This window comes from Helianthus annuus, chromosome 1, assembly GCF_002127325.2.
Source record: "Helianthus annuus cultivar XRQ/B chromosome 1, HanXRQr2.0-SUNRISE, whole genome shotgun sequence".
NCBI lineage: Eukaryota > Viridiplantae > Streptophyta > Magnoliopsida > Asterales > Asteraceae > Helianthus > Helianthus annuus.
In genome coordinates, this window is record NC_035433.2 from 50,070,804 (window position 1) to 50,142,892 (window position 72,089).

At 37.1% G+C, this 72,089-nt stretch overlaps 3 protein-coding genes across 3 annotated transcripts; 2 read left to right on the forward strand and 1 right to left on the reverse strand.

Moving 5' to 3' along the window:
- The first annotated feature begins 20,505 nt into the window (after positions 1-20,505).
- Positions 20,506-23,694, forward strand: LOC110936278 (serine carboxypeptidase-like 45). The gene is made up of 10 exons (XM_022178625.2): positions 20,506-20,760; positions 20,836-20,937; positions 21,025-21,120; positions 21,198-21,290; positions 21,375-21,445; positions 21,542-21,823; positions 22,464-22,591; positions 22,669-22,761; positions 23,000-23,120; positions 23,484-23,694. Exons 1-10 carry the CDS (start codon positions 20,520-20,522, stop codon positions 23,670-23,672), a joined length of 1,416 nt encoding a protein of 471 aa, XP_022034317.1. The 5' UTR covers positions 20,506-20,519; the 3' UTR covers positions 23,673-23,694.
- A 592-nt stretch (positions 23,695-24,286) lies between these two features.
- On the forward strand, positions 24,287-27,347 carry LOC110888712 (glycosyl hydrolase 5 family protein). The gene is made up of 3 exons (XM_022136242.2): positions 24,287-24,929; positions 25,556-26,156; positions 26,599-27,347. The coding sequence occupies exons 1-3, from the start codon at positions 24,351-24,353 to the stop codon at positions 27,036-27,038; spliced, it is 1,620 nt and encodes a 539-aa protein (XP_021991934.2). The 5' UTR covers positions 24,287-24,350; the 3' UTR covers positions 27,039-27,347.
- Positions 27,348-28,487: 1,140 nt separating this feature from the next.
- On the reverse strand, positions 28,488-30,148 carry LOC110866372 (cysteine proteinase inhibitor A-like). The gene is made up of 2 exons (XM_022115533.2): positions 29,709-30,148; positions 28,488-28,847 (listed from the first exon to the last, which is right to left on the reverse strand). The coding sequence occupies exons 1-2, from the start codon at positions 29,910-29,912 to the stop codon at positions 28,650-28,652; spliced, it is 402 nt and encodes a 133-aa protein (XP_021971225.1). The 5' UTR covers positions 29,913-30,148; the 3' UTR covers positions 28,488-28,649.
- Between the last annotated feature and the right edge of the window lie 41,941 nt (positions 30,149-72,089).

Genomic DNA, 72,089 nt, shown 5'->3' on the forward strand with positions numbered 1-72,089 from the left:
GGTTTGCGTCTTCTATCGGCATAACTTTTCTGTCTATCCCTGGCTTTCGACAAGTTGTCTCGAATCTGGAGGATTTTGTCAGTCGTCTCTTGTAGTAGCTCGGGACCAGTTAGTTGCGAATGACCGATCTCGTGCCACACAATAGGTGAACGACATCTTCTTCCATACAAGGCCTCGAATGGTGCCATTTGTATGCTGGCATGATAGCTGTTGTTGTACGAGAATTCGACTAACGGTAGGTATTTGTTCCAACTACCACCGAAGTCTATGAAACATTCGCGAAGCATGTCTTCAAGAGTACGGATCGTTCTTTCAGTCTGTCCATCGGTCTGAGGATGGAACGTGGTACTTAGATTAAGCGACGTACCGAGAGCTGCTTGAAACGTTTCCCACAATCGCGAGGTAAACCGAGCATCACGGTCTGAAATGATGTCACGAGGCGTACCATGATTACAAATGATCTCGTCGGTGTAGATTCGGGCTAGTCGTTCTACCTTGTAGTCTTCCCGTATTGGCAAAAAATGGGCTGATTTGGTCAGACGATCAACTATAACCCAAATGCTGTCGTGACCTGATGGCGTGGGCGGAAGTTTGGTTATGAAATCCATAGCTATACTCTCCCACTTCCATATAGGGATTGGAGGTTGTTCGAGTAAGCCAGAAGGTCGTTGATGTTCGGCCTTAACTCTTGCGCAAGTTAGGCAACTTCCAACATAGAGAGCAATATCCCGTTTCATGCCCGGCCACCAGTACTTGTAACGAAGGTCCTGGTACATTTTACCGGCACCGGGATGAATAGAATATCGGGATTTGTGGGCTTCGTCCATTATAATCTTTCGCAAATCAGTTCGCTTAGGGATCCAAATTCGGTCCAGATAATAGAAGATCCCATTTGCTTTGCTTACAAGCTGAGCTCCGTCGTGATAAATCCTCTCTTTCTTCAAAGTGTGTTCGTTAAAACAAGTATGCTGGGCTTCGCGGATGGGGGGTTTCGAGATCATGCTGGGCTTGGGTATTGCGAATACTGAGCAAATAACTTCGTCTGCTGAGCGCGTCGGCAACAACATTTGCTTTGCCTGTGTGATAACGAATCTCACAGTCGTAATCATTGAGAAGTTCTACCCATCGGCGTTGACGCAGGTTAAGTTCTTTCTGATTAAAGATATGTTGTAAACTCTTGTGATCGGTAAAGATCGTACACTTGGTACCATACAGGTAGTGTCGCCAAATCTTCAAAGCAAAAACAACTACGCCTAGCTCGAGATCATGGGTTGTATAGTTCTTCTCGTGGATTTTGAGCTGACGAGATGCGTAAGCTATAACCTTGTCCCGTTGCATGAGAACACAGCCAAGACCAGGGTTGGAAGCATCACAATAGACAATGAAATCGTTGTTTCCGTCAGGCTACGTGAGAACAGGAGCATTGCAAAGCATATGCTTGAGGGTTTGAAAAGCAGACTCTTGTTCGGTTCCCCAAACAAAAGGCTTGTCTTTATGGGTAAGGGCGGTAAGCGGCACAGCGATCTTAGAGAATCCTTCGATAAATCGCCGATAATAGCCCGCTAGTCCGAGAAAAGAATGAACTTCAGACGGGTTTTTAGGCGTAATCCAGCTCTTAACTGCTTCAATCTTCGCGGGATCGACATGAATACCTTGACTATTAACGATGTGACCCAGAAACTGAACCTCCTTCAGCCAGAATTCGCACTTGGAGAACTTGGCATAGAGTTGATTCCCCTGGAGTAGTTCGAGAACCAAACATAGATGTTGCGCGTGTTCGGCTTTCGACTTGGAATAGATCAAGACATCGTCGATGAACACGATGACGAAACGGTCTAGAAATGGCTTACACACGCGATTCATCAGATCCATGAAAACCGCGGGTGCGTTAGTTAAACCAAAAGGCATAACAACGAATTCATAATGGCCGTATCGAGTTCGAAAAGCGGTTTTGGGGATGTCTTCCTCCTGAATACGTAACTGATGATAACCTGAACATAGATCGATCTTTGAGAAACACGTAGCACCTTGCAACTGATCAAACAAGTCATCGATTCGAGGTAGAGGGTAACGGTTCTTGACGGTTAGCTTATTCAATTCCCGATAATCGATGCACATCCTAAACAACCCATCCTTCATTTTAACGAAAAGGACTGGCGCTCCCCAAGGAGAGGTGCTCGGGCGAATAAAGCCTTTTTCAAGTAACTCCTGGAGTTGGTTCGAAAGTTCCCGCATCTCGGATGGAGCGAGTCGATAAGGATCTTTGGCTACGGGATTAGCTCCAGGAATGAGGTCGATACGAAAGTCGATATCACGACTTGGCGGTAGTCCAGGAAGATCATCAGGGAACACCTGAGGGAATTCACGAACCACTGGAACGTCTTTGACTTCGGCCTTCCTTTTCTTTTCCTTCTCTGCTACTACAATGTTAGCCAAGAAAGCTCTATATTCCTTGCGGAGATACTTGCTAGCTTGGATGCATGACATGAGCTTGAGACCTTTCGAAGTTGTTTCACCGTACACACATAATAGATCACCATTAGCGAGCGAGAATCGAATCATCTTATCAAAACACACAACTTCAGCATGATTTTCGCGAAGAAAGTCCATGCCTACTATGATGTCGAAGCTTCCGAGTTGCATGGGAATAAGGTCGATAGGGAAGATATGATTGTTGAGCTCCAGAGTACAATCACGGAGAACAGAGTTAACGGTGACAGTTCTTCCTGTAGCGACTTCAACTTCGAATGACGAGGGGAGATAGGAACGCTTACGACTAAGGAGCTTCTCGAATTCAAACGACACAAAGCAGTTATTGGCTCCAGTATCAAACAAACACGATGCATAAATACCATTCACAAGGAACGTACCATTAACCACGTTGTTGTCAGCCTAAGCCTGACGGGCGTTGATGTTGAAAGTTCTGGCACGGGCTGCTTGTTGCTGCTGCTGCTGAGGTTGTTGCTGCTGCTGCTGCTGGGGTTCTTGTTTCACAACCCTGTTTGGGCACATATTTGCAAAATGGTTAGGGTCACCACATGCAAAGCAGACTCGAGCATTGACTGCGGGTGCTTGAGCTGCGTGTTGGCCTTGAGGGGCTGGGAGTAGAGCTTGATGAGCAGCGGCTTGAACTGGGGCTTGACGAGGACCATAGCGACAGTTAGCAGTGAAATGACCGTAGAGGTTACAATGAGCACAAAAACGACAGGCGAGTCCCACCGGATGATGATATGAGCATGTCGGGCAGAGCAGGTGGGGACCTGTGTAAGCACGCTTTGCTGGCGGTGCATTGGTCACTGGGGCTGGTCGGTCATGTAACAACTCTCACTAAAATTAATACTTAGTATGATAATTATCCAATAAGAAAACTCTAATTAAGACACCCAAGTAATCCTGCACAAACCCTGAAAGTTTCAGAACAATCAGAATCAGGATCAGGGCCCCTAAAACTTAAGGGGGGCAAAACCCAGTTGACGATTATCCTTATAAATTATTATAAAAATCGAATTTTATAAAACTACTGACTCATCAGGGCTAGTACCGTAAGGAGCAAGCAAAAGAAATTTAGGTGTCCCTTACGGACCGTAAGGGATAAGGCTTACGGTCCGTAAGCATGTCAATTTTGGTATATAAATAGCAGGCATCGGGACTTGAATTCTGCAATTGAAACGACGTAAAATCTCGGTCTATACGTCAAGTTATCACAAAATCAGTTCTTAAACACACACGAATCACTACTTATTATAGCGGGGTGCTGCTACGATGCCGGGTATTAACTCGATCGCTGTTCAATTCTTTTCTTTTCGTCAGCTTTTATTTTTGTAAATAATAGCTCGGGATTTTACTCTCTAAATCCCTAAACTCTGCCCGTTATTAGGGTAATAACTCTAATCACTAGTACGATACTTTATCCGATTGATTATAACTATCCAACGATTGTCTGAGTGCTGCTCAAATTGAGTTATACTTTGTTATTCATCGTGATTTCGACTTGAATGTTTGAGTGCTGTCCGAACTCGGGCTATACTCTGTCATTCGTTGTGAATCCGCTGAATTGTTAAGTATGGCACTTGTAAATCGTTGTGAGGGTTTTATCTCGTGATTGTCGTTAAAGTTGAATTGAGTTAGTACACTAATACGAGTTCCATTGTGTCTAGAAATTAGAACTCGTAATCAGGAAACTGCTAGAGTACTTAGTAGCTAAGTAAACTTAATAGCTAAATAAACTTAGCAGCTAGGTTAACTGAGTAGGTCAATTAATCTATTAATTAAGTTCAGTATTAATTAAGCTAAGTACGATTAATTACGTTAAGCAAGATTAATTAAGCTAAGTAAGATCTACTAAATAGAAATATATATATATATATATATATATATGTAAATGGATAATATCAAAGGAAGGTGCTAGGAAGGTGTAAGAGGATAGATATCAGTGTATAGGAAGCTTCCTAGAAAATGCATAAGTAACTTCCTAGAAAAGCTGTAGGAAACTTCCTAGAAATACAAGGGAAACTTCCTAGAAATTTCCTATTTCCTACCTATAAATAGGAAGCTTAGGAATTCATTTTTCTTTGCTCATTTATCTTCTTCTTTACTCTATACGTTGGTGTTATAACCAATAATCACCAAAGCGAAGTTCTGTCCGATTGATTCAGGAACCAACGAACGAATGCCAAAGTGTTGTACTTTGTGAATTTCGGTAAACGGAATCCAAAGTACTATACCTTGTGATTTCGATAAACGGAATCCAAAGTATTACATTTTGTAAATTTTGTTAAGGTTCGAATCTCGTGACTACCGTTAGGTTTGATTTGGGTTTTACACAAATACGTATTCCATTCTGTTAAACTATATGTTTAACTACCGAAAATACTTCCCACTACACACTCACAATCAAACAAACTATTAAATCATCAGAAGATCCAGAATAATAAAGAACATGCTTAATTATCGGAAGAAGTAGAATCAAGAAGTTGTTAACTCAATCCTACATGCTGATTTGTGAGTCATTCTCTTTTTATCAACTGTTTTACAAAACTCCAAATTATTTTCAAAGTTATAGTTACAGTGATTAAGTCTATGTAATCACCAAGTTACAGCCGGTATGTGGGGTTTTGTATACATTACTTGTTTCCCGTCACACTTGGACAAACGGGTGGCCAAGGGGTGATCTGACCACAGTCACAGACACCATTGAACAAATGGGCTAGCCAATGGATGGTCGAGTGACAAATACTGTGGGTAGTTGGTTTGATATCAGAAAAATTGTAATTCCCCTTAATACTGTAAATTATAACAAATCTGTTTTTGTATAAAACCTGAATGAACTCACTCAGTATTTCCCGCTGACAAAACCTTTTTAAAACGCGTTTCAGGTAATTACAGTATATTGGAGTAAGGATTGGATCCGGCACTGAAGGACTTCAAGAAGTGGCTTATTTTATTAATTAAATCAACTTAAGAAAGATTGTTTTGGGTTATCCCGTATTAAAAGCTACCTTTGTAAAACATGGAATTTATTCCATCTATTTAAATAAAATCCGGTGTTTCTAAACTCTGATATTTTTCCTAACTCACGGTCCTGATGAAATTTCCGCTGCAATGTTTTTCAAAATAATCACCGGTACCACTGGACTGCTCACAGCTTCCGATTCCGGCCAGGATGGGGTCGGGGGTCGTGACAGTAAAGGTGGTATCAGAGCTAAGCCACTGCTTTAAGCCTATAAGTGTTGTGATAATAATACTTAAGCTTAAATAAAAAGAGTTAGGATATTACTGTTAAATGGTAGCACAGCCGACAGCAGTTAGACTTGAACATAAGAAAAGATGCCTTAGTATAAGCTAAGCCACTTGTTTACGCAATTAGGTGTTATAATAATACCTAAGTTTAAACGGAGAATTAGAAACTTAATATTATCTGATAGCACCCTGAATGATATTTAGACTTGAACTTAAGAATTTTGCCTTAAATAAACTTTAAGGTAAATTACTTATATAAGTACAATGTAATGGATATTGGTATTCCATAAAAATGACGATTGGCAGGCAATAGCACGTAATTGCTTCTTGCTTATTGATATTATTTGGTCTAGAATAAAATATGTTATGGAAATATAAATTTCCTTGACTCTGGATAAAAGCCCTAATAAAATAGGCACTTTTAAAATCTTGAAAAGATACTATTTATGGGAAATGGAAAATTTTCTCCGGCAAACCTGGGTATAGAGTAGCAGACTCTCCAGCTTATCCGGATATACTGAGATTACCTCTCCGGCACGAATCGGATAAGATGAGGTATATAGTATGTCAAACAAGTGACAAGATTTCCCTAAATAATATCATGAGCTGATATCTGACTTATTTTGGAAATATGAATCTATGATATACATTTAACCTTAGGAAAGATATGTATATTACAGCATGTGAAATATATAAATATATAGATATGTATATCTATAAAGAAATTCCAAAGACCATAAACGATTGATAATTACGAATAAAACACAATCATATGTGTCAATAATAATTCTAGATTTCTTTATCAGAAATCTCTCGCATATATCTATAATTCCGATGTCAAACATTATTTCGTTTGATCATCTACCTCGTAACTCGTGCAACAAAATAATACTGGAAACCCATTAAGTTGGGACACCATCAAAAAAATATAAGAATTACCAATGCGTTATCATAAACTATTAATGCAAGTAAGAAACATCTAAAGTTGTGCTAATGCACCAGAAAACACATGAAACCTAAAATTTCACGTCCACAAGACATCAAAGTATATCACACACGACTTCCAAGGCAAGACCTGTGGTTAACATAAATTGGGCACGATGACACCAATACTAATTCTGTCAGTAGAAGAACTACTAATCAAAAAGAAGCACTTTACCACAAGATCCTACAAACAATCTGAATATCACTTAGGTACGTTGGAACAATATTTCACAACCATAGGTGCACAGTCTAACCATAGTCATAAATGTTGGCACTACAAAAGAAGTCATACACCTTTGCAAATTCCCTATTTCATTTCATTTCATTCGACATTCCTTGGTAATGTCACTTAATAACGATCATCACACGAAATTCCAGATAAGAAATTCTTATATTTCTTTCGTTGCAATTCTGACTTCTGCCTATAAAGAGTTTACTTTCGTGTTTCTACTTCCTCTAATAGTCATCATACCATGAGGATTTATTTCCTAGTAGCAAATATTGATCTATTTCATTTCTTGGTAAATCCACACTTTACACATGCACTGTTTGTTGCGCATGTGGTTCGTTTGATTTATGAAGACCACTGGAGGGCTTCGTTCCAATTTGTTATTTTTATCAAAAGTTCAAATATCGTGTCACTATACTTGATCTTTGCATTTATAAACCACGTTTATTGCAAAACGTTGACTCTTTGATATCGAGTCAATAAGTTTCTTGAAAAACTCAATTTCCTTTAGCATACATGGTTTTTGTTGTAACCATATCCAAAAATTTCTTATTGATACATGAACTCGTTTTGTTTACACCAAGTTCAATTGTTTGAACTTGCTCGCATTACGTATTCAATTCAAAGTCCCATATGATGGATTGAAGCCATCATATTCAAAATAGTCCCAACAAGCACTTCAATTCTCTTGAACCATAACATGCTTGTTTAGTCTTCGAATTCATCAACTCATTTCTTTGATTACGATCACCTTGTGGTGACATTTTTCACAAAATTTAAAAATTGCGCTAATCTAGTTTAAATTATTTATTTTTGGTAAATATTTGTAATAAAATATTAATAATAATAGGTATTAATATTATTTTTAGGTATTAAGGTTATTATCAAGACAGGTATTGGATAGCGTAGCCTTAGTTAGGCATGGACTGATCACCTATGCTTAAACAAGGCAGCACTAACCAATACCCAACCATGATAATAACCAGTTAAGGAGAAGACATATTTTCATAAAACAAATACAAGAATTAGATGAACGAATAAAATTATTTAAACAATTATCTAAGTAGTCATGGACAAGACATTTTATAAACAATTGTTCATCTTGATTAATATTCTACAACTATTAAATACTTATAGAAATATTATTTTATAATATATGCATTTTAATATATTAAAATATCAAATGTCATTTACGCAAGCCAATATTTAAGTATGCTTGATATTAAAATAAACATTTATTATTTTACTTTTATGATTTAAAATACCCTATTATAAAATCTTATAGTTAAACATACTTGATTTTAAAAATGATAATCGCGAGTTCTAGGATATTGGGTAAACCTATTTATAAAACATATATCATTATTTTGTCAAAATTACCACGGGTTTTGATATTTTAAACCTATCTATATTTATTTATTATTCTACTTTATGATAACATAAAAGGAAAAGTATTTAATAAATCAAAATATCACCTATCTTTAATCAAACATTTTGATTAAAATCACCTGAATACAATTATGTATTAAGACAAAAATACACTAATTTTATTATCTTTTCGTGTATTCTTAAAAATCACCCATCACAGCACATTGATTTTCTCATATCATAATTCAATATTTGACAAAACATTTTCATGTTTTCATTTCATTTTGAACCGGTCAATCTTAAGTCTTCCTTAGGTATCAATCAAGGTAAGTTTTCCTCTGACAAAGAATTTTACTAATTCCAAAAAGTTCTTCACATTCATTTAAAAAAAATCTATAGATCATATATCTTTTGGCTTAAACATGATCACCTTAGAAACTATATCATTTCATCGGAATGTCTCATCTTTTGAAATAGCCAGATTCGCCTCCTTGAAACTCTCAAATTCGAAAACGATGAATTTATTCGGCCATCATTGAATTCTTTCACTCCTTACAACCACTTTGTAGCGTCCGAATAGATTTATAGCCTATGCTAAACCCTATTCATACGCCATTCGTTTGATTTGTCATATTCTTGGTACAATTATGTACTCAGATTACGATACACTAAATTCTATTGTCCAGTATCATTTAAATAAATGATATTGATTTTCGGATAATCATTAACAAATCATTTCCATACTTCCATTCACAGATAGATATTTATCAATTCAGGATCTCCCTCAAATTGATCAAAGTAAGTTCATTTCGGATATTGAATCCAGTTGTTTCTATAAGTCATTTTTAATTTCAAAATTCATACCCCTCAAAATATCTTTTAATTCCATTTCACGATACATTGTTTCTCTTAATTAGAAGAAGAAACATAACCCAAGAAAATATCATAGTCCAAATCTCGAGGACGAGATTTTATTAAGGTGGGGAGAATGTAACAACTCTCACTAAAATTAATACTTAGTATGATAATTATCCAATAAGAAAACTCTAATTAAGACACCCAAGTAATCCTGCACAAACCCTGAAAGTTTCAGAACAATCAGAATCAGGATCAGGGCCCCTAAAACTTAAGGGGGGCAAAACCCAGTTGACGATTATCCTTATAAATTATTATAAAAATCGAATTTTATAAAACTACTGACTCATCAGGGCTAGTACCGTAAGGAGCAAGCAAAAGAAATTTAGGTGTCCCTTACGGACCGTAAGGGATAAGGCTTACGGTCCGTAAGCATGTCAATTTTGGTATATAAATAGCAGGCATCGGGACTTGAATTCTGCAATTGAAACGACGTAAAATCTCGGTCTGTACGTCAAGTTATCACAAAATCAGTTCTAAAACACACACGAATCACTAATTATTATAGCGGGGTGCTGCTACGATGCCGGGTATTAACTCGATCGCTGTTCAATTCTTTTCTTTCCGTCAGCTTTTATTTTTGTAAATAATAGCTCGGGGTTTTACTCTCTAAATCCCTAAACTCTTCCCGTTATTAGGGTAATAACTCTAATCACTAGTACGATACTTTGTCCGATTGATTATAACTATCCAACGATTGTCTGAGTGCTGCTCAAATTGAGTTATACTTTGTTATTCATCGTGATTTCGACTTGAATGTTTAAGTGCTGTCCGAACTCGGGCTATACTCTGTCATTCGTTGTGAAGCCGCTGAATTGTTAAGTATGGCACTTGTAAATCGTTGTGAGGGTTTTATCTCGTGATTGTCGTTAAAGTTGAATTGAGTTAGTACACTAATACGAGTTCCATTGTGTCTAGAAATTAGAACTCGTAATCAGGAAACTGCTAGAGTACTTAGTAGCTAAGTAAACTTAATAGCTAAATAAACTTAGCAGCTAGGTTAACTGAGTAGGTCAATTAATCTATTAATTAAGTTCAGTATTAATTAAGTGGGATTAATTAAGCTAAACCAGATTAATTAAGCTAAGTACGATTAATTACGTTAAGCAAGATTAATTAAGCTAAGTAAGATCTACTAAATAGAAATATATATATATATATATATATATATATATGTAAATGGATAATATCAAAGGAAGGTGCTAGGAAGGTGTAAGAGGATAGATATCAGTGTATAGGAAGCTTCCTAGAAAATGCATAAGTAACTTCCTAGAAAAGCTGTAGGAAACTTCCTAGAAATACAAGGGAAACTTCCTAGAAATTTCCTATTTCCTACCTATAAATAGGAAGCTTAGGAATTCATTTTTCTTTGCTCATTTATCTTCTTCTTTACTCTATACGTTGGTGTTATAACCAATAATCACCAAAGCGAAGTTCTGTCCGATTGATTCAGGAACCAACGAACGAATGCCAAAGTGTTGTACTTTGTGAATTTCGGTAAACGGAATCCAAAGTACTATACCTTGTGATTTTGATAAACGGAATCCAAAGTATTACATTTTGTAAATTTTGTTAAGGTTCGAATCTCGTGACTACCGTTAGGTTTGATTTGGGTTTTACACAAATACGTATTCCATTCTGTTAAACTATATGTTTAACTACCGAAAATACTTCCCACTACACACTCACAATCAAACAAACTATTAAATCATCAGAAGATCCAGAATAATAAAGGACATGCTTAATTATCGGAAGAAGTAGAATCAAGAAGTTGTTAACTCAATCCTACATGCTGATTTGTGAGTCATTCTCTTTTTATCAACTGTTTTACAAAACTCCAAATTATTTTCAAAGTTATAGTTACAGTGATTAAGTCTATGTAATCACCAAGTTACAGCCGGTATGTGGGGTTTTGTATACATTACTTGTTTCCCGTCACACTTGGACAAACGGGTGGCCAAGGGGTGATCTGACCACAGTCACAGACACCATTGGACAAATGGGCTAGCCAATGGTTGGTCGAGTGACAAATACTGTGGGTAGTTGGTTTGATATAGAAACATTGTAATTCCCCTTAATACTCTAAATTATAACAAATCTGTTTTTGTATAAAACCTGAATGAACTCACTCAGTATTTCCCGCTGACAAAACCTTTTTAAAACGCGTTTCAGGTAATTACAGTATATTGGAGTAAGGATTGGATCCGGCACTGAAGGACTTCAAGAAGTGGCTTATTTTATTAATTAAATCAACCTAAGAAAGATTGTTTTGGGTTATCCCGTATTAAAAGCTACCTTTGTAAAACATGGAATTTATTCCATCTATTTAAATAAAATCCGGTGTTTCTAAACTCTGATATTTTTCCTAACTCACGGTCCTGATGAAATTTCCGCTGCAATGTTTTTCAAAATAATCACCGGTACCACTGGACTGCTCACAGCTTCCGATTCCGGCCAGGATGGGGTCGGGGGTCGTGACAGGTGATGAGACTGCTACTGAGCCTGTACGGCTTGCAGAAGGGCAGCAGTTGTTGTGACAGCACAGTTTTTGTTGCTGGAGCTGCTGTTGTTGTGCATCTTCTTGCGTCGTGATGACTTGGATGGTTGAGCAGTGGTGGTGTCGGCGGTTGGTGTAGTAGTAGCTTGATGTAGAGACTTGTATCGCTTATCCCAGAAACCAGACTTTACCCGCTTGTCATTGATCTCGGCGGCAAGCAAGTAGGTCTCCTCAATTGATGATGTCTTGGCGGCGTGAAAAAAGTCGGCAACACAATCAGGTAGAGCTCGAATGTATTTCTTGATGGCCATGTCTGGCGTCTTGACTTGATCGGGACAGATAATGCTAAGCTGCTTGAAGCGAGCAGTTAAAGCAGCGTTGTCTCCGTCCTTCTGCTTGATGTTCCAAAACTCGCCCTCCAGCTTTTGGCATTCATGGGGAGGGCAGAATTCATCCATCATGATGGCCTTCAGCTCTTCCCAAGTCAGCTCATAAGCTGCATCATTCCCGCGTTTGTTTCGTTCGGCCGTCCACCAGTCTAGAGCTCGGGACTGGAAGACACCGGTCGCATTGAGGGTACGGAGATTTTCAGGACAGCCGCTTTGGCGCAGAGTGACTTCAACCGAATCAAACCATTGAAACATGGCGGTAGGGCCATCTTCCCCGGTGAATTCTTTTGGTCCGCATGCCTTGAACTGTTTGAAGCTAAAAACAGTCTTGTTAGCATCTTTAAGAGCTTCGGTTCGCGACTCCTTAAACGATTTGCTGACGTTTTCATACACCTCACTCACAGCTTTTGCCACTTGCTTGGCGATGATAGCAGCGAGACGCTTGTCTCTCTTTTCTTGGCGGGTAAGAGGGGTTCGGTGTCCAGATGACGACATGGTCTGCAGCAGACATCGTCGTAGGTCTCAGACACAACAAATCGAATCTCACCTCACACGTCTACTACTTACTAAAGCTCAGGAACACGATAAGGCATGAATCACATAAACACATAGGCACAAAACCACAGATTCACGTAATCATAGAAGCGCAGAAGCACATAGAGCACAGAATCACAGAAGCACATAAGCACATAGGCATTTAATCACAGATGCAGTCAGAATACAGAAACCTATCATTCAAAGCTCGCGTGTCATTCGTATGTTCGGTCGCGATTAGCATTTTGAGTAGCATCGAATAGTCGTATAGCGTGTCGAGTAGTATAGTATAATCGTGTATCATAGCATAATATTGTCTAAAACTGCAGCGACTTGTTAGCATCTTGAGATAGAATAGCAATGCGAGTCGTGTGTGTCGATCGAAGTGATAGCAAAAACCGAATAATTCTCCAAAAAATTAAACACATAAACAGATATATACACATAAAACATATAAAATCGACGAACGATTAGAGTAGGCAATTGCGGGCTCAGAATCGAAGCACATAAAATCGAGAAATGGATAGTCTGCGGCTATTAGACGTTGACTACCCAAAGCGATTCGACTATTCACAATAGACTTGTCGTCACATTTCGACTTACGGGATCGTGTCTCTGCCTCGTTTCTTGGGCATGCAGTATGCATTCCCTAGGTCATACTCGTGAGTTCAGGTCGTTGGAGTCCGTCGAGGCTTTGGTGAGAAAAATAAAAATTCGGAACAAGTTGTCAAGGTTTGGGTTTCACCCCTAGCTTAGCAACTTCTTCCTTGCTTTAGTAAAAATTGAGGAGATTATACATCAAAATATGGATTTCACTCCTGATTTGGTATAATTCTCCTCGTTTGTTAAAGAAATGAGAAAATCATTGATACATTGGTAAAATCAGCATTGATCAAACAATTTAGTCGAGAGTTTGCGGTTTTCACACCTAATCTCGACTAAATCGCTTGACTCTATTCGAAAATTCAAGTGCAGTGATAGCGAAGAGTAACAGGATATAGCACATAAGCTTGGTCTGTTGGTTCCTAACTATAGTCTAGGTCTCTAAGACAGCGACCCGGATTAGGTCGTGTCTTGCCTAATTCCCTATAGTTATGGCTCTGATACCAATCTGTCACACCCCAACCGATGGCGGAATCATCGGGGCATGGCACTGAGCGAAACAGATTGTCCAGAAGTTTCCACAACAACTATCATTACTATTTAGTTTAATTAATACGTCCCATACCGTACCCCAAATAGTAAAACAAATTATTACAGGTAACAACTAGTCAAATGTTCTACTCCGACAACTCAGATTCAAATATAAGTAATGTAATTGTTCAAATGCCTCTAGAGACTCGATCTGCAAGATCTACAGACAACTATGCTCTAGATGCTTATTCTAAGCTCGCCTTCCTAGCAGATAAGCATCCTAATTGCCTGTCACATACGTTAAAATATAGTCAATACATAAAATGTAAAGGTGAGCATACAAGTTTGATAATAGCATATAGAGTTCGAAATAGTTTACGCATAACCAGCACGTACACAGAGGAAAACGAAGCATGTTAATTATCGACATGGATCTATCGATACCAATGACTGCGGGTTGACTGCCCGAGGCAGTTCGCAATACATGATTACCACCGTAATCCATGCAAGTAATTGTCCTTAACAACCCCAGCGTGAACGGGTGCTGAGTCCAAACTATAGTACTATCGTCGTTAAGTAAGGTAGACAGCATTCCACGTGTAAGTATAACAAGCATTCATTTAGTCACGTAGTACATGCAGAACGGTTAGCGTTTAAATATTTGAGTAGTGTGTTCGATTGTGATTTAGATAAGTAACATATGTAACACCCAAAAGTGCTAAAGCAAAAAGGGTTCGAGTATACTCACAGCGATTGATTGATGGATTGAAGGGAGCGCTTGAGAGTAGGGTTAGCCTGAATAGTTCGATAGCATAATGATGAGTAACGCGTAAAATGGAAACAAGTGTTGATGGGTCGAACAGCCTGGTCGATCGAACTGAAGGTTCGATCGAACGGGTTGTTCGTTCGGTTGGACAGTCCGTTCGGTCAGCCTGTTCGATCGGCCGGTAGGCTCGATCGGTCGGACAGTTCGAGTGGATTGTTCCTTCCTTTTTGAGTAGGATGCGTTTGTGTATGATGGCTTGTTCTTTTGAAGTTTTTGTTGTAGTATTTGAGAACATTGAAGTGTTCTTACCTTTCAGGTCGAGCGATCGAACGAGCCGTTCGATCGGCCGGCTTAACCGATCGGTTAGTCACTTCGGTAGTAAGTCCTCAGCAGGATGTCACCTGATCGGACAGCATGTTCGATCGGGTGGCACTCCAATACGTCAAACGAGTTGAAAAACCGATTAAGTGTTGAGGCATAGTATCTCATGATCCGAAGAGTAATTCAACCCAAACCGTAGTTCGATCGAACCGCACTTCGTTCAATACTAGGCTTCATGAAATTGTTAAGGGGTAGGGCCATGTGCTAGCCGATCGGTTGGCCTGGTCGATCGGCTGACATGTCCGATCGGTTGGGCTGTTCGTTCGAACAGCCTGTTCGATCGGTCAGCATTCTGACCTGGTCGGCCTGTTCGTCTAACACTTGGCTGTTCTGATTGTTTGACGTTATATCGAGGTATTTTGACAACGAGTTGAACCATGGCACCTTCGTTCTTACTTGTTTCTCCTGCTCGGACAGGAACCACCCAAGTCCGGCCGGTGAACGGTTCGGAACGGAGTTTATAGTTTAACCCGAAATCGGTGAACCTCGTAGATAGAATCCGAATCTTGAACCACACAACTATTTGAATGATTAGTGAGTTAGCTCAAGCTCCGTTTCTACCGGTTTGAGGGCATTGAGTGTAAAAGAGTTGAAAGAAAGTTGGAAATCCTTCTTTCAATCCTTCACACCATGTAAATGTTCAGATCTCTGATAGATCTTAGTTTGTTTATATGGAAATCGGCTAGATCCAAGTGATTCTTGGTGGATTGAGGCCAAAACATGAAGTTCTTGAAGAACACCATGATGACATCATCCTAGAATACTTAGATCTTGATGATTTCATGGTTAGAAACCAAGATTTGAAAGATAGAAAGGTGTAGGAGTGAGCATAGATCAAAAACGTACAAGATTTAGGATGAAATCTTACCGGGATTGAGAGAAATCTGAGAAATAGTGAAGAACACAAGCTGGTCGGTCAGAGGGTTTCCAAAAGTGGAAAGAATGACAATGACAGGCCTATTTATAGGCTTCCAAAAGGGGAAAGAGCTGGCCGATCAGCCAGGCATCCCGATCAGACAGCCTGCTCGATTGGACAGTCCGTCCGATCGGCTGGGCTGTTCGATCGGCTAGGAGCCTGATCGATCAACAACCTGCGTTGAGCGTTCGGTGCGACGATTTCTGATAATTCGATTTCGATTGAAGACGATATGAATACGATAGAGTTTCCTATTCAAATTACTTTTAATCCCAACCACTATATCCACTATATCTAGATACAAGCATCTATATTTCACACTATCCTTTCGTCACTAATCACCATAATTCGATTTTGATTGAGTTTCGAGTTTCGATTCGATTGATCACTACACATAACATAAAGTAAACACGCACAGGTAACACGTAAGGCTCACACACACTTATAATAACACCAAAGTCGCATAATTGAGTTTCGAGTTCGAGTGATGATTCGATTAGCTTCATTATTGATTGATTGACTTTATCGCATTGTTACTTCCTATTATTCACAGTCGTAAGGCGTTTTGCATCGATTAAACATTCGATTACTTCGATTCCTTTGATTTACAACACTTACTCCACATAATACAAATAATAAAACATAAGAGTAGGGTTCCTGCGGAAAGTGTGTTTTTCCTAGAAAGTCTAGGAAGCAATAAGAACGCGACATGTGGCATTGAAGGATTTTAACTAAAAGGGCAATTGTGTAATTTGAATATTATTTTAATTATGGATTATTTTATTAGGATAACTAACTATGGAAACTAAGTATTCCATTTAAATCAAATTGCCAGTTTCAATTTAAATGATACAAGACGTTGTGTTTCTTGACAATGTGTTTTAACAGAAAGCAGATTTCTTGACGCTGTGTTTTAACTGCAAGCAGATTTCTTGACGCTGTGTTTTAACAGCAAGCAGATTGCTGGAGGATTATTGACACTGTGTTTTAACAGCAAGCAGATTTCTTGACATTGTGTTTTAACAGCAAGCAGATTTCCTTGACACTGTGTTTTAACAGTAAGCAGATTTCTTGACGCTGTGTTTTAACAGCAAGCAGATTGCTGGAGGATTCTTGACACTGTGTTTTAACAGCAAGCAGATTTCTTGACATTGTGTTTTAACAGCAAGCAGATTTCCTTGACACTGTGTTTTAACAGCAAGCAGATTTCTTTACGCTGTGTTTTAACAGCAAGCAGATTGCTGGAGGTTTCTTGACACTGTGTTTTAACAGCAAGCAGATTGCTGGAGGATTCTTGCCACTGTGTTTTAACAGCAAGCATATTTCTTGACATTGTGTTTTAACAGCAAGCAGATTGCTGGACACACTGTCATTGTCTTCGTCTTCAACACAACCCAGTGTCTTCGTCTTCAACACACTGTCATCAATCAACATTAAAATGGTAAAACACATAAACCTAGAGCCCACTCTAACATGTCAAACATTGAGGTCTATTAACTAAAAATAAGAACCCGATTCCATGATAGATAAAAAAATTGAAACAAGTATGAAAAACAACCGATATATGACCAATCGGAGAAGAATATTTGCAGGAAAAATGGTTGGTTCTTCTTTGGTTGCGTTTAGGGAGAGAGAGGGAGAGAGAAAGAGGGAAATCCCATGATTTTAGGGATTGGTTATTAATATGGCAGTTTCTTGACTAATTTAAAACACTTCCAATTACCAAAATACCCTCACTATATTAAAAGTCTCTAATTATATAACTCAAATATTACGAAAATGCCATCCATTAGATCTAAGCCATTAAAAACACCAATCGGATGGCCCAGATCGCTTCCTAGACTTTCTAGGAAAAACACACTTTCCGCAGAACTCCTACTCTAAAACATAAAATAGACTAATTACAGTCAAAGAAGTCAAACTTGACTTGAACTTTGACTTTGACTTTGACATTTGAAAATACGGGGTGTTACATTTTCCCCCGGCCATATCAACATATGATAGCAAGCAAATAAGCATTGGGTCTGGGTTCAAAAATTGAGGCACATGAAGGTTAAAATGGGTTCATAGTTAAAATCAATCCATGCTAAACCGATTAACTTCTAGGAATGAGATTGAAGTGGCTGCTCTTAGGAAACTTCTTGAAGACTCTAAAACTGAAAACCATCTATAAAATCCGTTCTATTGCCCAATTCTGCACCCAAAGAACCGTTAGAAAACACGGGATTCAAGAACTTGAGGTTAGACGGTGTGAAGACATTTACACGCCACGTTGCACTCATTATACCGTCCAAACGCAGGTTTTGAATCCTGCCTTTTCTAACAGCTCTTCAAGTAAGCGTGTGAAATTGGGATGATACAACGGATTTTATAGATGGGTATTCGGTTCTTGAATATTCTTGATATTTCAAAAGCGCGGCCACTTTTGAAGGATGCTGACAGCTAGGTTTAATTATCTCGGTGAGGACAAGTTGGCCTCAACCTTTAATTGTTCAATTTTTGCATAACATGTGACCGCAATATGTAATTTCACTATTATAAAACTTGTTAACTTGTTGAATTTTTAAATTGATCGATCAAACACTATGCACCACCACTCTTTGTCTCCGCAACCTACCATGCATCAAAATATATAATCTATACTATATAATAAAAGAAACCAATGGGAGGACACATGTCATTCATTGAAACCATCTATTTTTTATAGATAATTAATATCAATTAAAAGATAATTATAAAATTAAATTTAATATAAATTTAAACAATTCGTATAGGAGATAGTCTAATATTTTAAAATATTTATTAGATTTCAAAATTATTTATCCTGGAATTAACAAAAGATGTACGCTAAATATAAATTAATATAATGTAAATGCTTTATTTATTTTATTAAACTAAAGTAGTTAAGGGTAGAACCTATTTCAAATTGTATCTCATAATTTGAATATATTATAAAAACAGGATTCAACCCCATGGAATACATGTGTTTTTTTATCTAATAATATACAAAAAAACAAACAAAAATGTTATAATAAGCAAATAGTACATCAAAGTTCTTTTTTTAAAATATAAATCTTAACGATTGTATGTGTTAACATATGACATTATATTTTTATTCAACATGTACAATTACAAGTTTTTTAAGATATATATTTTTATTATTTATTATATAAAATTATATTTATTCAGCACGTGTAATACATGGGGTTCAAACCTAGTAAAGTAATGAACTAAACTTGAATTAATCATCGACTATGTATACGTTTCATATATATATATATATATATATATATATATATATATATATATATATATATATATATATATATCTACTATAATAAAAGAAACCAAGTTTTGGACACATGTCATTCATTGAAGCCATCTATTTTTATAGATAATTAATATTAATTAAAAGATAATTATACAATTAAATTTAATATAAATTTAAACAAGATAATATATATAATATTTTAAAATAGAGTAAAAATTACAAGAAATTGTCCTTTATATATGTCACTTATTGCAAACTGTATCATTTGTCTTCAATAATTACAGAAAACGTACTCGATGTTTGCAAAAATTTGCAAGTTATGTCCTTTAGCGCTAACTCAGTTAATTTAAATGATTTATTTTTTTTATTAAACTAAAATAGTTAAGGGTAGAACCTATTTAAAAAATGTTTAAAGGTGTTTATTGGTTCTATACTTATATTTTCGTGTTCAATTCTCAACTCAAATACGGTAATCACTATGTTTACGTGACATTTATAAGAACAATCACCGCAATAACCACATCCATCGTATATCGAGTATATCCGTTAGTTTTTTTAAGATATAAGTTTTTATTAGATCCATTCAACCCGTGTAATAAACGAGATTTTTTAAAGATATAACATTTTTATTTTTTACTATACAAAATTACATTTATGCAACTCGTGTAATACTCGGGGTTTTAAAAATATAACTTTTTTTATTATGTAGTATATAAAATTAGATTTATTCAATACATATAATACATAGGATTTATAAAGATATAACTTTTTATTGTTTAGTATATAAAATTACACGTGTTCAACCCGTATAACACAACCTTCCGCTTTAGTCTCCCTAACGGTCGAACTTAGTCTCGCTCCTCAGCTCGACGAGGTTCTTAAAAATGTAACTTTTTTATTATTTAATATATAAAATTAAATTTACTCAACCCGTACAATACACGGAGTTCTTAAAAATATATTTTTTTATTATTTAATATATAAAATTACATTTATTCAACCAATGTAATAAACGAGATTTTTAAATATATATTGTTTTCTTATTTGGTATATAAAATTGCATTTATTTAACCCGTGTAATAAACGAGATTTTTAAAGATATATTTTTTTTTAATATTTAGTATATAAAATTGTATTTATTTAACCCGTGTAATATACGGGGTTCTAATCTAGTATATATATATATATATATATTCTCATTTTTTTCTTGTATGTCTACGTGAAATAATATATTGGTATTAATAAATCAAAATATATTGAAAGCTTAATTATATTAAATATGGTTATACTCAAAAAATTACAATTGAGACACGTATACATCAAATTTCAATCATATTGATGCATGCACTACTTGTGTAATCCCTCATCCTCAAACACAACACTCTGTTTCTTGATCATGTCATTTGAGTCATGGATCCTATTTACATACGTAACAATATTAATGCATACATGTTGTTTCAATTGCAAAAATTCTGATGAGATAGTTAATTTACCCGACCAACCACCGGTGAATTTCAAGCAATTCGCGGGTTATATCTCCATTGATGACGACGCCCAACAAAGATTTATGTTTTATTATTTTGTGGAAGCCGAATCCGACCCATCATCTAAACCCCTTGTGCTTTGGTTCAACGGAGGTAATAATATTACATTTGATTTTGATTTGTACGTGAATATATCGCATGTGCATGGTTTGATTTGAATATTTGCAGGGCCTGGTTGTTCATCTGTTGGAGCAGGGGCTTTTGTTGAGCATGGGCCTTTTAAACCAAAGGGTGATGTTTTGGTGAAAAATAATTGTAGTTGGAATAAAGGTATATTAGACACATAGATTAATTTAAATTTATGTTTAGCATTAATTTGACAGAATTACTGATTGTATATAATCTTGACCTTGATAGAGGCAAATATGTTGTACTTGGAAACACCAGCCGGAGTGGGATTCTCATATTCTCTTGATAAATCTTACTACACATCGGCGAATGATGTCCATACAGGTTAATTTCTTTCTTGGTATGAATGATTCGTTGGTTACGGTTGAAAATATGTGTATGATTATAGTTTCTCATTTCAGCTGGAGACAATCTTGTGTTCCTTGAGAAATGGTTTGAGAAATATCGCGAGTACAAGGATAGAGACTTTTATATCATGGGTGAAAGTTATGGAGGTATTGATTACATATAAGGACTTTTTGATGTTTGGGTCAAGGTAAACCTATGCTTATATGCTAAGGTTATAATTTCTTCTACAGGACACTATGTTCCTCAACTAGCAACTCTCATAGTTCACTCAAAAGCCAAAATCAATCTAAAGGGAATCGCTGTGAGTAACTTAAGTTGTCGTCTTTTTTTTTTTTTTTTTTTTTTTTTGAAATGCCTATTATCGAACGAAGCATTTGTTGTGTGTGTGTGTGTGTAGCTAGGCAATCCACTATTGGAGTTTAATACTGATTTTAATTCAAGGGGGGAATATCTATGGTCTCATGGTTTAATATCCGATGATACTTATGACATGTTTAAGAACGTATGCAACTACTCGACGATTAGAAGACAAGACAATTTCAATGCTGTTACCCCTAGGTGTGCTGTTGTTGCAAATCAAGCTTCAAAAGAGATTAGTGATTATATTGACACGTATGACGTCACTCTCGACATATGTTTGTCAAATATTTTCTCACAATCACAGGTTCTTGATCGAAATGTGAGTGCACAACATCCTAATTGTTGTTTATGAATGTGTCCATATGGGCTATGTTTTATGTATGTCAGGTCAAATGTGTAGACTAAAATAGACTACAAATCTCAAACGATACGAGTCACAATTATTTTACTTAGAGTTAACTGTCATTTTCGTCCATGTGGTTTATTCACTTTTGCCATTTCAGGCAAATTTTTAAAATTGCACCATTTTCCTCTCTGGCATACTAGAAACGTGCCATTTCAGTCAAAAAACTAACCCCAGTTAGAATAACTCAGTTAGATCAGGGGTAAAATGGTCATTTTACAGAGTTTTATTTTCATTTTTTTAGACTTCAGGTTTTAAAATAAATTTCATAGGTAAAATGAAAATAAAAAACTATGTAAAATGACCATTTTACCCCTGAGCTAACTGGGTTATTCAAACCGGGGTTAGTTTTTTGGACTGAGATGGCACGTTTTCAATAGGTCAGGGAGGAAAACGGTGCAATTTTAAAAATTGACCTGAAATGGCAAAAGTGAACAAACCACATGGACGAAAATGGCAGTTAACAATTTTATTAATAAGAACAACGATTTACTAGAAATCTCTAACGATATGGGTCACAATTATTTTGTCCCTGATGATTGTTTTCACTTGGCAGCCAGATCCAGAGGCAAAAGTAGATGTCTGTGTGGAGGATGAAACAACTAAATACTTTAACCGAAAGGATGTTCAAACCGCTTTAAATGCTCGCCTTGTGGGTGTCAAAGAATGGTCCGTGTGTAGTAGGTATCACATGAAACCATGTTCATATTCAGGTCTATTATTCTAAGTTTGATAAACTTGAGTTTTTTATGCCATAACAGTGTTTTAACATATGACATGGCGAATATGGAAGAACCAATGACTCCTGTATTGGCCTTTCTTCTCAAGTCTGGCATTCGCGTTTTTGTTTACAGGTGAATTGCATTTTTTATATATGTGCGTTTTATAATGATTACCTGATTTTAAATCATCAAAATCTGATAATCAATAGCAATAATAGTTATATTATAGATAATCAAATGTTCAAGTGTTTGACAAGGTCTAATTTATTTAAATACTTTTATAATAAAAACATCAAAAGACACCATTCTGTGTGACATTTAGAAGCAAATGTGCTCAAATATTATTAATCTTTTTAGTTAACACTTTCAGCGGCGATCAAGATTCAGTCCTCCCTTTAACCGGTACACGGCTGGTGGTCAATGGCTTGGCTAAGAAATTAGGATTGTCCACAACTCTACCATACAGGGCCTGGTTCAGTGACAACAACCAGGTTAGTTTTTTCTTTTTTTTTCTTTTTTTTTTTTTTTTTTTTGAATGGCAACAACCAGGTTAGTTAAGTTATATTGTTAAAATTCATGTTTTTTTATTAATTCTACAAGTTATTTGTTGTTATGTTAGATATGACAAATCGGGCGGGTGGTGAGTCGGGTCTAAACAGATAATTTAATGTACTTGTCAACACCAACACCTTTTGTTCTTTTTTTTTTCTTTTTGTACATTTTGTAACTAGGTAACATGTATACACGCTTTAGCCAACTTTTAACATATGTAACCGGTATAACCTTTTCCGTTTTCAGCTAACTTTATATTTTAATATGTTTGACCCGCTTGAAATCAGTTTACTTTTGGGCAGGTTGGTGGATGGACGCAAGTGTATGGGGATGTTTTACATTTTGCAACCGTTAGAGGGGCAGCACACGAAGCCCCATATACGCAACCTGAACGATCATTTGTTCTTTTCAAAGCTTTTTTGGCAGGAAAACCGTTGCCACATATTGAAGAAAATAATCAAAACATGAGAATCGTGATGCCTAATATTTAGATTAAAGAAAACTCACATGTATTGCCTCCCGTTTTTAATGAATAAATTCTCTCCTACGGATTTGGTGGCATGCATCTTCAATGAGTCTCAACAAGAATGTATTCTTTCCGAATAAAAATGTTAAAAAAAACTCTTTAAACTCACAGGGTTCCATCAATGCCGTGTTAACCTGTGGGATCGGGTAAAATGTAACTTACACTAGTTAGTTGACCTTCAAAAGGTTAAGACAGAAAACTAGTCTGTTAGAGGGAAAGTATACGGTTATCATCGTGTAACTTAAGCGGTTGAAAAACATAATTTAAACGTACTCAACAAATTAATAATGTTATCGTGTAACTTAAGCGGTTGAAAAACATAATTTAAACGTACTCAACAAATTAATAATGTTATTTTTTTGTTATGAATTTTCTGTTATACGGTTTGGGCATAGAAAAAGAAATATTACAATGTGTGTTATGTGTGTTACAATATAAAGTTTATTTTGTTTAACATTAGTTAGTTAAATTCGTTATAAATGCATTTCTATTTTAATAAATAATGTTTAAAGAAAAGGCTCTAGAAAAATAAGGACAAGCTCAATATCATAATATATATGAGTGTACATTGTTAGTTATCCACATTTATCATATTTATAACCTAAAGTTTTCGTGTAATCACTTCACATCTCAATTCTCAACAATGGAAAGAAGCATGAAAGTTGTTATTACCTCGACTTTACTTATTTTCATCTTTGCAAAATATTCTCATTCTCTCCCTTTATCAACAAACTCAAGATGGGTGGTTGACCAGTTGACCGGTGAGCGAGTCAAGTTTAAGTGTGTAAATTGGCCCGCTCACCTAAGACCCATGTTAGCCGAGGGGCTAGACAAGAAGCCAATGAGTCATATCGCGCGACACATTAGTTTAATGGGTTTCAATTGTGTTCGCCTCACTTGGGCTACGCATATGTTCACTCGATATAGCAACAAAACCGTAGTGCAAACTTTTCGTGATTTAAATCTTGTGAATGCGATCACGGGTATCACAAAGAATAATCCTCAAGTTTTGCATCTAACGGCGGTTGATGCATTTTCGGCAGTGATAGGCGCGATCACTTCGTTTGGGATGATGGTGGTGCTTGATAACCATGTGAGCGAACCAATGTGGTGTTGCTCCAATGATGATGGAAATGGGTTTTTCGGGGATAAATATTTTGACCCGAGGGAATGGTTAAACGGGTTGTCTATTGTGGGAAAACGTTATAGGAATACTCAAATGGTAAAGTTTGAATATTAGTTTGTTCATATTTTTTTGATAGATTATTGTGATGCAACAACTAAACTTTTACACATTATGTATCTTGCAACAAAACTTATTATCTAAAATAAACCGAATTTTTGAATTGTTCTACATGTTTATTTTATAAATATTAAAATCTCTTGCAAAGTTTTAGAAGTCTCATTGTTACAACTTTAAACAATAAAAACTTAGAAAATTTATTTTCTTTAATCGCGTCATTACAACCTTTGTTCTCACTTCTCATACCTGCACCACACTCTACAAGTTGAATACTTTTAAACCGTCTTTATTTCTTGTTGAACTAGCAAACACTATCAATGTTTAGAATGGATTTTTTTTAGAATATTTATTGTTTTTTCCTTTTATTCCAGGCTTCGTATTTTGTTTATTTCAAACTTCATATTTTGTAAACATTACAAATTAAAAAAAAAAAAAAAAAACTATTTATTGCATTTTGTTTACTTCAGACTTCGTATTTGAACCACTCCTATTATAAAAACACAGATTACGTCTACTTATCTATTCTAGTGATTTTTAACTCATCATCACTTCTAGAACATACACCTTAAATAAACTTACCAACAATGAGAAATATATATTTGTAGGTAGTGGCTATGAGTTTACGAAACGAACTACGTGGGCCCCGCCAAAACGCGAATGAATGGTACCGTTGGGTTCGTAACGGTGCAACGGAAATCCACAGAGTTAACCCAGACGTGTTAGTCCTCATCTCGGGTCTAAGCTATGCTCTAGACTTCAGCGCACTAAAAACCAAGCCTTTGGGACTTGAAGATGCATTACAAAACAAACTAGTCTATGAAGCACATCGATACTCATTCTCGGGTGGAAGTGACAAATGGCTACGCCAGCCGCTTAACCAAATTTGTCACGACCTTACTAGTGATATAAATAAAAATGTCGGGTTTTTAACAACAGGGCCACATCAGGCCCCGTTGTTTATAACCGAGTTCGGTGTGAACTTAATGGGCACCAACCAAGCTGACAACAATTTTCTTCCTTGTTATATGGCTTATTTGGCTAAAATGGACTTGGACTGGGCTTTGTGGGCATTGCAAGGAAGCTATTACCTTAGAGAAGGGGCTCAAAATACTGATGAACAATATGGATTGCTTGATACTGACTGGACCGGGCTCAGAAACCCCGGTTTTAACGTGAAATTGCTCCTTCTTCACCAAACACTACAAGGTGAGTTGTAATCGGTGCTGATTAATGAACAAGTCGGGCTTGAAATTAAACGAGTCAAACTCTTAATGAACTGAATTTTCAGCTTGACACGTCAACTTGTTTATTTTTCAATATTCTGTATTTGTTGCACATACAGAATATGGTTAGATGTTACAAAAAGTAATATTACTTGCACATACAGAATATGGTTAGATGTTAAAAAGACTTACTCCATGTGAGTGAGCGAAACGAGAGAGAGCCAACAAGGGAGCTCACCTCGGCTAAATCTCAAACGAGCCAATGTGGCTCCGCTTGTTTATTTACGAGCAAACATTTTTGAGCTATTTCTTAAGCGAGTTTCGAGCTATATCTCTAATGAACATTTATCATTTAACAGTTTAAATTTAATTATTTTACAATTATGCTATTTACTCATTAATTGAACAACTTTTTTTTCATGTAGTTCCAAAAGTGACATCAAGCAACTATACGTTCATGTACCACCCATTGACCGGTCTCTGCATACAGTCTGACTATAAGAGCCAAATACTTGCCGATGACTGCCACCGGTTAACCGGATGGAATCATGATGGCGATCGGTCTCCAATCCAGCTATCAAGCAGCCCGTTGTGTATCGAGGTGGTCGGGGATGGGCTTCCCGTGAGACTAACAACAGACTGCAACGCCAAACAAAGCACATGGAAATCAGTACCAAATTCTATGTTTCAAATCACGAGCAAGGATTGTGATGGTGTGGATCTTTGCCTGGATTATGATCCTAATAGTTCTTCCAATATCTTGAGTAAAAGATGCATTTGTGCTGGAGATAACCGGTCTAAATGTCTACAAAATCCCCAGAGTCAATGGTTCCAGTTCGTTTCCACCAACAGTAAACGGTTTTAGAATTAATTTATGCAAAGAATTTCATATATACCTCTCTAACCCGAAGAATGCATACATTGAATACTTCCAAAGCATCAGTTTACTATATTTGTAATGTTAAATTCCATTGCCATTTTAGATTGCATGTTTAGACACGCTGCCTCCTGAGTCTTGATCGTTGATTGTAAGAAACGGCCTCTTGTCTGGTTATGAAAACAATGGGTGCGACATTTATATATGTAATAATTAGTGGTTACATACTACCTCTTGTTGGGAGGAAATCAGTATATGCAAATGGTTGGTTGCGGCTCATCACCGACCATCTTAGCAAGAATTTTCATACGAAATAAAAGAGATCGAGCCACAAACTAATTTGATAACTCAACATGATCCTTGATGCTCTCGCAATCTTGAAAATTAAGAAAGTTGTTTTATAACATCTAGACTTTTGTTTTCTAACCAATTTGGATTGGTGTCTTGAAATTCCGGGTTTTAGGTTGACGGGTTTCAGGCTGCTAACATCTAGACTTTTGTTTTCTGACCATTTTGCCAAAACCTCCACTGCACTTTCAATTCTTTTGTGATGTTTTCTGTCATTTTTTTTAAATATTCTCAATTCTTCAAACTGATGTGCTATGGTGGAATCCAATTTATATTTTCCATGAACTTCACTTTTTTTTTTTACTTCAGACTTTGCATAATGATGATGATTTATATCCATAAGGGATTGCTGTCCAGTGAAGTATTCTTTTGTTCCACATTCTCTAAATGATTTTAAGTAGAAATGTGTTCTTCTCTGTCTTTCTTTTGATCTTGCAGACCCGTGATGTATGCCTAATTTAGGTCAGCACAAACTTGACTCAATGGTCTTTTTTCATGATTTTGATTTGCTAGCAACTAAGATAACTAACTTCTACTTGATCAAATCATAAAAAACTTTCACTCTTTGTCCACAAACAGGAACTGGTTAGCTTTTACAGAGTGAAAGCATCAAAGCTCACCCAAACCAAAGTATATTCAAAATGCACAAAACATAGTAAAACACTTTATATCAAACAAAAGATTATCATTGCAATTAATTCTTTGGTTATGTATAAGTATTACAGTTTGACCCAACCCGTTCTGAACTATACTGATAATTATGTTAAATTTATGTGTAATCATGGTTTTAAAAAACGATTGAGGCGCGCCTCAAGGCGAAACGGCCAAAAAACGAGTCTGAGGCACGCCTCATGGGATTTTTATTGTATATGCGCAGGGGATTTTGACAGTTGTTTTTGACTTTTTGTGTCAATTTCAAGCATTTCATGTCTTTTTTATGTGTGTTTTTTTATGAATCTGATGCTGAAATTAGTTAGTATTATTATTTTATTTATTAATACCGCCTTGGCCTTACGCCTCGAAACTCGTTTCCGTTCTTTTAAACCTTGTGTGTAATGTAAGAGCGGATCATTACAACTCTAGGACACATGCAGAAGTAAGTAGGAATAGATGAAGATCAAGTGAACCAGGTTACATCATATTGCATTACATAAACCCAAATCCGAACCTTATTTGCATTAACTAGCCGTTTATGGTTTATCAAACAATTAAAGTACATGCATGCATACCTTCCTTCCTCATCACAAACTTCTACGCATTTTGTTCATCAGAAACCTTAAACTCTTGCAACTGCTTGAAGTTCATCCAAGGTTTCACCCAAACTTTAGCCTCGTATACTTTAGTCTTGCCTGCTGCTGCATCATTTGCCTCCAGAGTAAAATAGTACATTTTACCAGCAACCACCTGCTCTCTCGTCTTTACCAATCTACCAAACTTCAGAAGAGAGTTCTGCATGCATTTGAGAATATTAAATTATTATTGCTTTTTTACGGACACCTTCTAAACCTACTCCTATATCTACGTTTTATTCCACCATCCGACTTAACCCATAACCACATGAAGAAGAAGAAGAAGAGGGACATCTTTTAACTCCACAAAGTTCCTTTGGTAAATATTTAATTTATTATTGTTATTGTTATTATTGTTATTATTATTATTATTATTATTTTTCCCACCATAATAAAATAAAATCTTGTTTATTTGTCTAAGGTATGTTTTTAGTTCAACAAACTCACCCACTTAATAAAACTTTTTAACTCAGTATAAAACCAAACCTTTAAATATTTGAAAACCTCCAACTTGGACGTATATTGAAGGATCACCTAACTTATTTCTCGACTACGACTAGAGAGCTATGGTTCAAGTTGGTTAACGGAGATCCTAGTTCCGCTCTCTCTTTAAACCCTTAGGCTCCAACCACTTTGGTAATAATTCTTTATATATATTAATTACTAAAATTGGGATGAATAGTGCCTAAATTGTCCTTTTTGTTTTTATTTTTTATTTTTATTCATTTTTTTATAACCATACTAAACTTTTAGGTTTTTGAATTTTGTAACAAACTTTTGGTATTTTATAATTCAAGCACAAGTGAGTTAAATGAGTTTAATTTTTTTTTACAGTTTAAAGTGTAAATATTGATGTTACTGGAACTGATATCGTTATTTGCTTTCATGGTTTTCGAATGGCCGCACCGATAAACCAACCCGGGGCACGGTTACGCCCACTTAACACTAGTTGTAATAATCCCATATCATACTATTTGCCCCTAAATTAAACTCAAATTGGATACAAATCAAGAAACATTACCTCTTTTTTGTTGTGTTCTTCAACAGCGAAACGTGCGAGAGATTCTAATTCGACGCCGTTTTGGGTAGGATCCGGAAGATCACGGATTCTGCCCATAAATAAACTCTTTTCAACTCTGCAAAATCCCAATTCGCAAAAAGCGAAAAGTAGAAGAGCGGTGATGATGAGAGACGATGCAACATACGAAGATGTTCTTCGATTCATGTTTTCTTTTCTTTTCTGATTGATTGATTGTATGTATTCTTTGAATTTATTTCAGAATAATAATAGTTGTGAGAACTGATTCGCTTGTTGCTTCAAAGAGGGTTGGTTGCTTATAACCACGGTAAGAGGGCCTTTTAACCCGCCTCACCAACCGAATATGTCATCTTACTTGAACAAACATTAGAAAATGGTTAGGTAAATTGCTACAAAAGTTAAAAAAAAAAAAAAAGAAAAGAATTATTTTAATCTTTAGGTTAAAATAAAAATGTGTATGGGTTTTCAAAAGGAGCCTTTTTTTATCTTGTTTAAATGAAATTGTTTTGGTTGATGTAGATAAAATACTATGTAAATAAGTCAGGATCTTTCATCGTCTCTAAGAGTATTAAGTGGTATGCTTCACAACCGATAAATTAGGAGTTCAAATATTACATAGTAAAGATTATGATGTATTTATCCTATAAAATTTAGGAATTGTTGATCAAAAGAAATGTGAGAACCTTTAGTAAGCTACTATTTATATTTGTTAAACATTTGAGTATATAAAAGTCTACTAAATGTCCTTTAAATATTTATATCATAAAGTTATGGCGCATTTTTCTTCCCATTCAGTTCTTTGTTCTTTAGTTGTATGTTATATCAGGTAAGATCTTGAATTCTCTCTTGCTAAAAACGATTGGTCTTCACTTGTCCTTTGTGCTACATTTATAACTCTTGTCTTGACTTTTCATTTTTTACTTGCGAGATTCTGACTTGCCTCGATGTCGTGTGTTTGAGTTGTCCTTTTGCTGACAAGGAGATTACTTCTTTTTACCTATTTCTAGAGGCGTATCGTTTATTGGTCTTATGCTTATTTATCTGGTGACAAGGGGATGCCTCCCCCTTGTCTGTGTTCGGATGAACTATTTCTTTATCTCCTTCTATTATTACAGGAGGGAAGTGCGTTTTAACCCACCCCGTCATCGTGTGTTATTGAAGTCATGGCCGGCCCTGAGGGTGGGCGGGGAGGACCACCGGCCAGGGCCCAATGTTTCAAGGGGCACATTTTTTTATGAAAAAACCCAATATGTATATCTAAAATATTTTTTAATAGGGTACACCCATACAAACACCAACATAGGCCCCATTACAAAACTATTCTAATGGTTTAGATTAGTTATTAACCCCTTTGACATTAGGTTTAGACCTTTAGTGAGCCCAATACCCAATTTCGTTAAGGCCTAAGGACACATTTTTTAGAGCTCAAACAGGGTACACGTGTAACGCTCCGCATTTTTCCGCACTTCTCGTTTTAGCAAGTGATGTTGTACTTTCCATATTTAGACACTTGTACCCTCTTTGTAATCTACTTCATTTGTAATTCGAGACTATTGGTCATAATGAAAACGAAACTATTTTATTCATGTTTGTGTTAGACTTATGTGTAATGTTCACGTTTGAACGATATATTATCATAGACTCCCGATTCGTTATTACGCTCAATGCTCGTTAAACAAGTTGAAACTCGTAAAATAAGTGAAACTTGAAAGTTTCGCGAAATGAATAATCATTTAAAGAATTTTATTCCTTATAATTATGGACATTATTCAATTATTTAAACTAATTAGATTAATTAAATTAATTAATTTGTTATTTAAAGGTCATGTTTATTAATAAACTAGTTAATCCCGTTAGTTATTAAAGTTAGTAAACTAACTTAGTTAGTTTAAACTAAAACGTTAGTCTTCTTTTATTATAACTTGGTTATCTATTAATTCAGGGGTGAGTTATGAAATTTTTGAAAGTGTAAAAGTTGCAGGGACTGTTTGTGTAATATTTGAAAGTAAAAACAAAGAAAAAAAAAGAAATAAAAAGAATGCTGACCACAGGACTCGAACCTGGGTCAGTATCCTCAAACACGCGCACACTAACCAGCTGGGCTGGCTCCTCACATCAAATATAACCCAGCCCTTAATTCATTTAAGCACTCATTCAAATGGCCTGATCAGCCCAAACAGACCTGATCAGACGCGTTTTTTGGCGCAAATTTGAGTTTTTTTGAGTTTTAAACCAACATTTAACATTAATTACACAACTACAACTTACCCTAATCATTCCCTATAAATACCACACCTCTCCCAAGCATTATACACTTTTCAAATCATCAAAAACACTCTCAAATCCTCCCCAAATTGCAGCAAATTTCCAAGTTCGAGCAGATTGTTCAACCTCTACTAAAGTGAGCATAACTCACTCATTTCTTAACCTTTTCACTTGATTCTTTTTCCCACTTGTTTGGAACAACCTTAGGAACATTTCCAGAGGTTTTCCTTGGAAAACCAAGCTCTGAAATGTCCATAAAAAGGCTCCAAAGTGGACTGTTCGTTTTTGTTTTCATCTAAACCTTGTTAATCTTAGTAAACTTGAGTCTATCTCATCTCAAACCTATGTCCTAATGCTCATAATCAAATGAATGGTTATTTGGGCTTAAAAACAAGGCTGAGAAATGTTAAATCAGAGGTTAAAACCTCACAAATATTTTGTTTTAGTTAGGGTTTTACCCACAAGTAGTGTTTAAGCATGAAGCTTGATGAATGTGTGATGGTTGGACTAGCTTGGGCTATCCTTCATAGAAATCCACTCACTACTTGATGTTTTTCCATAGATTAGTTGTTGTTATTACATTATTACTTGTAAGTTCATGACCCTCCTTGTTGTTTATAACAACAAGTGTAGTGGTGAACAATCGAGGTACCTAAATGGAAGCTTGTTCTTCCTACCTCATGTATGAAATCTATGACACAAAGAGGTGCCTAAATGGAGACATTAATCTCCTACCTCATGCTTGAACCATAGGACTTTGTAATCTTTATATTATCTAAATTATTCCATATGTATACCTAAGTAACTAAACTTGATGATAACTTAATAGTTACTTGTCAAGAATATGTTACATCATCTATGACCATGCCCTTGTTACGACTCTAATGGACCTTTGAATCCATGAAATCATACAAACTCTTTTGAGTTTTAATAGTGTCAAGAACAAGAGTTATGTGTACAAGATGATTATTTTCAGTTATGTTATTTTCCATACATTTTAGACTCCGAATCTATAATCTTCCGATTTCTCCAAACTCACACACCTATGTTTTCCTCGTGTAGAAGGACAAGGTGCTCCAAACTAATCCATCCACCAAAACCACTCGCGGGATTTCAAGTAGGAAAGCTTGCAAAAACCGTGAGTATACTCGATCCCTTTTTCCCCTTTACACTTTCGGATGCAACATGTATACCTATTCAAAACAACTTTTATGCTTAAACAAAACATACTCTATCTATGAACGTGACATGAAACTATTGTGAATATTTGCTATGCTTGTATGCTCTATGAACGATTTGGAACGTTATATGCTCATTAACTTTGCTAGCCCACCTTAACAATTATAGCGCTATAGGATTGACGCCCTGCCCGTTATTCTTGTGGGTATTGTTAAGTTAAACTTTACCATCCCGCTAAACTTTTGGGATTAGGCTTGTTATGAGTTGTATTCTTGGGTTTGATCATATTGTACGCCAAAAATTGCATTGCTAGTAAATTTATTCATTATGTAACATGTTGGATATAAGTTTTTATTCTATTATGCTATGTAAACAAACTTGTATACTCGCCTTTGCTTTTGCATTGAACTCTATTTTAATACATGTTGCAGGTTAATTGTTGAGGTGATACTTCAAGATGAAACGAGATTTAGGGTGGACTAGATACACACCTAGATTAATCTATCTTTTATTGTTATGCTTTGTTATGAAACAATGTTGTTATTTCCATTTAAATCTTGTATGACGTTTAGTATTGAAATGAAATTTGAATTTAATTAAATATTGTCACATAGTGTTATGAAGTCTCTTGCAATCTATACACACTTCGTCTCATCCCGATGTTTCCGCCATCGGTTGGGGTGTGACAGATTGGTATCAGAGCCATAACTATAGGGAATTAGAAAAAATTGCCATGCTTTTGCCCTAATCTATAGTTCTAGGAATTTTGCCTCTTATTTGTTGTTTAAAACTGTTGTACTCTACCATGCCTGCTTCCTAGCTATACTTTTGATTAAATTTACGTGCCTTTCCTAAGGCTAACACGAATACACTTATGCTATTTTTATACTCTTGTAACATCAACGAGAAGAATTTACCAAAATAGGCGTGAAACCCACAATTTGGTAAACGACTCTCATTCTACCTTTAATCTATTTTTGCACGAAATTTCACCATTAAGCTAGGAGTGACATCCACAACTTAATGGTAATTTCCATTTCAACTCTAGTGGACCCTCGTCAAGGTGTCAAAATTTTATTTTGGCCGACGAGTACCAACCACATTTAGGGTACGGAATCGTCAAGTTAGGGGTGAAACCCCAATCTCGTCGATTAAGTCCCATTCCTCGATTTTTATTCTCGCCAAAGTCCCGAATGTTTCAATCATTTAGAGATGTGTAGTAACCGGAAGGGTAAGATACCGTTAATCGCTTCTCGACGAGAGTATCTTACTTATAGGCCAAAGCACAATATCTCTAATTCGAAAGAACTTTCGACCCACTTTGGAATAGTCGACGTTTCTCTACCCGAAACAATCCAATGTTTTATTGAGCCTCTCTTTTATGTATCTCAATTTATATGTGATTTTTATACTTGAACGTTCGTTCATTTCAAAATGTCGTTTTAATCATTTTGCACGTTATCACAATCACGAACAATAATAATTCCTCTCAAACAAACTAAATTTACAATGCTTTCATTTATTCATGTTATACTATGTGGAATTCATGATTATGCTATGTGAGACGTTTAAACTTTTATGCTATGCAAATCAAGTTGAACCCTTTATGCTATGTGACACTTTATGCTATGTGATCAATTTCATTTTCTTAAACAAACATTATGATCAAGTCTCACCTGTTCGCTCTTTTGAATCTTAGATGTCTTCTCGTCACTCCAACGCGTCTAAGAAGTCAAAGTCTCGCTCCACCAAGAAGATGATGGCTTTCATGGCCGATCAATTTGCGCGTGTCGTCCCCAAAGTCATTTCCGAGATTCGAGCTTCCGAAACTCCTCACTCTTCCGTCGACTCTAAGGTCGAAGCACGCAAGCTCGTCTCGTTCAACTTTAAGCACTTCTCGTCTTGCAATCCCAAGCCATTCACTGGCAATGATGGGGTGACCGCCATGCTCGCGTGGTTCGATAGCATTGAGGTCACTTTCATCAACAATGACTGCCCTGAAGAGCTCAAAACGCGTAGTGCGACTGGGGTATTCCAAGCCCGAGCTCTTGAGTGGTGGACGAGCGAAAGAAACATCCGTTCGAACGAGCTAGCGTATGCACTAGCATGGGAGGAAGTCAAAGCCTTGATGATGGACGAGTTTTGCCCTCCGCACGAGCAACGAAAACTAGAGGAAGAATTTTGGGTTCTTAAGCAAGTGGGAGATGAAAACCTAGCCTATACCACCCGGTTCAAGCAACTCAGTTTCATAGCCCCTCACCTTGTTTCGACCCCTGAGCGCCAGAAAAGCAAGTACATCAATGGTTTGCCCCCTAACATGCGCGATACGATCGAGGCAGCCAAACTCGATAGCATCGAAGCCATTTACCGTTTGGCCGCTTCTTTGAACAACAACCGTATCCGTGATAAACAAGCCGCAAACCCTGTGTCTTCCAAGCCAGCCCACCAAATTACCCAACAATCGAATAACAATAGGGGGAAGAAGCGAAAGCAATCCAACCCCGTTTGTAACGCGATTGTGCCGCCTGTCAACCCAAACCCTGTTGCTCCTGTTGATGCCCCCAAATCATACACTGGGATTCACCCCAAGTGTGCCACTTGCAATTACCATCATCCCGCAATGCTAGGTGTCGTCGTTGTGGCAGTTGCCATCGTTATGGGCACGATACCGCTTTCTGCCGCCTTTACCAGCAAGCTCCTCCAGCTCCTCCAGGGCCTCCAGTTCCACAAGCTCAACAAGCTCTGCCTGCCCCTCAGAACGCAAGACCACCTAGGGCATGTTTCAAATGTGGGGATGTTAATCATCTTCGTCCCCAATGCCCTCAATGGATCCAAGAGCAGCAGCAGCCTCCTCGTGGACGCGCCTTCAACTTAAACGCAAATCAAGCGCGCAACGACAATGACGTCGTTAACGGTACGTTTCTTGTTAACCATCTTTATGCTTCGATACTATTTGATACTGGTGCAGACAAAAGCTTTGTGTCCTTAGAATTCGAATCATTGTTAAATTGTGCACGCTCTAAGCTACCTAAGTCGTTTTCCGTTGAAGTCGCCAATGGCAAGTCTATCTTAGTCGATTCCATTCTCCTCGATTGTCGTCTTACTCTTAACGAGCATGCTTTCTCTATCGATCTTATACCCATGCAATTAGGTAGTTTCGACGTCATCATAGGCATGGATTGGCTCCAAAAGAACCATGCCGAAATCGCTTGTCACGAGAAATTCGTTCGCTTACCTCTTCCATCCGGTGACGTTTTACACGTTTATGGAGACCGACCTTCAAAGGGACTAAAGTTGATGTCCTGCACACAAGCGAACAAGTACTTACGCAAAAAGTACTTTGCCTTTTTAGCCCACGTAGTGGAAGAAAAGGGCAAGGGAAAAAGTTTAAGTGATGTTCCAGTGGTGCGCGACTTCCCTGACGTCTTTCCTGAAGAATTACCCGGTCCTCCTCCACCCCGATCTGTTGATTTTCGTATTGACCTCATACCTGGTGCGACTCCTGTTGCCAAGGCTCCTTATCGTCTTGCACCTTTTGAGATGCAAGAATTATCTACGCAACTTCAAGAACTACTCGATAAGGGTTTCATTCGTCCAAGTACCTCTCCTTGGGGTGCTCCTGTGCTTTTCGTTAAAAAGAAAGATGGTTCTTTCCGCATGTGCATCGATTATCGTGAGCTCAATAAACTCACCGTCAAGAATCGTTACCCTCTTCCCCGTATCGACGACCTCTTTGACCAACTTCAAGGCGCTACCTGTTTTTCCAAAATCGATCTTCGTTCTGGTTATCATCAACTTCGGGTTCTCGAAGAGGACGTTCCAAAAACCGCTTTTCGCACTCGCTATGGACATTACGAGTTCGTGGTTATGCCTTTTGGCTTGACCAACGCACCCGCTGTGTTCATGGATCTCATGAACCGTGTTTGTAAGCCTTACTTGGATCGCTTCGTGATCGTCTTCATTGATGATATTCTCATTTATTCTAAATCTCGAGCCGATCATGAGCGTCATCTTCGCCTTATACTTGAACTCTTGCGTACTGAACGTTTATACGCTAAGTTCTCTAAATGCGAGTTTTGGATCAAAGAAGTTCAGTTCCTTGGACACGTTGTTAGTGAAAAAGGAATCCACGTTGACCCTTCAAAAATTGAAGCCGTGAAGAATTGGACCGCGCCTAAATCCCCTTCTGAAATCCGTTCCTTCTTAGGATTGGCGGGTTATTACCGCCGGTTTATCTCAAACTTTTCAAAGATCGCCGTTCCTCTCACTTCATTGACTCAAAAAGAGAAACCTTTTGCTTGGGGTCCTGAGCAAGAGGAATCTTTTCAAACTCTCAAGGACTTACTTTGCAACGCTCCTATCCTCGTTCTCCCTGATGGGAATGATGATTTCGTAGTGTATTGTGATGCCTCAAATCGTGGTCTGGGTTGTGTGCTCATGCATCGAGACAACGTCATCGCTTATGCTTCCCGTCAACTCAAAATACATGAGAAGAATTATACTACCCACGACCTCGAGCTTGGCGCAGTTGTTTTTGCATTAAAGATTTGGTGACACTACCTATATGGTACTAAGTGTGTGGTTTTCACTGACCATAAGAGCCTACAACACATCTTTGACCAAAAGAACTCAATATGCGACAGCGACGTTGGGTGGAATTGCTTAACGACTACGACTGCGAGATTCGCTACCACCCTGGTAAGGCGAATGTCGTGGCCGATGCACTTAGTCGTAAGGCTCATGTAGACGTCATTCGTTGTTTTCGTATCTCGAACGGTCTTCACAATTGCATTCGTGAAGCGCAGTACTCATCTATCAACGAAGGTTCCATGGCTGTAGAAATACGTGGAGCATCTGAAAGTCAACTCGTTTCAAAACCTGATGGTCTCCTCTATTGTTGCGATCGCGTTTGGATACCAGATCGTGACAATCTTCGTGACCTCATCATGAACGAAGCACACAAATCTAAGTACTCAATTCATCCTGGCGCTGACAAGATGTACCATAATCTACGTACATCCTATTGGTGGCCCGGTATGAAGAAAGACATTGCTGTGTACGTTTCCAAATGTCTTACCTGTTCGAAAGTCAAAGCCGAGCATTAACGACCTTCTGGCCTACTCGAACAACCTGAAATTCCCGTTTGGAAATGGGATAGCATTGCGATGGACTTCATAACTAAACTCCCACGTACACCTTCTGGTTACGATAGCATTTGGGTAGTCATTGATCGTTTGACCAAGTCCGCTCAATTCATTCCAATTCGCGAGGATTTCAAGGTTGAACGACTTGCTCGTATCTATACCAATGAAGTCATACGCCATCATGGTGTTCCTCTCGACATCATTTCTGATCGTGATGGTCGATTCACTTCGCGTCTCTGGCAAACTTTTCAGTCCGCTATGGGCACTCATTTAAATCTCAGTACGGCTTTTCATCCTCAAACGGATGGACAGACTGAACGTACTATCCAAACCCTAGAGGACATGCTCCGTTCTTGTGTCATCGACTTTGGTGGTAGTTGGGATGTGCATTTACCTTTGATTGAGTTCTCGTACAACAATAGCTACCACTCCAGTATTCAAATGGCTCCTTTCGAGGCATTGTATGGTCGCAAATGCCGATCTCCTTTAAGCTGGCATGAGATTGGTGACAAACATTTTACTGGCCCTGAGATCATACAAGAAGCAACGGATAAGATTCTCCAAATCCGTGACAATCTACTCAAGGCTCGAAGTCGTCAAAAGAGCTACGCTGACAAGGGACGCAAACCTATGGAATTCAACGTTGGAGACCATGTCCTTCTCAAGGTGTCTCCTTGGAAGGGAGTGGTTCGTTTTGGTAAAAAGGGAAAACTTGCCCCTCGCTATGTCGGTCCTTTCAAAATACTCGAAAGGATTGGTAAGGTGGCTTATCGACTCGATTTACCTCAAGAGCTCAACAACGTCCATCCAATGTTCCACGTCTCTAACCTAAAGAAATGTCTCGCTGATGAAGGACTTCAAGTTCCTCTCGAAGATCTTCACATCAACGATACTATGCATTTCGTGGAAAAACCTGTCGAAATCGTGGACCAAGAAGTCAAGTTATTAAGGCGCAGTAAAATCCCTATCGTCAAGGTTAGATGGGAAGGAAAACGTGGCGCCGAATTTACTTGGGAACTCAAAAAGGATATGAAGTCGAAGTATCCTCATCTTTTCCCTGCTTCTTCCTAAATTTCGGGACGAAATTCCCTAAAGGAGGGGAGACTGTAACGCTCCGCATTTTTCCGCACTTCTCGTTTTAGCAAGTGATGTTGTACTTTCCATATTTAGACACTTGTACCCTCTTTGTAATCTACTTCATTTGTAATTCGAGACTATTGGTCATAGTGAAAACGAAACTATTTTATTCATGTTTGTGTTAGACTTATGTGCAATGTTCACGTTTGAACGATATATTATCATAGACTCCCGATTCGTTATTACGCTCAATGCTCGTTAAACAAGTTGAAACTCGTAAAATAAGTGAAACTTGAAAGTTTCGCGAAATGAATAATCATTTAAAGAATTTTATTCCTTATAATTATGGACATTATTCAATTATTTAAACTAATTAGATTAATTAAATTAATTAATTTGTTATTTAAAGGTCATGTTTATTAATAAACTAGTTAATCCCGTTAGTTATTAAAGTTAGTAAACTAACTTAGTTAGTTTAAACTAAAACGTTAGTCTTCTTTTATTATAACTTGGTTATCTATTAATTCAGGGGTGAGTTATGAAATTTTTGAAAGTGTAAAAGTTGCAGGGACTGTTTGTGTAATATTTGAAAGTAAAAACAAAGAAAAAAAAAGAAATAAAAAGAATGCTGACCACAGGACTCGAACCTGGGTCAGTATCCTCAAACACGCGCACACTAACCAGCTGGGCTGGCTCCTCACATCAAATATAACCCAGCCCTTAATTCATTTAAGCACTCATTCAAATGGCCTGATCAGCCCAAACAGACCTGATCAGACGCGTTTTTTGGCGCAAATTTGAGTTTTTTTGAGTTTTAAACCAACATTTAACATTAATTACACAACTACAACTTACCCTAATCATTCCCTATAAATACCACACCTCTCCCAAGCATTATACACTTTTCAAATCATCAAAAACACTCTCAAATCCTCCCCAAATTGCAGCAAATTTCCAAGTTCGAGCAGATTGTTCAACCTCTACTAAAGTGAGCATAACTCACTCATTTCTTAACCTTTTCACTTGATTCTTTTTCCCACTTGTTTGGAACAACCTTAGGAACATTTCCAGAGGTTTTCCATGGAAAACCAAGCTCTGGAATGTCCACAAAAAGGCTCCAAAGTGGACTGTTCGTTTTTGTTTTCATCTAAACCTTGTTAATTTAGTAAACTTGAGTCTATCTCATCTCAAACCTATGTCCTAATGCTCATAATCAAATGAATGGTTATTTGGGCTTAAAAACAAGGCTGAGAAATGTTAAATCAGAGGTTAAAACCTCACAAATATTTTGTTTTAGTTAGGGTTTTACCCACAAGTAGTGTTTAAGCATGAAGCTTGATGAATGTGTGATGGTTGGACTAGCTTGGGCTATCCTTCATAGAAATCCACTCACTACTTGATGTTTTTCCATAGATTAGTTGTTGTTATTACATTATTACTTGTAAGTTCATGACCTTCCTTGTTGTTTATAACAACAAGTGTAGTGGTGAACAATCGAGGTACCTAAATGGAAGCTTGTTCTTCCTACCTCATGTATGAAATCTATGACACAAAGAGGTGCCTAAATGGAGACATTAATCTCCTACCTCATGCTTGAACCATAGGACTTTGTAATCTTTATATTATCTAAATTATTCCATATGTATACCTAAGTAACTAAACTTGATGATAACTTAATAGTTACTTGTCAAGAATATGTTACATCATCTATGACCATGCCCTTGTTACGACTCTAATGGACCTTTGAAACAATGAAATCATACAAACTCTTTTGAGTTTTAATAGTGTCAAGAACAAGAGTTATGTGTACAAGATGATTATTTTCAGTTATGTTATTTTCCATACATTTTAGACTCCGAATCTATAATCTTCCGATTTCTCCAAACTCACACACCTATGTTTTCCTCGTGTAGAAGGACAAGGTGCTCCAAACTAATCCATCCACCAAAACCACTCGCGGGATTTCAAGTAGGAAAGCTTGCAAAAACCGTGAGTATACTCGATCCCTTTTTCCCCTTTACACTTTGGGATGCAACATGTATACCTATTCAAAACAACTTTTATGCTTAAACAAAACATACTCTATCTATGAACGTGACATGAAACTATTGTGAATATTTGCTATGCTTGTATGCTCTATGAACGATTTGGAACGTTATATGCTCATTAACTTTGCTAGCCCACCTTAACAATTATAGCGCTATAGGATTGACGCCCCGCCCGTTATTCTTGTGGGTATTGTTAAGTTAAACTTTACCATCCCGCTAAACTTTTGGGATTAGGCTTGTTATGAGTTGTATTCTTGGGTTTGATCATATTGTACGCCAAAAATTGCATTGCTAGTAAATTTATTCATTATGTAACATGTTGGATATGAGTTTTTATTCTATTATGCTATGTAAACAAACTTGTATACTCGCCTTTGCTTTTGCATTGAACTCTATTTTAATACATGTTGCAGGTTAATTGTTGAGGTGATACTTCAAGATGAAACGAGATTTAGGGTGGACTAGATACACACCTAGATTAATCTATCTTTTATTGTTATGCTTTGTTATGAAACAATGTTGTTATTTCCATTTAAATCTTGTATGACGTTTAGTATTGAAATGAAATTTGAATTTAATTAAATACTGTCACATAGTGTTATGAAGTCTCTTGCAATCTATACACACTCCGTCTTATCCCGATGTTTCCGCCATCGGTTGGGGTGTGACAACACGAATTCTCAGGGCCGGCCCTGATTGAAGTTTTATATACTTGAACTACAAACATGTCTTCCATCATGCTCTAGTTTATCATTTCCATTTGAGGTACATTTTCTTTTAACACATCTATGTGTTCACTTAAATTTTAGAGTCAATAAACGAGCTACATCCTCTTTTGAGTTAGTCTATTATGATGCTTGGGGTGATTGTCTTCTTATTTCTAAAAGGGGTCTAAAGTACTTTGTTATGTTGATCAGTTCTGTTTAGACATAATGGAAAACATGAATACATACCTGATTGCATCAGCACAGGCTAGCAGAGAATCCAGATGGAGACTCAGCAACAGTGTTTGACATGATTGTCAGCTTGATTTGGTTCCTCCTTAGGGTGCAATCTAATGATGGTGATGATGAGAAACCGACAAGGGAATCGGTTATGGTGAGGAGGTCGATTGATGTTATGAGAGTAATTAAGTTATGTGTCTTAAGTGTGTAACCTATTAACCTCCACATAAGTCTCCTTATATAAGCACCCAGGAGGAAACCCTAATTAGTTAATAAGGGTAATTAGGCCCATCAACAATTACCAACTAATTATTTAATAGGTTGTTATATATTTTGATCCATATAATGTAAATGATTATAATGGCTACTAGATTAAATATAAAATAATATATATTTAATCTTACATTCTCCCACTTAGCCGAGTAATCATTTACTATGAGTATTAGATAAGTCTGATCAGGAGTTAACACTCATTTTAGCCTTAAACAAGTACTATAGCAGAGAAATACAGCCGTTGAATCATTATGCGACTCAGGACCCCCATTAGTCATACTATAGCCTTAATTTAAAACCTAATCGTCATGATCAAAATATGCATAAACCCTTTGTTTGATTTGTAACTTTATTTGTCTATATGCCATTATGTCGACTTGACATATTCTTAGAGACATACAAAATCAAACTGATGAGGAAAAATTAACTAATACTTAGTCATTCATAGTACGATATGCAATTGCGCACGGCCATTAATTAATACCCGTCTATGAGCTCTCTTAATAAGACTTATGGGTAATAGCCCTTCAGTTATAGGATCCTTAAGCATATCATGAATGTATTCGATACAAAACTTAGTTTCCTCAATTCGTTCATAAATGAATAATTAATTGCGTATCAAAACTTAATGCAGCACCTCTTGAACTGTTACTGTTCAAGGAGTCATGGTAGCTGACTTTATCACACTAACTCTTCAAACCATTAATTATATGGAGTTAATGAACTTATGAGTCCACTGATAAATTTCCAACAACATTTAGTGACTATATTATGTCGTTATAACTTAGGTTGTTATTATCAGTTTATTATGACTCCTCCATGAGATAGGTTTTATCTGCTGACATAAGGATATACCCGAAATTACATTTTGTCATCTTTGTATATCACAAAGTTAAAGTAATAAACCGGTTTGAGTTCTCACTTCTTCTTCAAATTATAGTCTCTCGTTTCTTTAAAGATATTGTAATACTCCATTAGATGCTTCACGTTAATCTAGACATATCTAGTGTGTTGCAATGTGAGTAATATCTAAACAAGTACATACTTAAACTTACATAAGGCTTCCAATTAATGAAGCGTAAATAAATAATCTCATTTATTCTATTATCCTCTAAAGGAAGAGCAATATTGTTTGTTACATATGTAAGGACCCATTTAATGTTAAACTTATGGAACGAAAATAATGTCCCATTGGGTCTATCTCGGTATGTTATGATATCAATCACGTAAGAGATATCTCTGAGATCTATTATATCAAAGTTTGTGTTAACAATGCTTTGACTTATGTAACATATACTTGTCAAAAGAATATCATCTATATAGACAAGTTTAATTTAGTTGCTCCCACTCATTTTGAGGTAGGTACATTAATCCACTTGATTGTTGATGAAAATAATTACGTTAAGATTTCATCACATTATGATGTTTGCATTAACCCATACATGGATTTTATTGGCTTATAGACAAACTGTTCTTTAACCTTCAGTTTGGAACTTTCAGGTTGTTTTATGAACATGTAAATGTGTCATCCAATTGTTAGGGAAAATTGTATTTAATGTTCATCTAATGTAGCTTTAAACTATTATAAGCTACTAGAACAGTGATGATCCTCAAATTTTATCTCTTCCTAAGTATAACCTTTGACAATCAATCATGCTTCTTAGTGTCTTAACGCTTATATCAGGATTTGGTTTAGTTATGAACACTCTTAGGTAATTCAATCAAATCCCAAACGTTATTTGAACACATAAATCAGTTTTACTGGAAAACTGTTTTATTCCATTTAGAAGATTGATTGACACTAATGGCTTAATTTGAAGAGATATGATCATTAAACATTTCCAAAATCCATTTCAACTTCAGTTAGGGAGGTTATGTAATCATCAAAGTTAGTAGGCTTTTAAACCTAGATGACCTCCTGAGTTGATTATTGGGTTTGTTAGAAGTTTCAGTTTTATGGATTAGCTCTTGGTTAGGTTGCTATCATTTTCAAGATTCTAAGTTTGTAAGAGTTGGAGCAGTATGGTGTACAAGAGGTGTAATCGGAGTTAAATTCTGAGTAAAATTTAATGACACTCTTCCCCCCGCCTCTTGTATTCCTTGCAAATCATGATAAGGACTTTGACTGCTCCCACTAACCTTAGAAATCTTTAGGAACTCAGCATGCTTAGAGTCAATATATAACAACCAACAAATTCCAATAGAGAAAACAAGTTAATGACGTTAGTCGTCGTGATTTCTCTTGTTGAGGATTATGTTAGTTTAGGTAAGAAATCTAAGTGTGCCCACAATTAAGCAACAATGAAACTTTTGTAAGAGTAGCATTAGATTTTAAGGAGACAAGTTATGATAGAACAGTGTCGTGATGGAGCGGTGTCTTGTACAAGAGGTGTAAATTTAGGTAATGTAAAATTTTCACTCCCCCACCTCTTGCAACTATTGCAAGTTATTATTAAGACACTTAATTCTCCCACTGAACTTTAATATCTCTAGAATGCTACAAGAGAAGTTTCAATGAGCTACGTGACGTGGGAACCTATCACATATACGTTAGACTTTATTTGATTTCTTTAATGTCCAGATATCATAAGAAAAACTTACAGACATAATTAATAGAAATCTTATTAAGTATATATATATGAATAGATTTCTTCTAAGACCGTGAGCCATATGCGACAAAATTTAGATACAAGTTGATAGTCTTTTAAATGATAAATGAATTACGTCTGAATATTCCATTTGGAATAAGTTCCACGAATGTCAATGAATGACTTATGATGGACCCATACTAATTCCTTAAGCCAAGTAATATTTAGGGCTATAACGTCATGATTTAAAATCACTTAGAATGAGATTAGATAAAAAAATCATCCTCATTAACCATGTCATGATTTCTCCTGAATTTCGGTTATAATGGATGAAATTTATAAGTCTCATTTTCCTTTTGTCAAATTCTCATTTACATGATGACAAAAGTTGTGAAAAATGTAAGGTATCATCTAGTTTTATCTTAGTAATGTTTCAATCCAGATATTTAGAACAAATAAAATGAGAGTTTAAGGTAAGTGTGACTTTATGTTGTATATGCAAACCTCACAATCTTCATAACATTGCTTAATTATGATACTATATTCTGATTAATCTTCAGAATATATAAGGTGTCGAAAAGCGTTGTTAGAAGATTGCTTATTATGGTTCCTATAGTCTTAACATTTAATTTTGTCACTAACACTCGTGTTAGTTATTTGTCGAGTTCTGGTAAGGAAACGTATGGAACTAGAGTCAACTAATCATGTGTTAATTGGAATATTAAAATTAGCAGACTTAAATATCTTTAGTAAGTGACTATCTAATTAATTTATCCAACTGTTCTTTAGAATAATGGATAGTCTCGTTGCTTATTGTCACACCCCCAAAATCCACCGTGCGGAGTACCACCGCTTGGAGGCGTGACATGACCAGGATCGAGCCACCAATCATACTGAACAACGTATTTAAGTAAATAAAGCCAACCACAATACGATTGGTGACCAAAAGCTAGTTAACCAAGTGTTAAATTAAACAGCGGAAGCATAAACGTAAAGTCCAAAACATATGTCCACAGTTTATAAGTTAAAGTTCAAAAACGCAAGTTTAATAAGTTCATAAGGATTTGAATAATAAGCACGGAACATAACAGTCCGTACACCACAACGACTCCTTCCTCGTGCAAGCTCTAAGCATTTAGCGACCTGTAAGGGATGTAACAACGAGTCAACAACAAAGTTGAGTGAGTTCACGGTTGGTTGATTAGTTTTAAGTCGTTTCTGAAAACGTAGTTTGTCTTTCGTTGGCGTAATTGCCGTGGGGGTTACCCCGTAGTTGAAAAAAAATTTAACCAGTTCATTCTTTATTACCCATACCCTGTCCATGATTAGTGAGGGCTTCCCCATGTGAACTACTAGACCGTATGCTATCGACTACTACGCAAGTAAGTTGTGCCCTACATCAGTGTCTATCATCACTGATGGTTTGCCATATTCCATTAGTACACGCCCGTCCGACTGGCACGGTGTGAGGTTTGTTAAACCTAATAGCGCTATTAACTAATGACCCGCTCGCCATTGGCCTCGGCGATTAAGTCGATATAAAATGAGGGACTTATGATAGAGTTTTGTCTAGTAAGTTTTAAGGTTGTCGTCCTACCCAAGGAGGATGAACGTAAGTAGTTCTCCCAAAGAGAATACGCAGGATTAATATTGGCATCCTACTCAAGGAGGATGGCCGTACATATCCTACCTAAGTAAGATATGTAGATTCTGTTTTAATTCTTTAACCCATTCCCAAACCAACGGGAATCCCATGCCTTAGAAAGTGTGTGAACTCACCTCGGTTTGCTTGGTTAGATTCTCAAATATAGCTAACGGTCAAGGTCGGTCAATCACGTCCTAATATGATTACCAGTTAGTCATTTAGTGGTTTTCAAATAAAGCACAAAGTTCCTACACGTATCTATCACATAACATGCATTACTTTAACGGTTTATGCCCATATAAACTCCCCATCTATTCCCGTTCACAAATAAACATACGACATTGCACATAACACTTTCATTGACACATAACAAGTTAGATCATTCACAGATAACATATTCGACATTTAGACACGAAAATCACTACCTATGTCGTTTAAGCTTTTTATTCAAAAAAACTGGGCTCTTTTCGGGGATTTTAATAAAATAGTTATCTTATTTCAAAAATTTCCAACTTTTTACAGAAGATGCTAAACGATCCAAATATTATTGTGTAAAAATATCGAGGTCTAGTTCATTGCCAATATTTTATAAAAATCATTTTCCGGACTGCACTCAGATTTATCTTTTTCTGGCTGCAGTCCACGGAATAATTCGTTAAAAATTCATTGTAAGTCGGATTGATGAAATTCCAGTGGGACAATTACTACGACATCAGTGTCCATCTACAGTACCAATTTCATGATCTAATCCTACCCAGGTGTCAAGTTATGACAGAAAATATAACACCCATTTACTGCTGTAAAAACTCAGCTTTAGATACTGTTACAAATCGGGTCTTTAAAAATAGTAAACAAAGTCCAAAAATTATGATTTTAGTTCCATCAGAACCGTATTTCATAATACATAAATCTAAACTTCAGAAAATACATTTTTCGTTAAGTTATGGTCTGGTTACAGCCAACTGAAGTTGGCTGTAAAAACCAACCAGCTTTCTGTTTCAGCTTTTAGCTTTATAACTTGTGTTCGATTGATTCCGTTAACATGTTTAGTGATCACAACAACATCAAACATCAATATTAACCAGCAAAATCATCAGAAAATCAACAAGAATCATAACAACACAAGATCTACATGATTTACACACATATCTTCTCTTTATCCATCTTTTATTCCATATGTTCAAGACTTTAGTGCAAGTTCTTTAGTGTTTCATAATTTTAATCATTAAATCACCAATTAACCACTTAAATAACATGAAGAATGAACGGATCTAAGTTCTTACCACTAACTCAAGGCTAGGGAAGTTCGAGTGAAGAAATGTGGTGGTTAATAGCGAATGGAGAAGGTCCTTCAACTTCTGAGAGCACCAAGCTTCGTTGTATGACCCGTAGCACCTTTGTATGTATGAGGAATGGCTAGAATGGAAGTTGATGGTGGAGGTATGGTGGAGGAGGGTGGTGGCCGAAGGTGGGGAAAGAGGAAGGAGAAGAGCTTTGTTGTTGTGTGCTTTGATGAAAGAGAGTAGTTACCCTTCAAGCTAATTTATAATCCAAGTTCTAGTATATCCACCATGTAATATGTCCCTTCTTGTCCAACAATAGCAAATTAAATATTCAATAGAAGTGTGGGTGTGTCCCCTACTTCCATAACCGTAAGGTGGGGGGGTATAGGGTTGGGTTGTGATGATCTTGTTACCATTTAGTTGGATTCTAAAGGTGTTTAGTTGGGTTATTAGTGTGTTAACTAATATAAAGGGTGTTAGGGTGTTCGGGGACCCTAACTAGCTCGGAAAAATAGAAATAATGTGTTTGACAATATTTTTGTGTTCCGGGTAAAGTTCGGTTGTTCGGTTTGACACTGTTCCGTTAAAGTGCTTAATTAATCCGTAAAGTGTCATACATGTATATTTTTGTAACGTTTTTAATTTTCAACACTCAGGAAAGCATAACGGACTATTTAGTAATTTTTCTGTACACTACTAGTATGTTAACAAGTACATGTAAGAATAACATAATAATCATAGAGCAGTTAAGTAATTCCACACAGTCGTCAAACACTGTAATTATCAATAATAAATTGTACGGAATACATGGGATTTTGAGGGTTGTTACATTCTCCCCCTGTTAAGAGAATTTCATCCCGAAATTTAGCACGCGGTTACTGAGGAAGCTAATTAAGTTGCGTTTGTTTCCTGGTTTTCCTGGGGTGTCACATCATCCCCCTGTTGATTTGGAATTTCGTCCCGAAATTCTGCAGTAGCTTCAGTCTCTGTAGTGGTTGTGTTTTTCTTAAACAGTTGGGGATACTTGAGTTTCATTTGGTCTTCTCGTTCCCAGGTATACTCTGGGCCACGACGGGAATCCCAACGAACTCGGACAAGAGGTATCCTGGTGCGCTTGAGAATTTTAACACCTCGATCCGTAATCTCTACTGGTTCTTCGACGAATCGCAGCTGGTCATCGATAGTGAGCTCCTTGAGAGGAACTATGAGGGTCTCGTCTGACTGACACTTCTTCAGATTTGACACGTGGAATACATTGTGAACTCCGCTGAGTTCTTCAGGTAGATTCAACCTGTAGGCCACCTTGCCAATTCTCTCAATGATTTCGAATGGTCCGACATAACGCGGATTGAGCTTGCCTCGTTTGCCAAAACGAACTACACCTTTCCAAGGTGAGACTTTGAGTAGCACCCGATCCCCAACCTGGAACTCGAGTGGCTTTCTTCGCTTATCAGCATAGCTTTTCTGACGGTCGCGAGCTGTCGCCATTCGTTGTCGTATCTGAGCAATCTTCTCGGTTGTATCTACTACAAGTTCTGGACCAGTGATTTGACTGTCACCAACTTCTGCCCAACAGAGAGGTGATCGGCATTTGCGTCCGTATAATGCCTCAAACGGAGCGGCCTGGATGCTGGTGTGGTAACTGTTGTTATATGAAAACTCCACTAACGGGAGATGCTTTTCCCAGCCATTGCCGAAGTCGATTGCACATGCCCTAAGCATGTCTTCAAGGGTCTGGATGGTGCGTTCAGATTACCCATCCGTCTGTGGGTGATAAACGGTGCTCATATCTAAACGTGAGCCAAAGGACTTGTGCATAGCTTGCCACAGTTCAGCGGTAAAACGCGCATCACGATCAGAAATGATGGAGGTTGGCACTTCGTGCCTTGATACCACTTCCTTTAGGTAGATGTCTGCTGGGGTAGAAAACTTATCCGTTTCCTTGATAGGCAGAAAGTGTGCAGACTTGGTCAGTCGATCCACGATCAACCAAATGGTATCATTTCCGCGTTGGGATCTAGGTAGGCCAGTAACGAAATCCATGGAAATTTGCTCCCATTTCCATTTCAGAATCTCTGGTTGTTGGAGTGGGCCTGATGGTTTCTGGTATTCGACCTTGACCCTAGCACAAGTTAAACATTTGCTGACGTAGGTTGCTATGCTGGCTTTCATACCAGGCCACCAATACGTAGTCTTGAGATCGTGGTACATCTTATCCGAACCAGTATGTACCGAATAACGAGACTTATGTGTTTCATCCATCACAAGCTCGCGTAGGTCTCCATAAACTGGAACCCAGATGCGTCCGTTAACATAGTAGGCGTCGTTTTCCTTTCGTTCCAGCCGTTGCCTCGATCCTCGTAAGGACTCAGCCCTGATGTTTTCTGCTTTCAATGCTTCAACCTGAGCGGGAAGGTTGGATTGGATGGTAAGCTGTAAAGCACGTACACGCTTGGGTATAGTATCCTTTCGACTGACAGCGTCTGCCACAACATTGGCTTTGCCCGGATGATACTTGATCGCGCATTCGTAATCATTCAAGAGTTTGACCCATCGGCGTTGACGCATGTTCAACTCCTTTTGCTTGAAGATATGCTCGAGACACCTGTGATCGGTGTAAATGGTGCACTTGGTACCGTACAGGTAATGTCTCCATATCTTAAGCGCGAAAACAACTGCTCCCAATTCTAAGTCGTGCGTAGTGTAGTTCCTTTCGTGAACCTTAAGTTGGCGCGATGCGTAGGCAATGACCTTGTCACGTTGCATCAACACACAACCAAGTCCTTGGATGGAAGCGTCGCAATAAACCACAAAATCTTTTGTGCCTTCGGGCAATGAGAGGATAGGTGCGCTACAAAGTCTATCTTTCAAGTATTGAAATGCGGACTCTTGTGCGTCACCCCAACGATAGGTGACACCTTTCTGAGTCAGTGATGTAACACCCCAACCCGGAAGGGCTGACGTGTCACAATAACGGTAACATAAACAAAAGTCATAATTCCATTTATTTATTTGATAAGGATACAACCACACGACCATAAAAATTAAGATTATTATACAAGCGGAGACAGTTGTCTTAATTAACTAACATCTTCAGATTTATTCCTAGGCTTTATTCTTCTCTCTTTTCCCCTCCCAAAGTAACCTGTGGACCTGTATATACAAAAAGTTTACGGAATGAGCCGAATGCTCAGTACGGAATTTTAGGCTCAAATAACAAATAATGCTTCATATGAAATCTTATCCGGATGGAACCTTATGCGAAAATGATACGATGCAAGAACATAATTTCATAATCATATCTTACTGATGTACCCATGAGCAAACTTAAAACGTGACAATACACAGGTAGCTACTCCTGCATAATTATCACATGAGATGGCGAATTGGCATACCCGTTATCCACCTCCTTATACTTAAATCCTAGGATCGATCCATACGCCTCCTAATAGCCTTATGTACCACACTTGTACTTAAGAGACGCCGTGAACTGATCTCTCCGTCACGGATGGAGCACATGATGTTGATGCCACAACAACATGCTCGTGGGACACTCCACGAGAAGCGATACTCAGGGTATCAGAGTACAAATGGTCTTATTCACATAACTTATAAAACTTATTTTCATAACAAAACGGAACATATATTGGAACATGCGATAATGAGTATAACATAATACTATCGCATGACATGAAAGCTAAATCAAATGATTAGGATAGGAATCGAACGGACTGTCAAATGAATCGACAATCAAAGACGTGAGGAGTTTTAACAGATATAGTAATTTAGTGGTTTTATAACAATTTGAATATGAAGCAATAAAGAGTGGGGTAAGGATCCGTACCTTAATAATTCCAAAGTGAAGCTACCTTGTGCTAATATTTTAGATTTATACGGGCAGAGTTTAGACTACTGATTAATCTTTTAACCTAATTTAAATAACATGCACACAAACTAGGTTAGTAACTTAATACAGCATTTACGTCAATTCACGAGATCAAACCCTCACAACTATTATCAAGTGCAATACTTAATAATTCAATCGGATTCACAACGAATAACAGAGCATAGTCCGAATTCGAACAGCACTCAAATATTCAAGTTGAAATCACGACGAATAATCAAAGTACAAGCTCAATTTGAGCAGCACTCGAACAATCGTTGGATAGTTATAATCGATCGGACGTTGAATCGTAATAGCGATCGAGTTATTACCCTGATTGCGGCAGCACTTCGTGAATTGTGTGTGTTGTTGGATTGTTTCGACTATAACTCAGAGCATAATAGGAATTTGAGTGTCGAATTAAAGCAGAATGTCAAGTCCCAGACCCGACTATTTATAGCTGGAAAATGGACTCCTTCGCGCCACGCGAAAGAGACATGTGTACCCGTCGCGTGGCGCGACGGGTCTACTTTCTAGCCTAGGTTGTTTCGTGTCCAGATAGCCTTGATGAATCATTTGCACGAACCAATTTCCATTCTACAGCAATTTTAGAAGATAAATATCCACTAGGGTTTAACCCCCCTGAGTTTTAGGGGCCCTGATCCTGGTTCCGATTGTTTCGAAAATTTTAGGGTTAGTGCAGAATTACTTGGGTGTCTTAATTAGGGTTTTCTAGTGGTTAATAATTTTAAGTTTATGGGCATTACAAGTGAAGTGAGAGGTTGCGCAATCTTTGAGAAATCCTTGATGAATCTTCTGTAGTATCCTGCCAAACCCAAGAATTGGCGGATTTCTGTTGGTGTACGGGGTGCAAGCCAGTTCTTGATCGAGTCAACCTTGGATGGATCAACATGAATTCCATCCTTGTTTACAACATGGCCTAGAAAGTGGACTTCGCGAAGCCAAAAGTCACATTTCGAAAACTTGGCATACAACTGCTCTTTTCGAAGAAGTTCCAGGATAAGCCTCAGATGTTGCTCGTGTTCCGCCTGACTCTTAGAATAGATCAGGATGTCGCCGATGAAAACAATAACGAACTTATCCAGGTAAGGTTTGCACACTCGGTTCATGAGATCCATGAAAACTGCAGGTGCATTCGTTAATCCGAAAGGCATAACTAGAAACTCGTAATGGCCGTAGCGAGTTCTGAATGCTGTTTTGGAGATGTCTTCCTCTCGGACTCTCAACTGATGGTAGCCCGATCTCAAATCAATCTTAGAGTAATAACTCGACCCTTGCAACTAGTCGAACAAATCATCAATGCGTGGAAGAGGATAACGATTCTTCACGGTCACCTTGTTGAGTTCGCGGTAGTCAATACACATTCTGAAGGTACCATCTTTCTTCTTCACAAATAGTACTAGAGCTCCCCAAGGCGAAGAGCTAGGGCGTATGAAACCCTTTTCCAAGAGTTCTTGTAGTTGCGTAGACAGTTCTTCGAGTTCTGGTGGAGCTAGACGATAAGGTGCTCGAGCTATGGGCGCTGCTCCAGGAGCTAGCTCGATTTGAAACTCGACTTGACGATGAGGCGGAAGACCAGGTAATTCCTCAGGAAATACCTCGGGAAAGTCACGCACAATAGGAATGTCTTCTATCTTCCTTTCTTCCACGGATGAATCAGAAACGAGGGCTAGAGATGATGCCTACAACAGCACCACTCTTGTCGCCACGAATTATGAGGGGTTCTTTATCAGAACATGGGACACGGACGATTTTCTCCTTGCAAATAATCTCCGCTTGGTGTTGAGATAACCAATCCATCCCAATGACAACGTCAAAACTACCCAGAACGATAGGAATGAGGTCGATAGAAAAGGTCTGATCGGCAAGGACAAGCTTGCAACCCTTAACTACATGTGTAGCCTCTAAACTTCTACCATTCGCTAATTCTACGGTGTGCTTGGTGTTTAAAAGTGTTGGAGTACGCTTAAGCATCCGACTAACTTTTAAGGACACATAGCTAGTATCGGCACCTGAATCAAATAAAACAGTAACAAAGAAATCATCCAGAAGAAACTTACCCATCACAACGTTGGGATCGTTCCTTGCTTCACCCTGACCAATCACGAACATCCGACCCTGGGCGCCATTGCCATTATTGTTACCTCCGTTGTTGCCTCCGTTGTTGTTTCCAATGTGGTTCCCGTTTCTTTGGTTGTTGTTCTGATTTTGGTTCAGCTGGGGGCAGTTCCTCTTAAAGTGGCCCTCAGCGCCACACTGAAAGCATCCTTTATTGCCCTGCTGTTGCTGCTGCTGGTGGTTCTGTGGAGCTTGTTGTTGTTGTTGGCGATTCTGATTCGCAGGACGTGGGCTCCTGCAATCTTTAGCTTCATGACCCAGCTTGTGACATCTCTGACAACGACCCTTGTTGCACTAGCCACAGGAGTGCAGATTACATCGATTGCACTTAGGGTGATTTCCCTTGTACCCACCCTGACCTTGATTCCCAGAAGGCTGCTGACCGGGGCTCCTATACTCATCTGTCTCTCTCTGCTGGGATTGAGCCGAAGTAGAACCCTTGCCCAAATTTCCATCCCACTTGCGCTTATTATCATTGAGAGCATCAGAAGTAGTGACGCTAATACGCTTGGACAGCCTGTTTTGCTCAACTGCCTGATCTATGAGATGATGAGCCAACTTGACGATTTGCAGAATGGTGCCAAGATTAGCTGAGGTTACGTGGCTCTGGATTTCTGGCACCAAACCCTTAAGATACAGCTCGATTCGCTTGATGGGAGGGTCCACCATAGTGGGACACAGGATGGCTAGCTCATTTGACCTCTTCGTGTATGCCTCGATCTCAGACCCCGTCATCTTCAAATTGAAAAATTCCACCTCCAACTTGTGGATGTCGTCACGACTGCAGTACTCCTCTTTGATCAGTTCTTTGAAATCGTTCCATGGGGTGGCATTAGCAACCACCAACCCAAGCAGTTGAACCTATGCCTTCCACCAGGTTAACGCAGCACCTTCGAGTGTTCCAGTAGCATACTTCACCCTACGATCTTCAGGGCATTCGCACATCTCGAAAACAGACTCAAGCTTCTCGAACCAGTGAAGAAGACCTACAGCTCTTTCTGTGCCGCTGAAAGTACTAGGTCGGCAATCCATGAAGGTTTTGAACATGCACACAGGAGGCTGAGTATGCTGACCTGTTGTGCGAGAATAAAAGACAAGGTTAAGCACGAGGGTTGGTTTGCGAAGGTAAGATCTAAACGTCCTAAGATAGGTTGATATGGCAGGTTATACCTCCTGCAGGAACAGTTGCGAGTGCCTCAGCAACTCGTTCGTTGATCAAAGCCGTCAGCTGGGCTTGAGTTAGGTTGATACGTCCTCCGCGTCCGTTCATGATCTTCATAACGAAGCAACGTAAGTGAGAAAAGTGTCGCGAAAGTGCGTAAGTGTGGGACGAAAGTAGAAAGTAAGCACACAAGGTTCAAATAGCAATTATCACGTTAATTAATGCACAGTATGAGCTATCTAACCGACAATATAACATAAATCATACCACCTATTGTGTCGAGTCCGCACGTGGAGCGAAGCGTCGTTGTGGATCGTTGAGCACTGTATCGGTTATAGTCTGGTTTTATCAAAAACTTTTCCCCTTCTTAAAACCAAGTTCACTATAACCAATGGCTCTGATACCAATCTGTCACACCCCCAAAATCCACCGTGCGGAGTACCACCGCTTGGAGGCGTGACATGACCAGGATCGAGCCACCAATCATACTGAACAACGTATTTAAGTAAATAAAGCCAACCACAATACGATTGGTGACCAAAAGCTAGTTAACCAAGTTTTAAATTAAACAGCGGAAGCATAAACGTAAAGTCCAAAACATATGTCCACAGTTTATAAGTTAAAGTTCAAAAACACAAGTTTAATAAGTTCATAAGGATTTGAATAATAAGCACGGAACATAACAGTCCATACACCACAACGACTCCTTCCTCGTGCAAGCTCCAAGCATTTAGCGACCTGTAAGGGATGTAACAACGAGTCAACAACAAAGTTGAGTGAGTTCACGGTTGGTTGATTAGTTTTAAGTCGTTTCTGAAAACGTGGTTTGTCTTTCGTTGGCGTAATTGCCGTGGGGGTTACCCCGTAGTTGAAAGAAAATTTAACCAGTTCATTCTTTATTACCCATACCCTGTCCATGATTAGTGGGGGCTTCCCCATGTGAACTACTAGACCGTATGATATCGACTACTACGCAAGTAAGTTGTGCCCTACATCAGTGTCTATCATCACTGATGGTTTGCCATATTCCATTAGTACACGCCCGTCCGACTGGCACGGTGTAAGGTTTGTTAAACCTAATAGCGCTATTAACTAATGACCCGCTCGCCATTGGCCTCGGCGATTAAATCGATATAAAATGAGGGACTTATGATAGAGTTTTGTCTAGTAAGTTTTAAGGTTGTCGTCCTACCCAAGGAGGACGAACGTACGTAGTTCTCCCAAAGAGAATACGCAGGATTAATATTGGCATCCTACCCGAGGAGGATGGCCGTACATATCCTACCTAAGTAAGATATGTAGATTCCGTTTTAATTCTTTAACCTATTCCCAAACCACCGGGAATCCCATGCCTTAGAAAGTGTGTGAACTCACCTCGGTTTGCTTGGTTAGATTCTCAAATATAGCTAACGGTCAAGGTCGGTCAATCACGTCCTAATATGATTACCAGTTAGTCATTTAGTGGTTTTCAAATAGAGCACAAAGTCCCTACACGTATCTATCATATAACATGCATTACTTTAACGGTTTATGCCCATATAAACTCCCCATCTATTCCCGTTCACAAATAAACATACGACATTGCACATAACACTTTCATTGACACATAACAAGTTAGATCATTCACAGATAACATATTCGACATTTAGACACGCAAATCACTACCTATGTCGTTTAAGCTTTTTATTCAAAAAAACTGGGCTGTTTTCGGGGATTTTAATAAAATAGTTATCTTATTTCAAAAATTCCCAACTTTTTACAGAAGATGCTAAACGATCCAAATATTATTGTGTAAAAATATCGGGGTCCAGTTCATTGCCAATATTTTATAAAAAATCATTTTCCGGACTGCACTCAGATTTATCTTTTTCTGGCTGCAGTCCACGGAATAATTCGTTAAAAATTCATTGTAAGTCGGATTGACGAAATTCCAGTGGGACAATTACTACGACATCAGTGTCTATCTACAGTACCAATTTCATGATCTAATCCTACCTAGGTTTCAAGTTATGACAGAAAATATAACACCCATTTACTGCTGTAAAAACTCAGCTTTAGATGCTGTTACAAATCGGGTCTTTAAAAATAGTAAACGAAGTCCAAAAATTATGATTTCAGTGCCATTAGAACCGTATTTCATAATACATAAATCTAGACTTCAGAAAATGCATTTTTCGTTAAGTTATGGTCTGGTTACAGCCAACTAAAGTTGGCTGTAAAAACCAACCAGCTTTCTGTTTCAGCTTTTAGCTTTATAACTTGTGTTCGATTGATTCCGTTAACATGTTTAGTGATTACAACAACATCAAACATCAATATTAACCAGCAAAATCATCAGAAAATCAACAAGAATCATAACAACACAAGATCTACATGATTTACACACATATCTTCTCTTTATCCATCTTTTATTCCATATGTTCAAGACTTTAGTGCAAGTTCTTTAGTGTTTCATAATTTTAATCATTAAATCACCTATTAACCACTTAAATAACATGAAGAATGAACGGATCTAAGTTCTTACCACTAGCTCAAGGCTAGGGAAGTTCGAGTGAAGAAATGTGTTAATAGCGAATGGAGAAGGTCCTTCAACTTCTGAGAGCACCAAGCTTCGTTGTGTGACCCGTAGCACCTTTGTATGTATGAGGAATGGCTAGAATGGAAGTTGATGGTGGAGGTATGGTGGAGGAGGGTGGCGGCCGAATGTGGGGAAAGAGGAAGGAGAAGAGCTTTGTTGTTGTGTGCGTTGATAAAAGAGAGTAGTTACCCTTCAAGCTAATTTATAATCCAAGTTCTAGTATATCCACCATGTAATATGTCCCTTCTTGTCCAACAATAGCAAATTAAATATTCAATAGAAGTGTGGGTGTGTCCCCTACTTCCATAACCGTAAGGTGGGTGGGTATAGGGTTGGGTTGTGATGATCTTGTTACCATTTAGTTGGATTCTAAAGGTGTTTAGTTGGGTTATTAGTGTGTTAACTAATATAAAGGGTGTTCGGGGACCCTAACTAGCTCAGAAAAATAGAAATAATGTGTTTGACAATATTTTTGTGTTCCGGGGGTAAAGTCCGGTTGTTCGGTTTGACACTGTTCCGTTAAAGTGCTTAATTAATCCGTAAAGTGTCATACATGTATATTTTTGTAACGTTTTTAATTTTCAACACTCAGGAAAGCATAACGGACTATTTAGTAATTTTTCTGTACACTACTAGTATGTTAACAAGTACATGTAAGAATAACATAATAATCAGAGAGCAGTTAAGTAATTCCACACAGTCGTCAAACACTTTAATTATCAATAATAAACTGTACGGAATACATGGGATTTTGAGGGTTGTCACACTTATGCCTAGTCTAATGACATAATCATGCATTGAGATTTTCCCTTGAAGAACCTTAAAGTTGGAATCAGCACTTGTAATTTGTCTATGGACCTTAGAACAATCCTCTTCTAAAGTATTAGTGGTTGTAAGGTGAATAACATCTTCTTTTCCAGTTTCAAACATTTATTTCTTTGTACATATGTTGCTTATCAAAACACTCATTATACTTTGGTACTTTTGAGTGTTATAGTTGATTTATAAGGCATCAAATTTGTACAAGTGAAAATCTTAGTATGTAATGTACTGGAAAAATGTACTTATTTCCATGCGTAAGCCCTTAACTTTATGGGTCATGGTATTGTACATTATAATATATTCACATACACCACTTAACTTTATAGTTTAGAATTTTAAATGAAGGCATGCATCTTAGGAGTTCTAGTGATTATTCCACAATTATATATTAGTCTTAGGAAAGACTTAATCTGGAATAACCTTTTAGTGACAGCACTTATTCTTGATTATCATAAGAGACATCATGTTTGATTTATCCTAATCATCATGCTCTACTTTTCTTCTGTAGTGCTTTATCAGAAGAGAGCAATAGGATTATCGTGTCTTAAGAGATAATCAAGGATTTAATTTAAGAGCTAATTCTTATAGAAACTTTAAGCAAAACATATTAGATTTAGTGGATGAGATATAGATTTATAGAAGAAAATTATTGTGAGTAAAATTATGGGTACTAAGAATAAGGCAGACGAAATGATCATAAAATTAATTAAGGATCATTAATATAAAGGATCATTAAGTGAAGAGGTTGTGATATGTTTATTACTAACATCAAAATAATAGACTATTTAAAGTTCTACTTAAACGAAGACAAATCAGCTTTGGCCAGAAGTGTAATCATTTAAGCATGTGTGCAAAGTGGTTGTAACAAATCAGCTTTGGCCAGAAATTGAAATAATCACTTTAGTTATGCACTCGTTAAGTATGCCATCTATGAAGGAATTAAATCAGCTTTGGCCAGATATTAAGACATTCATGTTTATGATGCACGCTTAACATAGCTTTCGTAATACTTGGATGATAAGTAGATGCATCAAATCAGCTTTGGCCAGAAATGATACATCAGAAGCTCATTCAAGCAAAGCCATTTTGGTTTTGTAAAACATTATTTGATCCTTATTAATTAACTAAATAATTACAAAAACCAATTATTTAGTAGCAAACCACCTGTTAGCGCGGATCGAGTCAGGTCTCGAGTCAGTTATGAGGTCTCGAGTGAGATCTCGAGTCAAATCTCGACTCAGCTTATAACATTATGAGGTCTCGACTCATTAATGGTCTCGAGTCGCAACCTCAGTGTCTCGAGTTGTAATCATGGTCTCGACTGCTGTGAATTATGAGATCTCGACTCCTTATGAGGTCTCGAGTCGCAACCATGGTCTCGAGTTGTGACCTTTATGGTCTCGAGTCGAGACATTTGTCTCGAGTTGTACAGATTTAAGCCCTTAGTCGAAACCTCAGTAGTCTCGAGTCGAGACCTTATGATCTCGAGTCGAAATCGTTGTCTCGAGTTATAAACATTTGAGAACACTTATGATTTCGAGTAATGTTCTTGTGGTCTCGAGTCGAGACCTTTGTCTCGGGTGGTTAAAATGTCACACCCCAACCGATGGCGGAAACATCGGGATGAGACGAACAAATTGCTCAAAACAACATAACACTAAATGTGACAATAATTTATTTAATTCATTTCATAAACTCTAAAGTGAAATACATAGTTCCAAACAATACAACATATTGTTCAACAATAATTCAAATGCTAAGTGGGTTTCTAATGTCCATCCTAGCTTGATTCTTGTTTTCTTGATCATTCAACCTGCAATATGTATTAAAATAATGTCAACAAAAACATGTTGGCGAGTATACAAGTTTTCATACATAGCATAATACGTGTTTAAAATGTTTGCTCATATCCAAATGTGAAATACAATATCATGTAAACAGTATACTCGAAACGATGTTACTCTATGTGCCCAAACCAAAGTTTAACGCAATTAAAGTGTACCCAAACGAGTTTGAGTATGTTTGACATAGTTTAACCTAACAATACCTGCTCATAGAACAGGAGGGGCGTTTCTCAACCTATAGCGCTACCATTGTTAGGGGAGGCTTGTACGAAGTTAATGAACACATAGTCATTAGGTGTTTACAATAGCATAACATGTCTAACATGATTAAAATGTATCACATAGAATAAGGATAGAGTGTGCATAAAATGTTTAATGTGTTGTGATGTTTGATATGTAATACATATTGCACCCAAAAGTGTAAAACGAAAATGGGTCATGTATACTCACCTTGGTTGCGTTGCGATTTCTTGTAAGAACGTACTAGTGAAGATGGTGAATTTCCAAAAGAACGAATGGAAACGATTATCCTAGGTAGGAATAACACGTAACAATCTAGTTAACACAAAGGAATATAATTCCTAATAGTTAGGGTTTATGAATCAATTAATTAGATAGATGTTAAATAATTAAATTTTAGAGTTTGTCATAAAATAGGAAAAGAATATTTGTTTTTATAAAATTGTGGACTATAAAGATTTAAAAGAAGTTAATTTAAATAAACAATAATACCTTGTTTCTAGGTAATTAACTTGATACTTATTAGTTAATTGGAAACTGTTATAGAGTAAAAAAAAAACTAATTAAATCAAAAGTTTGTTTTAGATGTTAACGTTGATGATATAAAAGAGTTTTAAAATAAAAAAAGAAAAGGAAGCAGCGAAATGCTAGGAGGGTCCGGGTCAAACCCGTGACCTCTTGTTTGAATAGCAGCCACAACATAACTAGTCTACACATTAAGATCTGATATTCTCTAAAAGCTTTCTTTTCATTTAAAATAAGGCTTGCTGTGTTCATCTTCAAGGTTTAAAAAAAAGAACAAACTTGACTGTCATGTATAAGCTCATAGACTTCAGTTGATCGGACATGGTATAGAGTTAGAAACAAATGCGTATCAACTAGTGGTTTAAACGAAAATGGAGAAAGAACAAGGAAATTATACCGAACAAGACGAGGAATATCTCCGGCATTCTCCGTACGGCTCAGGCAACGATACGAGTTCCGATGTCGTCTGTCATACGAAAACTGTTTGTTATGATCTTAGAATAAAATGCGTGACAACCGAACGAGTAACAGATGGGTTAAGAATCGTATACCGAAGGTGAAAAGGAACGAGACTTGGTCGCGAATTCCCGATCGTCTACTCCGACGAGGCGGCGGTGGTGGTTCTGTTCCGGCGGGTTTCAACGAGCAAAGAGAGAGGTGGAGAGTATGAGGGGGTGTGTGATCTAGAACCGGTGATGATAGTTCGGCTTTATAGCGTTCGAAAGGTCTCGTAACTTTGGTAATGGTTCATGATTGAATTGAAAAAGGAAACGCGGTAATAAATCCCGATAGATCAGCGAGAGGAAAAAGGAAGGAGGTTGACTTTGGCTGCTGTCATGTTTTTGGCGCCAAGCTGATGGTTCACAGAAGTCTTCGAAAAAAAGAAAGGAATGCATGAAAAGGAAGCTTTGTTGCTTAAGAACAATCAAATGGAAATGGAAGGTTTCATATAAAATATTATTTTGTAAAACCCTGTATTAGCAGACTTGAAGTTATATAAAATATAATATAATATGTGAGCTTCATTTCTAAATAACACAAACATTATTATTAGCTCAAAAATTCGTATGTATGAATTTATGTGGTGTAACAGGAGTTATTTTCCTAACTAGTTGTTCAAAGCTTAAATTATTTAGAAACTTTATCTTGACTAACTAGTTTATACCAAAATTTTATGTTACAAAATATTAATTTAATTATTAATTAACCAGTTATAAATACATACACATATATATATATATATTATAAATTTAATTAGTTAAACGAATAAATAAATGACCATATTTATAACGAATTATGGATAAACGATTAAATATTTTGAGAAGTTCTCGAGTTTCAATAATTAGGATCCTAATATCAGAACGGGTCGGATTTTGGATGTCCGTTTTTGACGGATGTTACAGTCTCCCCTACTTTAGGAGATTTCGTCCTCGAAATCTAAGAGAAAGACTTCTGAAAAGATGACAACTAAGGATTCAAAAGAGAGAATATATGAGACTTTGATTATAATGTTTTGTTTAAGGAAGTTGTTTTCATGAATGCACCATATAGCACCTTGTTTCACATAGAATTTCACATAGTATAATATGAATAAAGTGACATGAATTTTCACGTAGAGTAACATGTATGATGAAAACATAATAAATTTAATATGTTCACAAGAGATTATTATTATTTGTTTTAGCTTGCGAAGATAGTGTGTAACGTGTCTCCAAGTTTGAAATGAAAGTAACGTTCAAACGTAAAACACATAATAATTGAGATAACATAAAAAGTGATTTATTATAAAACATGGATCGTCACGGAACGTAACATACGACAATTCCAAAGTGAATCGAAGTCCTTTTCGAATTAAGGAAACGTGCTTTGGCCTAATGGACAAATACTCTCATCGAGGAGCGACTAACAATATTTGTCCTTCCAGTTACTACACGTCCTTAATCGATTGGGAAATCGAAACTTTGGCGAGAGCGAGAATCGAGGAGTGGGACTAGTTAAACAAGATGCGAGTATCACCTCTAACTTGATAACATCGTACCCTAATGTGGTTGGTACTTATCCTAAGATAAGGGTCCACTAGAATATGAAATGGAAAGCTCCCAACAAGGTTTGGATATCACTCCTAACTTGAGGGTAGATTTCGTGCAAAAATCAAAGTATAGCTAAATGAAAATCATCACCAAGTGTGGGAATCACCCCTATCTTGATGAATCATTTCGATTGTGTTACATGAGTGTCTTCAAAGCCTCCAAGTGTATTGTGTTAGCCTTAGGAAAGGCGTGTATATTAAGAGTCCAAAAGAAGGTAGAGGGAAGCAAAGAAGATAGAAAGGAAGTTGTTTTAAGCAACACATAGTGAAAAAGCTCCTAAACTATAGACTAGGCAAGGCATTCCTAATTCCCTATAGTTATGGCTCTGATACCAATCTGGTATCAGAGTACTCCTACTATTGACTAGGGAAAAGTATAGCAATCCTACCTAATTCCCTATAGTTATGGCTCTGATACCAATCTGTCACACCCCAACCGATGGCGGAAACATCGGGATGAGACGAACAAATTGCTCAAAACAACATAACACTAAATGTGACAAAAATTTATTTAATTCATTTCATAAACTCTAAAGTGAAATACATAGTTCCAAACAATACAACATATTGTTCAACAATAATTCAAATGCTAAGTGGGTTTCTAATGTCCATCCTAGCTTGATTCTTGTTTTCTTGATCATTCAACCTGCAATATGTATTAAAATAATGTCAACAAAAACATGTTGGCGAGTATACAAGTTTTCATACATAGCATAATACGTGTTTAAAATGTTTGCTCATATCCAAATGTGAAATACAATATCATGTAAACAGTATACTCGAAACGATGTTACTCTATGTGCCCAAACCAAAGTTTAACGCAATTAAAGTGTACCCAAACGAGTTTGAGTATGTTTGACATAGTTTAACCTAACAATACCTGCTCATAGAACAGGAGGGGCGTTTCTCAACCTATAGCGCTACCATTGTTAGGGGAGGCTTGTACGAAGTTAATGAACACATAGTCATTAGGTGTTTACAATAGCATAACATGTCTAACATGATTAAAATGTATCACATAGAATAAGGATAGAGTGTGCATAAAATGTTTAATGTGTTGTGATGTTTGATATGTAATACATATTGCACCCAAAAGTGTAAAACGAAAATGGGTCATGTATACTCACCTTGGTTGCGTTGCGATTTCTTGTAAGAACGTACTAGTGAAGATGGTGAATTTCCAAAAGAACGAATGGAAACGATTATCCTAGGTAGGAATAACACGTAACAATCTAGTTAACACAAAGGAATATAATTCCTAATAGTTAGGGTTTATGAATCAATTAATTAGATAGATGTTAAATAATTAAATTTTAGAGTTTGTCATAAAATAGGAAAAGAATATTTGTTTTTATAAAATTGTGGACTATAAAGATTTAAAAGAAGTTAATTTAAATAAACAATAATACCTTGTTTCTAGGTAATTAACTTGATACTTATTAGTTAATTGGAAACTGTTATAGAGTAAAAAAAAAACTAATTAAATCAAAAGTTTGTTTTAGATGTTAACGTTGATGATATAAAAGAGTTTTAAAATAAAAAAAGAAAAGGAAGCAGCGAAATGCTAGGAGGGTCCGGGTCAAACCCGTGACCTCTTGTTTGAATAGCAGCCACAACATAACTAGTCTACACATTAAGATCTGATATTCTCTAAAAGCTTTCTTTTCATTTAAAATAAGGCTTGCTGTGTTCATCTTCAAGGTTTAAAAAAAAGAACAAACTTGACTGTCATGTATAAGCTCATAGACTTCAGTTGATCGGACATGGTATAGAGTTAGAAACAAATGCGTATCAACTAGTGGTTTAAACGAAAATGGAGAAAGAACAAGGAAATTATACCGAACAAGACGAGGAATATCTCCGGCATTCTCCGTACGGCTCAGGCAACGATACGAGTTCCGATGTCGTCTGTCATACGAAAACTGTTTGTTATGATCTTAGAATAAAATGCGTGACAACCGAACGAGTAACAGATGGGTTAAGAATCGTATACCGAAGGTGAAAAGGAACGAGACTTGGTCGCGAATTCCCGATCGTCTACTCCGACGAGGCGGCGGTGGTGGTTCTGTTCCGGCGGGTTTCAACGAGCAAAGAGAGAGGTGGAGAGTATGAGGGGGTGTGTGATCTAGAACCGGTGATGATAGTTCGGCTTTATAGCGTTCGAAAGGTCTCGTAACTTTGGTAATGGTTCATGATTGAATTGAAAAAGGAAACGCGGTAATAAATCCCGATAGATCAGCGAGAGGAAAAAGGAAGGAGGTTGACTTTGGCTGCTGTCATGTTTTTGGCGCCAAGCTGATGGTTCACAGAAGTCTTCGAAAAAAAGAAAGGAATGCATGAAAAGGAAGCTTTGTTGCTTAAGAACAATCAAATGGAAATGGAAGGTTTCATATAAAATATTATTTTGTAAAACCCTGTATTAGCAGACTTGAAGTTATATAAAATATAATATAATATGTGAGCTTCATTTCTAAATAACACAAACATTATTATTAGCTCAAAAATTCGTATGTATGAATTTATGTGGTGTAACAGGAGTTATTTTCCTAACTAGTTGTTCAAAGCTTAAATTATTTAGAAACTTTATCTTGACTAACTAGTTTATACCAAAATTTTATGTTACAAAATATTAATTTAATTATTAATTAACCAGTTATAAATACATACACATATATATATATATATTATAAATTTAATTAGTTAAACGAATAAATAAATGACCATATTTATAACGAATTATGGATAAACGATTAAATATTTTGAGAAGTTCTCGAGTTTCAATAATTAGGATCCTAATATCAGAACGGGTCGGATTTTGGATGTCCGTTTTTGACGGATGTTACATAAAACTTATCTCAAAACTTCTGTTACAGCTATTGATGTGAAAACATAACCGAAAATTCGAATTGTTAGGGATTTTGAGATATGGTTTCCTGTTTTAGTGATGTTCTAATTTTATCATAATATTTCGAAAATTATAACTGTATATCTTTTAACAGTTTTCGAATAAACTTAACAGATTAAATTGGATCAAACAGGGAAATAAAACTCAAAAATCCAAATTATATTCCAAAACATAAAGGAATTTCGAATTTTCCTAAGAACACATGATGAACCCTAAAAATAAAAACATGATTCTGGAACCCGAAACCTGAATTTTAAGGCTTTAAACAGATTTCGGTACAATTAAGATTTACCATTATGATTCCGAGTCATTTAAAAAACATTCTTTTCCCGAAAACATTGATCTCGGCACATATGACCAGAAAACAGCCGTGAGTTTTATTGAGTTTTCAAAACTTCTGTTTTCCAGATTTCAATCCAAGAATAATGGATACGGAAACAGAACTGATTAATCAACATATGCTCTGATACCACATGTTGGTCAGTTATGTTTAGACATAATGGAAAACATGAATACATACCTGCTTGCATCAGCACAGGCCAGCAGAGAATCCAGATGGAGACGCAGCAACAGTGTTTGACATGATTGTCAGCTTGATCTGGTTCCTCCTTAGGGTGCAATCTAATGATGGTGATGATGAGAAACCGACAAGGGCATCGGTTATGGAGAGGAGGTCGATTGATGTTATGAGAGTAATTAGGTTATGTGTCTTAAGTGTGTAACCTATTAACCTTCACATAAGTCTCCTTATATAAGCACCCATAGGAAACCCTAATTAGTTAATAAGGGTAATTAGGCTCATCAACAATTACCAACTAATTATTTAATAGGTTATATATTTTGATCCATATAATGTAAATGATTATAATAGCTACTGGATTAAATATAAAATAATATATATTTAATCTTACATGTCACTTTTGTTAATGATCACTCTTGTATATTTGGCTTTGTTTCATGAGAACTACTATAAAACGTTCTTTCATTGTTGTTACGACTAAAACATGGTTTAATGTATCTATTAAAACTCTACGTAGTGGCAATGTTAAAAGAATACTTGCAAATTGGCAATGTTAAAAAAAACACTTGTTTGTAGTCCTTTTGGTCTTGTCTATTATTATTTATAACATGGTATTATTTACGAGTCATCATGTGTTGACACACCAGCTCAAAATGGAGCATCTGATGAAAGAGTAGACATCTTCTTAAAGTTGGCCGAGTTCGTTTATTTCTAATGGAAGGCCGGCTGCATAGACTTATGAACCTAGGCACGGGTCTAGGGCCATCAAAAAATAAGGGCCTCCAAGTTTTTTAGAAAGCTTTTATATATAGTATATGTATTAGGCCCAAATAAATACCTTTACTTCGAAACTAAAATAGTTTTTCATTAAAGGAGCCTAACGTAAATATTGTTTAGCAAAAAAGGTCTAGTTTCAAAACTCATTTCGCATTAATTTCTGGCTATTACAACACAACAACCATCAACCTAATCATCATTATTCAGCGGCTTAAAGCCACTAAAATACAGTCGCAATCATCGTTCCCACTTCCCATCGCAACCTACTTTCAATTCTAGGCTACGGTTATCACTAGACGAAAAAATTAACCGTAATCACCCATGGCGACGGGCCCATCGGGATTGGAGGAGAGTTTATGGGTGAAATTAGGGCCCCCACTTTATGGTTCGTTTAGGGTCTCCAAAAACGTTGGAACGGCCCTGTTCTAATGCCTATTCTTAAACCATTTTGGGTTTATGTAGTCTTCAATTCCTTGACTCCTTGTGTTCTCATTAACCGCGCTTTGTTTGTTGTTAATCATGGCGATATTCTATTTTCGATTATATTTCCTATGAAACCATTATATTGTATCCCGCCTAAGTTGTTTGGTAGTGCTTGATTTGTATGATATACACGTCCTATGTCACTAAGTGTGTTTCAAGGTTGTTAAATGTGTGTTCTTTGGTAGTTCCCGTCTTAAAAAGGGTATTTGTGTATTTTTCCTAGTCCCTTGCATTAGTTGTGTTTAAAGTGTCATTTTCATGGAAACATATCTTTTTTGTATGTTCAACTCTCCTAGCCCCGGTGAAGAGAATGATTAATTAGTCCACCACTTACTCCATATGTTTTTCTATATCATCTCCTATAACACTTGAGTCGTATTTAGTCCCTAAGTCGTCGTTGGCTCTTGAATCATCCTCAATCCCTGTGTAATTTTCAGTCCATAGACGGCCATTTGTATATGAAGGTCATATGCCCGTGTGTAATCTGAAGTCTCTCACCAACCCCAACGTTTTAACTTTTAAGTATACCATATACGGCATCACTCCACTTTATAACTCGCTCATATACTGTCCTCTTCTTCAACATATTCACATATTCACTGATGACATTCTTGATCATGAGCTTCCTTCCCATTTCTCCTTGTGCAACGTTGGCCTATCCTAGATGGCGTGTACTATAATGAAGAGAAAAATGATTTTGAACATGGACATTAGTAACAATTACTCATGTTAAATGGACCAAAGCCATAGGACATAAAGAGAATATAAAAACTCATTCTCACGCGATCGAAGAATGGTTAGTGTGGAAACCTCCTCCTTTTGTGACAAGACTATTGTCCGCTATTTTAATGTAGATGGCCATTAGTAACAATGACTCATGTTAAATGGACCAAAGCCATCGCACATAAAAAGAATATAAAAGCTCATTCTTACACCCGAAGATGGTTGATGTGCGTGAAGTGTGTTATATTTTTTATGAGTATTTAAGCCCTTTTTACACTTTTAGCCAAGTTTTAAATTTATAAAACACGATATTTACTAACACTAAACACACATATGGGCAAGTGCACCCATCGTGGACGTAGTATAGTGTTGGTAAGATACCGAGGTCGTCCAAGGACACAAGAGCTTTTAGTACCGGTTTATCCTCAACGTCTAACCAAATCAAAAAGTGAGAAAAATGTTTTAAACTAAGAAAAATAAAAACTAACTAAATGCTGAAAAATAAAATAAAATAAAAACAGATAGACAAGATGAATCACTTGGATCCGACACGTGTATTAGTATAACCTTTGATTATTTTCGCACTTTTGCACTTGTTTAAGAGATTATCTTAGTTATTGTAGTAGGCCCCTCTTTTGAAGGCGACGTTACCCTCAACCCAGTAGTTTGAGTCAGCAAGGATACAATCCTAAAGGGTCGGATTATTGAAAGATAATGAATTAAGTTATTAATGCAAATTGTGGTAGGCCCCGCTTTTGGCGGTGACGTTACCCTCGGCTAAGTAGTCTGAGTCAGCAGGGATACAGTCCTAAATAGCCGGGTTATAGTATTAATAGTAGTTAACTTATGAGGGGGTCAAAGAGTTTGGATCCCCGCCATCCAATACCTATGGGCATTGAAGGAGATCCTACTAAAATTGACCCAGGTCCCAAGCAGGACCTCTAAACGCTGAACAAGGGCAAGACCCTTACCAAACCGTTCCCTTAACCCCCGACCAGGTAGCCAACATACCTCCATATAGACCGTGGAGATATGAATGGTGAAAATCTTTTATTTTATATAGACAGTAAAATAATGCCAAGACACCACGGACAAACGATAAGGAAAGATCACCTTCAACATAAGTAACTAGTTATTAAAGTCATTAATACAAAACCAAATAAAAAGTGCAAAAGATTAAAAATAAAAAGTATTATACTAAACACTTGTCTTCACCAAGTGATGTAAGAGACTTAGGCAAACATGGCCTTGATTGTCAAGAACTCTTACGATCAATCTTGGATCCCGAGACGACTCACATACTCTACGATGGACAATGGATGATGGTGGTGGATGATGGTGTTATGGTGGTGGTGGGTGGTGGATGAAGTGTGAGAGAGGTGGTGTGCCAAGGGATGAGAGAGAATGAAACCAAGCTCCTCTATTTATAGGCTGAACAGAAGGCTGGACACGGCCCCGTGTCCGCTGGACACGGCCCCGTGCCCGTTTGACATTCTCTCTCTTCATTAATTGTAATTCGCAATTACAATTAATGCGCCTGCTGTACTTTCACCACGCCCCCGTGCCCGCTGGACACGGCCCCGTGGTGGGCAATGGAAGCTTCTACTGGTTTGTCTTTTCTACTGCTTCCTGGGCACGCCCCCGTGTTCGCTGGACACGGGGCGTGTTCAGACTCTGTTTCTTCTCCTTTGCCTTGGGAGGTGCCGTTGAGGGTCCGGGCAGTCTACTTTTGTTCCTTTTCTTGTATTTATGGTAGAATTAGTTGTCTTTTTGCTTCTTTTGTGATTTTGAGCTCATTTCATCCTGAAAATACAAAAGGAAGACAAAAACACTCTTTTTCCAACATTAGTACTTAAAAAGGGTTAGTTTTATGCCTTTATTGATGTGATTTATATGTTGCATTTTACACACATCAAATACCCCCACACTTGAACTTTTGCTTGTCCTCAAGCAAAACTCTTTAAATGTGGCTTACACTCCCAAATGGAATAGGTAGAAGAGAAGTTTTTAGCTTGTCCTAGAGTGTCGGGAATCCAAGGTCTTTGTAAGTTTTATTTTTATTTATTTACAATCCTATTCGTTATGATTTATTTTGAACATTTCATAAGACAAATTACTTATTTGGGCATAGCATGCCTCATTAAAATTCCATTTATATACAAGTTCACATACCTCACGGGAGATCACTCAACACTCGGCCGAAGGTGTATATTTTAGTGAATCACTCGAGAGCGGCACGGAACTTACGCCTTCCATAGGCTTGCCAAGCAATCAATCCTCCTCCTTTTTAACTTTTTACCTTTGTAAATATCAAGAGGACTTTTGGGTGAAGGGTTAGGCTTGGGTTAAAGGTGGGTGGTTGGGTTAGTAGTTAGTAAAAAGGGCTAAAATCGTAAAAAGCGTCGGTTTTCGTAAAATACCTTGTTTTTAGTGATTTTTTTTTTGTTTTGAAGTATTTCTCCAAACAAGCTTTTTATATAGCTTTTGTTTGTTTTTGACTTCATTTTTATTTTATTTTTTTTTTCACATAAAAAGGCGAGTTTATGAAAAAACCGAGCTTGTTACTAAAATAAAGGGTGAAAAATAAAAAGGTTTTTGGTGGGTAAAAAGGGTTTTTGGGGTAATGAAATGAAAGGTTTAGGCTCAAAGGGGCTATCTAGGAGGATTTTGGGTAGGTGATAAAAAAAATGAAAAATAATGGTTTTGAAAGAAAATGGTTAGTCCTAATGTCTCCATCATTTACTTACTTGGGTTTAAGTTGGTAAGGACCGGGAATGTATCGTCGTGGCAAGTTCTAGATTTGTAAGAACCAAGCGGCTATTCACACAAGAAACGAAAAATGAGCATTTAGTCTAAATATGTATATTTTTATGCTCAATAAAGGCTCAAAACTTACTTTTGTGGGAATGGGTTTTTAATGTGATCAAGTATATATAATCGAATTTTTAACTAGACTTGTTATGCCGTTTCATAATTTTCTTATGTTGGTTCTTTTTTTATCACGACGCTATCGGTTGTAAACTTGTAAAAATATAACCTTTTTAGAACTTGTTATTCCCAACTTAAACTAAGACAAGTAAATAAAAAAAAATGAAAAAGTTTTTGAAAAAATTTGGGGTGTTTAGCGGTTTCAATAGAGTTTTGTGTAAGGCTTGTGTTTAGGATTTTGCAAAATTTCAAGGTTTTAGCATCCCCCCCACACTTAAATTACACATTGTCCTCAATGT

What these genes read in the sequence shown, in the direction of transcription:
- LOC110936278 (XM_022178625.2), top strand. Translation starts at nt 20,520, where the DNA reads ATGTCATTTGAGTCATGGATCCTATTTACATACGTAACAATATTAATG. An exon ending in TGTGCTTTGGTTCAACGGAG is followed by an intron (nt 20,761 to 20,835) that starts GTAATAATATTA and finishes GAATATTTGCAG; the next exon opens with GGCCTGGTTGTTCATCTGTT. An exon ending in GGCGAATGATGTCCATACAG is followed by an intron (nt 21,121 to 21,197) that starts GTTAATTTCTTT and finishes TTCTCATTTCAG; the next exon opens with CTGGAGACAATCTTGTGTTC.
- LOC110888712 (XM_022136242.2), top strand. Translation starts at nt 24,351, where the DNA reads ATGGAAAGAAGCATGAAAGTTGTTATTACCTCGACTTTACTTATTTTC. An exon ending in GTTATAGGAATACTCAAATG is followed by an intron (nt 24,930 to 25,555) that starts GTAAAGTTTGAA and finishes ATATATTTGTAG; the next exon opens with GTAGTGGCTATGAGTTTACG. An exon ending in TCTTCACCAAACACTACAAG is followed by an intron (nt 26,157 to 26,598) that starts GTGAGTTGTAAT and finishes TTTTTCATGTAG; the next exon opens with TTCCAAAAGTGACATCAAGC.
- LOC110866372 (XM_022115533.2), bottom strand. Translation starts at nt 29,912, where the DNA reads ATGAATCGAAGAACATCTTCGTATGTTGCATCGTCTCTCATCATCACC. An exon ending in AAGAACACAACAAAAAAGAG is followed by an intron (nt 28,848 to 29,708) that starts GTAATGTTTCTT and finishes AAATGCATGCAG; the next exon opens with AACTCTCTTCTGAAGTTTGG.